Source organism: Pleurodeles waltl, chromosome 2_2 (assembly GCF_031143425.1).
Source record: "Pleurodeles waltl isolate 20211129_DDA chromosome 2_2, aPleWal1.hap1.20221129, whole genome shotgun sequence".
In the NCBI taxonomy this organism is placed as follows: domain Eukaryota; kingdom Metazoa; phylum Chordata; class Amphibia; order Caudata; family Salamandridae; genus Pleurodeles; species Pleurodeles waltl.
Window position 1 is genome coordinate 776,855,130 of NC_090439.1, and position 72,089 is coordinate 776,927,218.

A 72,089-nucleotide genomic window follows, 5' to 3' on the forward strand; every position below is an offset into this window, starting at 1 on the left:
TGTCTGTTTGCTGATTTTGGGTGCAGGTGCGTGGGCTGGATGCTGTTGTGAGGTAGATAGATGTTGGGTATCTGAGTGCTTGCGTTTGTATACTTTGGAAGGAGGGGGCACAGACACAGTAGGAGAGGACACAGAGGACGTGTGCATGGATGTGGGGGTGGTGACTGCCATTGAGGGGTGTGTACTGATAGGTGTGCTGGTGATGGTGGTATTGGATGAGAATGAGTGGAGACGCTACTGGAAGGGAGGTGGAGGACGAAGAGGAAGGGGCCACAGTGGAGGCAATAGATGTTGGTATGTCTGCATCTGGATGGTATTCGTGTGAGTGCCTGAGGGATGATCTATGGTGCTTGTGTTTGCCTGAGCCACTCATGTGTGTTGTTTTGTGTGCATGCTGCCCTGTCTGTGTGCATGAGATAGGTTGGGGTTGAGGGGAATTGGACTGGGAAGAGGAAGTTGGAGGGGGGAGGCTAGAAACAGGGACAATGGCTGCCATCAGGGAGGAGGCCAGAGCCTGGATTGATCTCTGCTTGGCCGCCATGTCAGAGTGAATGCCCTCCAGGAACAATTTTTGTTTGTTGCAAATGGCCTGCCAGCCCCTGGATGGCATTCACTGTGGTTAACTGCACAACAGAGATGGATCTCAGAAGGTCAATAGCCTCCTCACTCAGGGCAGCAGGGCTAACTGGGGCAGGGCCTGAGGTGCCTGGGACGAAGGAGGTGCCCACCATCCTGGGTGAGCGGGCACGGGAAACACTCTGAGGGAATGCTGGGAGGGCAGTGCTGGTATGAGGGTGTTGGCTGTACCTGTAGTTGGGGTGGGCACAGAGGTGTCCCCCACCACAAGGGAGTTTCCATCGGAGGAGGTATCACTATCAGAACTGTCCCCTCCTGTCTCTGCCGTGGTGCTCCCCTCGCCCTTTCACTCGATGTATGTGCAGATGGTGTGCCTGGTGGACCAGTACATCTCCCACGTCAATGCAAAGTATCCTGGGTCTGTGCATGATGCCTTTTTCCTGAGGAATAGCAGCATCCCATATGTGATAGCTCAACTCCAGAGGCACTGGGGGTGGCTAATAGGTGAGACCTGGTTCCCACCCAGTGGATGTTAGTGTATGGGTCTGGTGCGGGCCCTTAGGGTTAGTGTGTGGCTAACAGTTGTCCATCGATATTTGCAGGTGACTCTAGGTATCCCAACCTCTCATGTCTACTGGCCCCTGTGAGGAATGCCAGGACAAGGGCAGAGGAACATTACAATGAGGCACATGAGCAAACTAGAAGAATAATAGAAAGGACATTCGGCCTCCTGAAGGCCAGGTTTCGTTGCCTCCATCTAACTGGTGGATCCCTGTACTACTCACCCAAGAAGGTCTGCCAGATAATTGTGGCCTGCTGCATGTTGCATAGCCTTGCCTTGAGACGCCAGGTGCCTTTTCTGCAGGAGGATGGGGCTGGAGATAGATGTATGGCAGTAGTGGACCCTATGGACAGTGGAGATGAGGAGGCAGTGGATGAGGATGAGGACAACAGAACAGCAATTATATGACAGAACTTCCAGTGACACACAGGTAAGACACTGTAACTTCACTTTACATTGACAGTTTTGTGTTTGACATTGTACATGGCAGGCAGATTCTCCCAATTCTATGGCCACTTACTGTACCCTTTGGCATCTCTATTTTTAGATATCTGTGCCCCACTCTGGCACCTGGTGTGTTGACTGCAGCCTACTACAGGTCATTCCTATGTATTTATTCCTGTACAGTTGTATTGCAGTGTTTCAAGCTTGTTAAATAAATACATAGTTCAATCATTTGACAGACTCCATACATATTTAAGTGCTAAGAAATAGAGGGGATAGTGGAATGGGCTGGGTTGATGGTGGAGGAAAGTCCAGGATAGAGTCCAGTCTATTTGAATCACAGGTGCATCATCCAAGGGGGCATAAGAAGGGGAGCACTGGCAGTTCAAGGTGGACAGGGTAACAGAGTGGGACACAAGGGTGCAATCAGGAGAGTCCTATTTCCTGGTGGGGGTCTTGGCAATGTTCTCTTGCTTCTGCCTGGATCGCAGGAACCGTTTGCGTGGTGGTTCTCCTTCTTCAGGGGGTGGGGTGCTGGTGGCCTGTTGGTCCTGTGGAGGGGCCTCCTGTCCACTAGTGGCAGCGGAGTGGAGGGCATCGGTGTGGCTAGTGTCAGGGGCCCGGTGGTGTTCGAATGCCTCCCTCATGGTGTTGGCCATGTCTGCCAGCTCCCCTGCAATGGTGACCAGAGTGCTGTGGATGTCCTTCAGGTCCTCCCTGATCCCCAGGTACTGTCCCTTCTGCAGCCGCTGCGTCTCCTGCACCTTGTCCAGTATCTGGCCCATCGTCTCCTGGGAATGGTGGTATGCTCCCAGGATGTTGGTGAGTGCCTCTTGGAGAGTCGGTTCCCTGGGCCTGTCCTCCCCCTGTTGCACAGCAGTCCTCCCAGCTTCCCTGTTGTCCTGCGCCTCTGTCCCCTGAACCGTGTGCCCACTGCCACTGACCCCAGGTCCCTGATTGTCCTGTGTTTGTGAGGTGGCCTGGGGTCCCTTTAGTGGTGGACACATTTCTGACTGACGTGTCCTGGGGACAGAGGTATGGGCCCGCTGGGTGGGTACTGTGCTGGTGTTTCCTGAGGGGGAGGCTCTGTGGTGTTATGGGACTGTGCCTGGGTAACCGACTGTCCAGAGATCCTGATGGGCCAGGTTAGTCATCCAGATCCAGGCGTCCAGAGCTGCCGTCATCACTGTGGGCCTCTTCTGGGGGTGGACTGGAAGTTGCTGGCATCTCTTCTCTGGTGACATTGGGTGGGGGACCTGTGGGGATGTAAATGCAGTATTATTGTTTCTGCGTGTGACATCTTGTGCATGGGTGTTTTGCCCTCTATGGTTGTGATTGCCGTGTCAGCTTTGCCTTGTGTGAGTAGTGATTTTGTGGGCTAGGTGATTCCCTCTTATGTGCATGCTTTAGTGATGTGTGTCCATGCAGGTCTGTGATGGGAGTCCGTGCATTGGTGTTATGTGCAGGGCTTGGTATTGGGATGGGTGTGGGGTGGGGGTATGTGATGGCATGCAGGTAGGGGGGTAAAAGTAGTAAAGAGTTGTCTTACCAGATTCCAGTCCTCCTGCTGCTCCTGCCGGGCCCTCAGGATGCATGGTTGCCAAGACTTGCTCCTCCGATGTTGTTAGTTGTGGGGAGGAGGTGAGGGTCCACTGCCAGTCCTCTGTACTGCTATCTTGTGTCTTGCTGTTGTGGACGCACCTTCCCCAGTAGGTCGTTCCACCTCTTCCTGATGTCATCCCTTGTTCTCTGGTGCTGTCCCACGGCGTTGACCCTGTCCACGATTGTCCGCCATAGCTCCATCTTCCTAGCATTGGATGTCTGCTGCATCTGTGATCTGAATAGCTGTGGGTCTACTCAGATGATTTCCTCCACCATGAACCTTAGCTCTTCCTCTGAGAACCTTGGGTGTCTTGTGGTGCTATGGTGTAGTGTGTGTGTTGTGTGTGAGGGTGGGTGGGGTGATGTATTGGGGTGTGTGCTGTAAGTGAGTGGATGGTGTATGGGTGATGGTGTTCTGTGGCTCTTGTTCTGTGGGTGCTCTTGGTGTCTCTATCTCTCTGTTGTCATTTTTTTTAGTCGTAAAGGGTTGTGGGTAGTGTGTGTTTTGTATTGGTATGGGTGTGTGGGTGTGGTGTGTGTATGTGTGTCAGGTGTATAGTTTGAATTGTCCAATGTGGTGTTGTTTTGTAGGTGTGTGTATTTTGAGTGTGGTGGTATGGACTGCCAGTGGTTTACCACGGTTGAATGTCCGCCGCAGTGATTCGTGAGTCATAATGTTGTAGGCGTAGTTCTGTTGGTGTAACGGTGTGGGTTTAGGTACTGCCAGTTTATCTCTGACCTTTGGGCTGGCGGACTTCTGTGTGTGGCTGTATAGTGATGGATTGCTCTGTGTGTGTCACAATATGGGTAGCAGTAAACCACCACGCCGGCAGTATGTTAGCGGCAGTCAGCATGGCGGTAAGCGTGCCTTATCATCAATGTCATAATGAGGGCCAAAGTCTTCCAGGGAGAGTTCAACACTCGGGCCTTCAACCCCCTCAGAACCCTCACCACTATCCAGATATTGTTCCTGCGTGCCCTCCCTACTTGATCTTCTAGTTTGGCAGTCACCATATTTGTCTGCTGAGTCAGGTACTGCACTTGTTCCTCCAGCCGCTTGTTGGTGGACTGTAAAGCTGCGACATTTGACTCAGCGACTGTGACTTTGTCATAGAGTTTCTTAAACGTGACGTTGATCGTCACTGCATCCAGCTTTGGCTTGAGAATACCCTTAAGTCATGAGCAACCATTATTTCTCTAAGAGAGGGCTCAGCCTCATCTGGAACGTGCAGGGAAGCCTCCTCTGGGGCAGGCCAGACCACTGCATATTTGTCCATTTTATTAGACTGGGATGGGGCTTTTTTGTGCACTGCCCTCCCGACCACCAGGAAATATCCCTTGTGTGTTCTGTCGATCTGCCGCTGACGTGAGGTGGCCCAATGTCTGATGATCCCCATGCCCATCTGTACAGCCAGAATGGGGCCCCAGAGACAGGGGCACCAATGTTTCTGACTGGCAGCCAAAGCTCTCCGCTCAGCCTGTCACTAAGCCTGTCACTATGCATCCCGGGACAGCCCCTCAAACCATTCCCAGGATGTCACCATCTGCTCCCATACGCCCCAGGACTAAGGGGATCATTCTGACCTCGGCGGTAAAAGGCTCTTACCGCCGGTCAGAAGACCGCCATTCTACCGCCGCGGCCGCGGTATACCGCCACGGTCATTCTGACCCACAACTGCCAAATCGCCAAAAACCCGACATCCACGGAAGGCCGCCTCATCAGCGGTCAGCGATAAACTGGAGATGACCAAACCTCCACCGTCACGCCAACACAAACACGCCCATGCCATTACGACCCACGAATCCACGCAGCGGTCTTTCAACCGCGGTATTCCATTGGCGGTACACACCGCTGCGATCAAAATACACACACCCATACAAAACACAGCCACATTGGACAATTCAAAATACACACACCTGAGACACATACACACACCACTCCCACACACCCATCACCATATAAAACACACACCCACATCACCCACAAACCCCCACAAATAAAAATTCTGAGACAAGGCGCAATACACAGAGAGAGAGCACAGGGAACGCAAACCACAACACACACAGGAACCCAACATCATCACCCACACCACATCCACGCACACATCACCACACACCACCACTCACATCACCACAAACACCACCCCACACCTCATCCACACCACCCCATGGCACTCCAAAGACACCCCAGGTTCTCGGACCAAGAACTCAGGGTCATGGTGGAGGAAATAATTAGGGTAGAGCCCCAGCTCTTCGGCACACAGGTGCAGCACACCACAATAGCCAGGAAGGCGGAGCTATGGCAAAGGATCGTCGACAGGGTCAACGCTGTGGGAAGACATCCGAAAGCGCTGGAACGACCTACGGGGGAAGGTGCGGTCGATGGTGTCAAGACACAACATCGCTGTGCAGAAGACTGGCGGCGGACCCCCACCCACTCCACCCGAATTCACAGCATGGGAGCAAGAGGTCTTGAACATCCTGCATCCTGAGGGCCTCGCTGGAGTAGGCGGAGGAATGGACTCTGGTAAGTCTAATCTCAACTACTTCACCCCCCCCAACCACCAGCATGCCAACCCACACCCCCACCCTCACCCCCAACCCCCCAGCACACATCCTCTCTGCCAATGTCTCAACAGCACAACCCACCCAACACAACACCAATCCCTGAATGCCAACACAAACCATAGACACCCATCACCTAAGCATGACCACTGCACATACCCATCCCCCCCCCACAAACCACCCTCACAACTCCTCCCACAAGGGAATGCCAGCACTGGGGGACAAGGGCACCCACAAATCGCACGCCATGGCACACACAGAAGCAATAACCATACTATTTTACCCCTGCAAGGCCCGAACGCCAACACACCGGCCAGGAGGGTCCAGATTTGTCCATCCCGCCCCCAGGACAGGCCCCCAGTGATGACAGCAGCTCTGTCGACCTAGAACCTGATGACCAGCCCGGACCATCGGGGACCTCTGGACAGTCGGTTCCCCACACACAGAAACAGGCCACAGCAGACCCAACCCCCTCTGGGAATACCAGCACAGCTCCCACCCAGCGGGCCCATGCCTCTGTCTCCAGGACGCGTCAATCAGCGGTGTGTCCGCCACTACAGAGCACCCAGGCTGACCCACCACCCCAACAACAACATGGACCTGGGGGCAGTGGTAGTGGGCACACTGTCCAGGGGACAGAGGCCCGGGGAAACAGGGGAACTGGGAGGGCTGCTGTGCGAGAGGGGGTGGACCGGCCCAGGGAACCCACTCTCCAAGAGGCCCTCACCACCATCATGTGAGCATACCACCACTCCCAGGAGACGATGGCGACGGTACTGGCCAGGTTCCAGGAGATCCAGGCACAGCAGGAGGAACGGTACATGGGGTACAGAGACGAACTCAGGAACATCGGTTCCGCAATGGGGACCATCGTCCTGGCCCTTAACCAGATAGTCTCCACATTGCGGGACCATGTGGCACCCCAAAGGGCCCGGAGCACGAACAGCCTACCACCTCCGCCGGCGCTAGTGGACAGGAGGCCCCCACACAACGACAGGCCACCAGAACCCCACCTCCTGCTGAAGATCAACCACCCCGCAAGCGGAACCTGAGATCACACAAGAAGACAGAGTAGGATGCCAAGACCCCCGCCAGCATAAGATACCCCCTGATGTCATCCCACTGTCCCACATTGTCACCCTGTCAAACCTTAAACAGCCCCTGCTCCATCCTTCCACAGGCATATGGACTATGCACCTGTGAGACTGAGAACTGGACTCTGCCATGGACATTACTCCACCCCCACCCATCACCGTTTTACTATCATGGACCTATATGCAGCACTTAAAATAAATCACCATTTGCACTTCAAAAATCAGGAGTCTGCTTGTATTCTTAACAATGTATTACACATAACGGTGCAATAATGTTCAGTTACATTGTGATGACAACATACCAATGTCAATAAGCATTAGTCCATGGGCAAACAAAGCAGAAGTCACGCTGTGGGTCATACAGCTCTGAAAAGGGAAGGGAAAGTCAAAAATCAGTTAAAAGGAACTGGGGGGAAACACAGAAAGTAGAGATGCAGGAGGCCAGAAGTAAATGTAAAATGGCGTGGGTGATTCTTACCTGTGTGCTACTGAAAATACTGTTGTATAACTGTGTCCCTGTTGTCCGTGTCGTCCCCGTCGTCCTCCTCCTCTTCACTCTCCACAGCTGCTACAACACCACCATCTGGACCATCCTCCTGCAGGAAAGGCACCTGGCGTCGCAATGCAAGATTGTGAAGCATACAGCAGGCCACGATGATATGACACACCTTCTTTGGTGAGTACATTAGGGATCCACCTGTCATATGCAGGCACCTAAACCTGGCCTTCAGGACCCCGAAGGTCCGTTCTATAATCCTCCTAGTTCGCCCATGTGCCTCATTGTACCGTTCCTCTGCCCTGGTCCGGGGATTCCTCACTGGGGTCAATAGCCAAGGCAGGTTGGGGTAACCAGAGTCACCTATTAGCCACACACGGTGTCTCTGTAGCTGTTCCATCACATAAGGGATGCTGCTATTTCGCATGACATACGCGTCATGCACTGACCCAGGGAACTTGGCATTTAGATGGGAGATGTACTGGTCAGCCAAACAGACCACCTGGACATTCATCGAATGGTAATTTTTTCAATTTCTGTACACCTGCTCATTGTCTTTTGGGGGTACTAAAGCCACATGGGTCCCATCAATGGCACCAATGATGTTGGGGATATGTCCAAGGGCACAGAAATCACCCTTCACAGTGGCCAAATCACCCTCCTCAGGGAAAACAATGTAGCTCCGCATGTATTTCATCAGGGCAGACAACACTCTGGACAAAACCTTAGAAAACATAGGCTGAGACATCCCTGATGACATGGCCACTGTTGTCTGAAAAGACCCACTTGCCAAAAAATGGAGTACTGATAGAAGCTGCACCAGAGGGGGAATTCCTGTGGGTTGGCGGATGGGGGACATCAGGTCTGGCTCCAGCTGGGCACACAGTTCATGTATAGTGGCTCGGTCAAGTCGGTATCGAAGTATAATATGTCGTTCTTCCATTGTCGACAGGTCCACCAGCGGTCGGTACACGGGAGGATTCATCCTTCTCCTCGCAAGTCCCAGCGGACGGTGCCTAGGAAGGACAACATGGAGTACAGAGTCAAGCAACCCACAGGTACGTTCACCCAGCTTGCACAGTACACGAATCTCTATGCATTGAAAGGCTTGTATGAGTGGCAATGCAAGGCCTAGGCCTCTGTGACGCAGTAGTAATTAAGCCATGTGGGCCCTTGTAATGGCGGCTGCCTGACCTGAGAAGTGTGACAGTGGGATGTGAGGTCACTGCGCTGGCGTGGCACACCGTGGCGGTAGGCGGTCGAAGACCGCGGTGCGCAGGCGCATTGGTTAACATTGCACCCCATGGGTCTCAGGAGCCAATGAGGATGTGCGCCTGCGGTCGCGGTACGCACCGCGGCGGTACGCACCGCCGCGGGCGTGACCGCCATTTTCTATCTGCTTAATCACTCGAGACCTGATCATCCACAGGAGAGGACCTATGCTGCAAGTGCTGCTGTGACCTCGGTCTGGAAGAGACAATGGCTGCTGCGACTGGGGAAAGGGCCCCTGCCTTCACTTCAGAAGAGTTGGAGAAACTTGTGGATGGGGTCCTGCCCCAGTATGCGCTACTCTACGGTCCTCCAGACCAACAGGTAAGTACACTGGGTGCACGTTGAATGGGCTATGCCTGGGTTGTGTATGGTGGATGTAAGATGGTGGGGTGGGGAGTGAATGAGGAGTGCAAGGCACGACAGATGAGAGCATGTGCCACATGGCAGGGTTGGGGAGGGGGGGGCAATCACATCTAACATGCAGAAAAATGTTGAAATTTCCTTTCCCACCCTGTACATGTCAAATAGGTCAGCGCCCATCAGAAAGTCGACATTTGGCATGCAATCGCCAAGGAAGTCCGGGCCCTGGGGGGTCCACAACAGACGGGGCACCCACTGCCGAAAGAGGTGGGAGGACATCCGCCGCGGGACCAGGAAGACCGCCGAGTCACTGCTGGGGATGGCCTCCCAACGTAGGAGCGGTGCCAGTCGTACCTTGACCCCCCTGATGTCCCGGATCCTGGCGGTGGCCTACCCCGATTTGGATGGGCACGTGAGGACATCACAGCAGACACAAGGGGGTGAGTACCAGCACATTCTGCTATCTTTACGCGCAGTGGAGGTGTCTGGGTGGGGGAGGAGGGCTGTGGGTGACATTAGGCCAGGGCGCTTTCTGTAGTGTAGTCCCCTCCTTTAGGCATGGCCCTGTGCCCCCGCCCCCCACCTCTGTAGGGTGCCAAGTACAGCAATCCATGGTCCAGCATCACCCATGTGTGCATTTGTTGTCCATAGACCTGTAGGCCTAGTCACAAGTACTGAGTAGTGTACCCCGATTGCGCGGCGTAGTGCTGGAGGCTCCTGTGTCGGTCCTCTCCGACAAAGGTGTTGACAATGCATGCACTCAACCTGTCTTTATTTCTCCCCCCACCCTTTATCTTTATCTTCTTGTGCATGTGTGCATTAGCATCATCAGGCGGAGGAGAATTGGCATCGGAGCACGAGGGAGCTGCAACTCACAAGGCCCCGGTGGGCCATGCTACAGACACCGAGGTCACCAGTGATACGGAGGGCGAGGGGAGCTCCACAACGGGGACCCGTGGTGACACCAGCGACACTGACACGTCCTCGGAAGGGAGCTCCCTAGCGGTGGCGGCAACATCCGTGCCCCCCGCCTCAACAGGTACAGCCGCCACCCAGCGCACCAGCTCCGCCCTCCCAGCAGCCCCTCAGCCTTCGCTCCGTGCCCGCTCGCCCAAGAAGGCGGGCATCTCCTTCGCCCCAGGCACCTCAGGCCCTGCCCCAGTTACCCCTGCTGCCCTCAGTGAGGAGGTCATTGACCTCCTACAGACCATCATTGTTGGGCAGTCTACCCTTTTGAATGCCATCCAGGGGGTAGAGAGGGAGGTGCATCGGAGCAATGCATACCTGGAGGGCATTCATTCAGGTCAGGCTGCCCATCAACGATCGTTCAATGCTCTGGCCTCAGCACTGACGGCAGCCATTGTCCCTGTTTCCAGCCTCCCTCTTCTAACTGCCTCCACCGTCTCTCAGTCTCCTGTTCCTCAGCCTATCCCATCCACACCATCAGACCAGCCTGCACACACCTCAACACCCAAGGGCAGCTCATCCAGACATAAGCACCACAGATCCCACAAGCATTCACCCAAGCAACATCCAGATGCAGCCATGGCAACAGTCACTACCACCTCTGTGTCCCCCTCCTCCTCGTCTCCCTCCTCCCTCCCTGTGACGTCTCCACTCACACCTGCATGCACACCACCATCAGCCAGTACTTCCATCACCACCACACCCTCCAGTACAGTCCGCACACATGCAGTCACCACCCCCACTACCATTTACACATCCCCTGTGTCCTCTCCCACTGTGTCTGTCACCCCCTCTTCCAAAACACACAAACGCAGGCAGCCACCCACACAACAGCCAACCACCACACAACAGCCTACTTCACAAGCACCTGCACCCATAGACAGCACACCTCACTCTCCTACAACCACATCCTCTCCCTCCACTCCCATACCCACTGCACCTACCCTTCCCATTGCTCCTAAAAAACTTTTCCTCTCCAAACTTGACCTCTTTGCACCACCTGACCCACCCCCTCCATCTGGTAAGAGTCCGAAGAGCACCTCAGCCAACACCAGCCCTGCATCAAGTCTGACCATTGTGCACAGGTTTTGGAGTCCACCCTTTCCCAGCACAGATACATCGGCCAGCAGCAAGGGGACAGCCAGCCCCCCCCCTGGAAAGAGAACCAGTAAAACCAAGGCCCGCCGTGAGAAGGCTGACACGGCTGCCCCCAAGGAGCAAAGTCGTGGCCCGTCACCTGCCACAACATCAAGGGGAGGCAAGGGCCAGAGAGCCTCATCGAATGAGGGCAAGGGCAGCAGGGCGGAGAAGTCAGCCAGCAGGGGCGTGGACCAGGAGGGCCCCACAAGCCCCATCCCGGGTGTGACGGAGGACACCCACGGGCCCAGGACTCCGTCACAGGAGGGTCCAGCAACTGCACGGTCGGAGGGCGACTAAGCAGGGAGTCCTGGCCAGGTCTGGCTCTATTGATAGACAAGAAAGGCACCGCTGAACAGGGCCCCGCCGTGAAGACAGGGACCGCTGAACAGGGCCCCGCCGTGAAGAAAGGCACCGCTGAACAGGGCCCCGCCGTGAAGACAGGCACCGCTGAACAGGGCCCCGCCGTGAAGAAAGGCACCGCTGAACAGGGCCCCGCCGTGAAGAAAGGCACCACTGAACAGGGCCCCGCCGTGAAGACAGGCACCGCTGAACAGGGCCCCGCCGTGAAGACAGGCACCGCTGAACAGGGCCCCGCCGTGAAGAAAGGCACCGCTGAACAGGGCCCCGCCGTGAAGACAGGCACCGCTGAACAGGGCCCGCTGTCTCAAGCACCGCTCCGCTGGGCCCTTCCTGTCAAGCACCGCTCCGCTGGGCCCCGCCGTCTCAAGCACCGCTCCGCTGGGCCCTTCCTGTCAAGCACCGCTCCGCTGGGCCCTTCCTGTCAAGTACCGCTCCGCTGGGCCCCGCCGTCTCAAGCACCGCTCCGCTGGGCCCTTCCTGTCAAGCACCGCTCCGCTGGGCCCTTCCTGTCAAGCACCGCTCCGCTGGGCCCTTCCTGTCAAGCACCGCTCCGCTGGGCCCCGCCGTCTCAAGCACCGCTCCGCTGGGCCCTTCCTGTCAAGCACCGCTCCGCTGGGCCCCGCCGTCTCCAGCACCGCTCCGCTGGGCCCTTCCTGTCAAGCACCGCTCCGCTGGGCCCTTCCTGTCAAGCACCGCTCTGCTGGGCCCCGCCGTCTCAAGCACCGCTCCGCTGGGCCTTTTCTGTCAAGCACCGCTTCGCTGGGCCCTTCCTGTCAAGCTCCGCTGGCCCATTGACAGTGCCGGTTCTGTGTCGAGCTAGTGTTCACGCTGCACTCTGGGCACCCTGCCTCCTCCATGACCAGTGGAGTCTGTAATCCACCAGATGGACTGTGGCTTTGCACTCCCCAGGATGGCACAGTGGGCATGGTGGCCCCTTCTTGGTTCTGGCGTCGTGGACTCCTGTGGCTGAGGTGCCCCCCCCTTCCCTTCCCCCTGAGGTGCCTGTAGTTTTGTCATCTGATGCCCCAGCAGTGTTCTCTCCAACGGACTCAGGTCTCCTGTGTGGGCTTTGCCCATGTGTTTGATAGACATTGGCCCACGGACTGTGGATATTTGACACACTGAGCAGGACTTATTGACTATGTACATAGCTTTCGCACAGTTCATGATTTTTGCTTTGATATTTCATAACGATAATTTTCCATGACTTCAATGAACCTAATTTATACATAAATTTAAATTAACATTTTATTATGTCTTTGCATTTTTCAGGGGGGTTTGGTGGGTGTCACTCAGTTGTTGCTCTGCATTGGTATGTTGATAGTTGGGGGGGGGGTGTATGTGTGTGCCCGTAACCTTTCGTCCTCCCCCCTCCCCTGTGTCGTAGGTACAGTACTCACCGTTGTCTTCTGCGCCGAAGTTCGTACTCGTGGTAGATGAGCAGGTAGACAAGAGCTGGTAGGATGTTTAATTCGGGTTCCATGCTGTCCTCCGTCCTCGTGGAGTGTATAGAGGTGAGCGTTTTCCCATTCGTAGTCTGTTTCTGCCGTGTTTTTATCGGCGGGGCTCCCGCCCCGGAAAAGGTGGCGGATTGGTGAGTTGTGATACTGTGGGCGGTACATTGTCTGCCGCCTGCCTGTTGGCGGTGACCGCCGCGCTGTTTGTCTGTCCCGCCGTGGCGGTCGGAGTGTTAAAGTGGCGGGCTGTGTTGGCGGTTCCCGCCAGGGTCAGAATTCCATTTTTTTTGACCGCCTGCCTGTTGACGGGTTGGCCGCCGCTTTATCACCGACCGCCAGGGTTGGAATGACCGCCTAAAAGTGTCAGAATGGAGGGAGGGGGTATCTCATCCCTCACACAGGAGGTGAGGGGGAGAGGATGGCGGGCAGCAACAGGAAGCATTGTCACTTATTTGTTGTTAGGCCTCTCTCTTTCAGGCAGCCGCCATGCAGGCCTCATCGGCTTGCTGTGAGCTGTGTAGCAGTCCGGCTTCTCATTGGGGTGAGACCTCTGGCACCGGCCTCCTGTATATGAGGTGCACTTGGACACAGTCCCCTCACTTTACTGCAGCCTCCTAAGGTGGAGGTGGGCCCCAGGTGGCGATCCTCAGCGTGCAGGGAGGAGGGAACCTGGTCTTATGCCTATGTTACTAGAGGAAGGCGGTTGCATGCAGCAGAAGAGGGAAACTGTATTTCATTGGACCCCTCAAGTTCAGGCCGCTGCGCCCTCGCAGGCCCAGCCCGCTGGCTCAATACGGTTTCTCTGCCCACTTTTTTCACTGGGAGAGGCCCTCCGATGTCGTACTCCTCCCCATGTTTGGCACGTATGCACACAGGCCCTCCCACCCCTCAGGAACAGCTTCAGGCAGAGGCAGAAAAGCAGCTTCACTCCCTTGTGGCTGCTTCAGATGCCCAGGATCTAGCCGCCAGGCTGAGCTCCGTTCCAGGCCTTGGCGGTCAGCAGCACCACCCAGTTCTCTAAGGCCAGGCCGCGAATGTCCCACACCACTTGGGCAGATATGGAGTGCACTGGCAGTGGCCGGACGGGCTCCACGCAGTCCTCTTGGCCCCACAGGCCAACTGTAGATGGAAGGCACCAAGTCAGGGTAGAGCGCTCCAGACACTCCCTTGCTCCTCTAGAGGTGTGTCTCGCATTGCTGCTGAGATGATGGCCCACAGCAGGCATATTTTTAGGACAGATAGAGGGGATTTACAGGTCAGCTGAATGGAGCTCTTCTAAAGTGCAGTCATCTTGGGTGGAGTTCGGCCACGCTCTCCACAAGTGTGATTTTTATGCTTTGGGTACTGTGTCACCCTCGTTAAATGTGACATAGTTGAACCCAATGGCACCAGGAATTATTCTGATGACCAAATCTGTTTTGTTTTCACTTGTGTGCAAGTGATATGCTTCTAGCATATCTTGTTGTAAATCTCAGAGTATGTGTGCATGCTCTGGTGTCCACTGTTTGCTTGAAAAATCTAGATGAATTAAATCATAAATTGGTTTTATGCGTTGTGCATAGTCAAGATTGTGGGGGTGAATCTCACCCTGGCGGGCGGCGGAGGCCACCCGCCAGAGTTCCCCCCTCCAAAATACCGCTCCGCGGTCGCAAGACCGCTGAGGGTATTTTGGGTTTTGCACAGGGCTGGCGGGCGACCGCCATAAGGCCGCCCGCCAGCCCAGTGCAAATCGGCCTTCCCACTAGGACGCCGGCTCAGAATTGAGCCGGCGGAGTGGGAAGGTGCGACGGGTGCAGTGGCACCCGTCGCGTATTTCAGTGTCTGCATAGCAGACACTGAAATACAAAGTGGGGCCCTCTTACGGGGGCCCCTGCAGTGCCCATGCCATTGGCATGGGCACTGCAGGGGCCCCCAGGGGCCCCGCGGCACCCCCTACCGCCATCCTGTTCCTGGCGGGAGACCCGCCAGGAACAGGATGGCGGTAGGGGGTGTCAGAATCCCCATGGCGGCGGAGACCGCCGGCTTTCCGCATCTGACCGCGGCCGAACCGCCGCGGTCAGAATGCCCTCTGGTCTCTGACCGCCGGGGTCAGAATGACCCCCTGTATGTTCTGAGAAAATTAAAGAGACCCAGTAATGAATCCAGCTTCTTGGTGGTGTTTGGAGGTTGATGTTGAGCGCACTTCTATAGAAAGTGCTGGATAGGCTTTTGCCTCCATTTGATAATTTGTATTCTAAAAATAGGAAACTAAGAAAAAATATTGGTTTTCTTAATATTAAATTTGTAGCCTTGGGCAACGAATCATAAAATGATGCTATCCGCCTTGGCCAAATGTGCATTGAGGTCATCATCTGTTAGGTAAATGTAATTGACATAAAACAACACAGCGGGATCAATATCATGTAATATTGATGTTACATGGGCAGAAAATACCCCAGGGCTCTTCTTATACCCTTGGGGCAAACAACAAAAGTGCCTCTGAGAGCCTAGTGCACTAAAGGCGCTTAGATCCCAGCTTTCAGCCACTAGATTTTGGCAGAAGAAAATATTAGAAATGTCTAAGGTTGTTTTGTATTTTTATAGCACTATATTGTTGATAAGTGCTGTGCGCATTTCAGATTACAAATGTGCATGTATGACTGTTTAAATATCTGTAATCTAAGGTTATTTTAAATGAATGGTCAGGTTTAGCTATGGAGAATAACAAGTTTTTTTTGCAGAGAGACAGGGTTTGATTACTCCCTGTACTCAAATTGTGTTAGAATCTCTCTTACAGGAGCTTTAGTTTTATGTTTAGTTCAATATTGAAGCTGGATCTGTGGAGTAGATCTAAGTGCGCTGATGTGGTAGGGGGAATCTCTATCCCACCCTATGTGGTTGTGATACAAAAGAAGAGCCTGTGCCAAAGCCCTATTCGGCAGTGTAGGCTTCCTTTACTATGTCTGGAACTAGGACTGAGAAAGTAGGCAAAATGACATCTTCACCTTGTGGGAGCATGCGGACCAATTCAGGCAGCCAATCTTTTTCTGCCAATAAAATATATTTTCATGTTAACCTTCTTCAGAAGTTTACTTTAATAGTGCGCTCTATGTCTCCCTCAATCTGTATGTTTAATCTTAACACCATCTGAGGTGTGGGGAAATGTGCCGGTCCACTGTTTCGACTTAAAGGAAGTTGTTAGTCTGTGTCAAATCCAGAAGATCTAGAAGACTCTGGCACCATATTGTGACATCTGCTGCATTGTCTAGCAGAGTCACTGCCCACGTCCTGTTCTTCAGGAGCATTCTCAGTGTGAGTGGCATCTTTAATTGAAATTGCTGCCACCTTTTCTTTTTAAATTGGGGCTTTTGCTGTGGAAGTTTCTATTCCTTTTTTGTGAAAATCTCTGAGGAGCGTTGTGAGTCCTTTTAATGTTTCGCGTAGCTGCTTCAGTGTTCTGACAATCCTCCTCTGTCACTCCATGTATCCAGTGTGTCCTGGAAGGAATGAGATTGGCGACTGACAGAATATTGACATCTCTCTGATATTTTTAAAGTTTCCCTATATAAGGTTGTATCTTTTTTCTGAGGTCTCCGGTGGCAGAGATTCTCCTCCTTGTGTTCTTCTATCTTTATTTTGTTTTTGCTTATCCCAGATCTTTTAGAGCGCTCTTGTCCTCCTTAGTGTAAGTACTCTTTAGTTGAGATTTAGTTGTTCTGGCCCCCAGACTATCCCTGCCAATACTAGTATATGTTTCAGAGATAATCTTTGGCAGCTAGCACTCCTGGTCCAGCTGAGAAACCTCCCAGAGCCTCTGGCGAATTGCCAGTGTTGCTGCTTACCCTTTAATATTAGGTAAAATTTTGGAGTCACCGTGTCAAAATTGTCCATCAGTTTCATCCCCAAGTCCAGGGCTGGGGCTGCCCAGTGTTTATTTTGAATTTGTTTCAATACATCTGACAGATTTGCAAATGTCGGTGTACCATGTGTGGTGGTTATTTATTGTGGCAAAGACTGTGGCACAAGTGGCACAGTCTTCTATTGAAGGAACCATTCCGAATGGCAAGCACATTGTGAGAATTCTATGTTTGCCTCGGGGTCCTGTATGGGGAAAGAATGCTTGCAGCTCGTTTGTTTTTTGCACAATCCAGAATGGAATCATCTCCCCCTCAATGGATGTTTTTCCCATCATTGAATGGACAGTTTGTGGATTTATCCCTGTAATGGCCAATTGATTTAAGGCTGGAGCAGCCCTCACAGGGGGGTATTTAAAGTCCACATTGCAAATTGTTTTAATTGCCTATTTATTGCTAATAGCTCATTGCATAATGTGCATACTTCAGCTACTGGCAGAGCTTGCACACTGGTGTGTGGTGTTCATGTTCACAATGTTGGCCATGTTGGCCCGTCATTGCTTAAAACACCTAACATAAAGGGTTGCATTACATGTGCAAGGGTGCCATTAAACCAATTTTAGTATTTCTAAGTATTGATAAACCTTTTACTGTAGTTGTACATTCGTTATTCCGCATGTATGAAATGTGTTGACGTCAGTGACCCATGAGTAAAATATTTCTGTTCTGTATTGAGCTTCAACTACAGATGTGTCATTTGTTTATCCATTAGCTAAACAAAACTGTGTGACTAGCTGTCTATCGTTCTCTGCCATTTAGGGAATTGGTATCAGAGTCAAGAACACCACTGGGGAAATCCTTTTAAGGTTCAAGCTTGAACAACCTGCATCCTAGATAGGTTCTCCCTGAGGAGGATTTCCCTAAGACAACGGACAGAGACACTCAGAGTACCTGAAAGTACCTAAAATTAGTGCCATACCAATGTTGGTGGTGCCATGTCGTAGGACTCCCATTGTTGGAAAGAGACTGCTGGATTAAGCATGGCAGCACCACCATTTGTGGGTGACTAGTCAGTCCCACTCCATCTTGTCAGCTTTTGGCCCAACCGTTTCAGCTAGCTGACCGCACCTCACCAAAACCTGAAAGAAAAGGTGATTTGTGGCAGCCTGAAACAAGACAATCTATGGCTTCTCAGGGGAAGTCATGGTAGACAAGTCTCACCCCTTTCTCTCATTACCAAAAGGTCTTCTACACATAGATGCCCTAAAGAAAAAGATACAGGATGGTTTTCAGTACATTTATTGAAAAGATTGAAATCTACAATAAAATACATGAGCTGCGATTATTAGGGCAATGAGAATGGTGGTGACCAGCGAGAAGAAAATAAACAGTCCCAACAAATTGGAATAACATACAGATATGAATTCCACCTAACCCCTAATTCCTAAGTGAAAGCATAGCAATTATAGTCCAATCAGTCCGTACTTAGTCCATGAGAGGAGCATCCACTGGCCTGTGCTGTGTTTTCATGATAAAACATATTTCTGTTACCTGAAAAGGCCTGGCACAGGCATGTTCCTGAGTGTTTACATAGTCTTGTGTCACCAATTGCTGGCTGGATTATCTCATACTGTTCTTGTCAGCCTTGGACAGAGGGACATGTTGAAATGTCATGCTCAGAATAATAATAGCAATGATTTTGCTGAATCACAGTTACAGCTGATTAGAAAATAAAAACACCCCCCTGAAAGCAGGCTAACTAAAAATGAATAAAACTAAATACATGAATTCAGAGTACACATTACATATGTAGGTGAAAAAGCACAGGCTGTAGGCATAAGCTAAGCTAAAATATGTGTGCCCAAGCAGAGTGTAAAATTAACCCTTGACAATACAGTCACACAATAGAGGCTTTAGGTGTGCCTAACTTAGCCTTCTGCTGGCAGGATGGGGGTTCTGGGTACAGTCCTACTGTACACAAAGAGCTTGTCACTGCGGCATTGTTCCTGCAGCCAGCCTGGAACAAGGGCAGAAGAGTCAGGAAATTCCAAGGACTTCAATGAGAAACCTCTAGAAACTTCTTGTATTTCAACAAAGACAACAGGTATAAAAATAATGTTTTCAGGCTCACTCTTCAGTTCATTTTCTGGACCTATGGAAGGACTCTCAGAAGATTGCTTGCTGCTGTGGACTGTTGTGTATGCCACAAGACTGCTCTACTGCACCTCGAAGGACTGCTCTGCTGCCTGGAGCCTACCTTGAACCTTCAGAGACCTGCCCTACTGCCTGAGCCTTGCTACATCACTTGAACCCTGTACTACCATAGTGACTTTAAGGGGTAGTTTGCTAGCCTCCTGTTCCGAGTCACAGGGACATAACAGACTCCTACCATCTTGAACATTCACCTGGACCCAGCCTGAGGGAGTCCTGTGTCCCCAAGTGGTCCCTCTTCATTCCTGGTGCCTTATTAGTGGTGCTAAAGGTGCTCGGATAGCCAAAGTCCAAAACTTGGCTCTTAAAATTATTTTGGCAAAAAACTGCTCTGAAAACTGAGAGAAGACCAGGACCTACCTGCTCATATGTTTGACTAAGGTGCTGGTCAACCTGACCTCGAAGCAGCTTCTCCTACATTCTACTCCATAGTAGCAAATCCTGTTGAACGGTCCTTTGCCAAAAGGGTATCGAGCCTTCTGGAACTTTCATTGGATGCAGTCTACTGCCTCATCTTCCTGGAGATTTTGGACTAGAGTTTGGAAAAGTAACTAAGTATGAGCATAGAAATCTTCACCACACCCGAATCCAGCAGCTCCCTCCTCAGACAACGTCTGCAGCCTTGACCCTGCTGACCTTTACCTTTTCAGAACTTTTTCTCCAGAATTTCGTTTAAATCCAAAGGTAAACACCAACAGGGCCCGATCCACCTTTTGTATCCGACCTGTGCTCCATCACAGTAGGCCATATTTTTCAAGTTTGAACCGATCCCACATGACTACATGTTTGCGGTTGGTCCTTTGATGTTTAAGGTGCCAGTTTTCACAAAAACCTTAAAAATTCATAATAATGGCTCTACTGATTGGATTTATGTTGTTTTGGTGTCAAATAATTAAATACATTTTACTTTGATTTCAAAACTGGTGTGGGGTTTTTCTTGTGCTGTGTGTTCCTTTTATTACTGTTTGCATGCTGCATAAATATTTTCTGCATTGCCACTAAGTTAAGATTGACTGTTTTTGTCTAAAGCTACCAGAGGGTTAAGCACATGCTAATTTAAGACTTGTTGTGGTTCACCCTTGTGGGTGGGAGGCTGTTGCTTGAATAGTGGTTACCCCCTTCAACCAATAATCCAATTTCTCACAGCCCTCCACTCTACAGCACTGATTGTGCCTCCAATGTGAGTAGCCCTGGAAGTATGCCTCAGGCCTGCCACTGCCATGTCGACCTGGCAAAGTAGACCTTTTGCCAGGCTCAAATATTCCTTTTTAATACATACATGTCACCCTTATGGTAGGCCCTAGACAGTCCCAAGGGCAGGATGCAGTGTAATGAAAAAGTTGGATATGTACTTTTAAGTGTTACATGTCCTATTAGTAAATAAATCTTAATTTTGTTTTTCACTACCGCAAGGCCTTTCTCTCCCATTAGATAACACTGGAATTACCGTATAAATGCATTTTCCAAATAGGAACTGATACACCCCCAAAGTTTGGTATTTCTTGAATCACAATTTAAAATCCTAACTTACAGCGTAGTTGGATTTTAAATTGCAATTCTACAAATGCCACTATTACAAAACTGGCATTTTCTTGCCTTAGCTACTTGGTGCCTGCATTCTGTCCCTGATTACTTGTCTGGGGTAGGTGACAGCTGGGATTTATGTATTCCCCCTAGACAACCATACACAATGGGAGCTGAGGTGTAAACTGAAGGGCCTTGATGTGCCACACTGGGCAGGATGGGAGGGAGGATCTGGACACAGCCACACATACACCTGAATAGGCTGTGTCCTGCCAACACACAAAGAGTTGCATTACCTCTGTAGTGAGTTCGGAGCCACAGCAGAAAGGTCAGAACATCTGTGCATTTCAAAGGCAAGTTTTGAAGTTTCCCTTATATCAAAGGCACCAGTGGGTATAAGACCTGGACCTCAGACACCACCACTTCAGTACACTTCTGACCATGTGGATTTTCTGCCAGGAAGCAGGACTGTTGTGCTGCTGAAGGACTGCCACTCTACTGGACTGCTACTCTTCTGGACTCCGGCTTTGCTTTGCTGACCTGCTGCCTGCTGCCCTCTTGCCAGGGAGTGAGAAGGACTGGACCTGAATCCAGGACCAAGATGGTGGCCCTCCTGATCTGAAGTCTCAGGGACATAAAAGTGATGCCAGTATTTGAAAAACAATTATAAGGCATTTAAACTTAGTGATATCTGTACCAGCAGTAGTTTTAGGAAATTTCACAAAATTTCACAAAACTTCTGCAATACAAGGTGATGACAAGTCAGTATGTGATTGACTGATGACTGCCTTTACAAAAGTTAAAGTCAGCCATGTTGTTTTAAGGTCACTTTCTCTGGGTTAGGGACTTAGATATATATTTATTAGGTTTTGTAGTCTTCCACTTAATTGAAGTGGTAAAAGGGAGGGAAAATTATATATAGTTCCTATGTATATAAGAAAAATCACAGATTACTGTCTGTTAACTAGGCAGTACCACAGAACTTTAAAAAAAAAGTGCAAACATTGTTTAAAAACACTGTGATACTGTATAGTTCAAAAATATAGGTGGTCATTATGAGCCTGGGGGTCTCCTGACCACCAGGGCAAAGGTGGCGGTTTTACCACGAAAAGGCTGGTGGTGAAGACTGAGGGTGGCGGGTTGACCTCTGCCAACCTGCATAATCTCCACTCATACACCCATGGCGGTCAGACCTGCCGGGCCAGAGATGAGCATCTCTGACTCAGCGGTCCACAGAAGTCTGCCGGCGGTATTAGGAGCCGCCTTTCCACCAGGGTTCCAGTAGCACTGGCGTGAAAACCCTGGCGGAAAGGCTACCAGTGACAGGTAATTTCCTCCCTGTCACTGGTAGATGTCTCCCTCACCCCCCAAAAGGTACTTCACCCCCTCCTTCCCACTCCCTTCCACATACAGCATCCCCCCTCACCACATAAATGTACATGCACACAGACACCCACACACACCATGCATACACTCTTTCACCTATACTTGCATACATGCATCCATACATGCATTCACCTCAGCACTCATACACGCATTCAACCATGCAGGCACACACCCCTCCAAACATGCATACTCACACCCATCCAAACATGCATACTAACACCCATTCATACACGCATGCACACACTCATACCGACACACATACACACAGGTAAACACCCACTCACACAAGCACACACAACACCCCCATTCTTCCATTCCCCTCCCCTGTCAGACGATCAACTTACCTGGTCCGGGGAGGAGGTCGTCCGGCGAGGAACAGGAAAGGGCGCTTCCATCTCTGGCGGCACCCAACCATCAATGTTCATTAATACAGCGTGTCTGTGTCCTGATGGCGGGGCTGGGCCGGTGGTGGACCCCCACCCGCCAGCACGACTACTGCTGGATTTCTGCCCAAAGTGTGATGGAAATCCAGCAGTACCAGTAATATGGTGGGCAGAAGACCGCCAGCACTGGTGGTCTTCTGGCACCTGCAGCTTTGTTAGTCTTCAAGAAAGACAGCCAAAGTTATAATGGCCACCATAGTGTACTACAGTATATTTTTAATTTTTTACATAGTTAGGCCCATATTTATACTTTTTTAGCGCCGCATTTGCGTCCTTTTTTGATGCAAAAGTGGCGCAAACTTACAAAGTAAAATTATATTTTGTAAGTTTGCACCGCTTTTGCGTCATAAATGCGGTGCTAAAAAAGTATAAATACGAGCCTTAATTCTTTATAAAAATGTGCACAGAGTGCCATGAAAATGCTGAGAAATTACTGCACAACTTTAAAAGAATGTTAAAAAAGGTATTTCTCAAAAACTATGATACTTCCTAGGTACTAGTTTGGTACTCCGTGAACTTAAAAAAAAAATACGTAGAGAAATATAACTACATTTTCCTACCTATTAGGTCATTCAAAGGGAATCTCTTGATGCTCCTCCTACTTCAAAGGAGAACTGTGGATAAATATTGGACCTCATGAACCAACTCTTCAGTACACTTCTGGACTTGTTGATACTCTGCTGGGAGGACTACTGTGCTGCTGAAAGGACTGCCACTCTACTGGACTACTGCCCTGCTGGACTGCTACCTTGCTCTGCTGACCTGCTGTACTCTTGCCTGGGTGAGAAGAACTAGACTTGCATATGTTGAAGTGGACTTCAAAAGTAGACTACAGTGTTGTACAATGGCATAGACTGTAGTGCAGTGGAGTAACATAGAGTAGAGTAGAGTTTGGCAGACTGGAGTTGTGTAGAGTGTGGGAGAGTGGAGTAGAGGTTTGTAGAGCAGAGTAGACTAAAGTGGCATAGACTGGAGTAGTATCGAGCGCAGTGTCCTACAGTGTCATATCATAGCTACCCAGAAACCGGCTTCCTAGCACTAACATACAAGTAAATTAAATATACCTATTGGGAATAAGGCAATAATAGCATGTTTTAAAGAGGGACCACATGCACTTTAGCTCTGGTAGGAAAGCGCACAAAGTCCTAAGGCCAGCAAAAACACAATCTGCGCAAAAGGAGGAGGAAGGCAAAAAGTATGGAGGTCGTCCATTCTAAGGCTTTCAGGTCTAATATGTATTCCCCTCCCCAGCTGAAAGGGGAAGAATTATCCAACTCCTTGGGAGGTCTCATCATTAAGGCAAAATAACCTGGATTGACCTTCAGCATTAGCGTGGTCTGACCCAGGACGGTGTTCCACCATAAAGTCCATTCCCTGGAGGGAGATCGACCCCCTCAACAGTTTGGGATTTTCATCCCTCAATTGCATGGGGTCTGTGGTCTGTCTGATTCCAGAAGTGAGTCTCAAACATGACTTGATGGAATGTGTTAAGTAGGACCTACTGAAAACACCAGTTGACACCTGACTGTAGTCATGATGGCTCCTGTTTCCCTCAGAGCCGCCACCTGTTGTCCACTGATGGTGACCCACTGCCTGTACTTGGACATCTTTGCAGACATATGGACTTTTGACACCATCTCCTCATCCCCCAGAGACACTAGAGTAACCTATGCCTGCTCCCCAAAGCTAACTGGGACTACTTTCTCCACAAGGGCTACACTTGTCAACCCAGGTGTCAGGCCAGGTATTGCTGTGCTCATACTTGTAGCCCTCCCTACATAGGAGGGCAGACGTCCCTGTCTGTTTATCAAAGAATCCCACCGTCTTTTGTTCAGTTGGGACTACTATTCTCTCTGGAATTGTTCTGGGGCCTTTTGAGAACTCCTTATTTTTAAGTATTTCTCCCCCCTCTTTCTTATGGTGGGATCCTGACCACCATTTTGGGAGATGCCCCGGGTGCCTTTTTGAAAACTTTGGTGCCGGCCCAAAGGTTTGCTTACTCAGCAAACCTCCTAGGGTCAGTCAGCTTGCTGTCCACTAGGTGCTGGTGCAGCTCTATAAAACAAATAATGAGCATGTGCTCCCTAAGAATCAAGTTGTACAACTCATTACAATCATCATCCTTGCTGACCCTCACCCAGCCATTCAATGCCTTGCTAGAGTAGTCCAAGAAATCCCCCAAGACTGATTAGTGAGTTTGGCTATCCCTGAACCTCTGGCGGTACTTCTCAGCAGTCAAACCAGCTTTAGCTAGAAGAATGGCTTTCATTGGAGTGTACCTGGTTTGGTACTCTATTTCTAGAGTCAGAGGTGTGACCTTCTCCACTGTAGGCATATGCTTCCACAGGCCATCCCTCCAATGCGTCTCTGGGATCTTCTGTACTTTCAGGGTCATCTCATAAGCTGAGAACCATTTATCAGTATCTCCCACAACAGAATGAGGTACCAGGTCTTTAGGGATATGGATGTTCTTGTTTCCTTCAGACTCTGAGATTCTGATTCACAAAGGTAAAATTACCCCTAAGTCTAACTTTACTACTTTTCAGTATTCATAAAGTGAGTTATGGGTAGTACCTTTACACCTGCAGAGGTTATACACTCATGGCAGAAGTTGCCCACTTGGTGCAGAACCTCTACACTTGGGCTGGACCACAACACAGTGAAATAACAGGGCAAACAATAGTGTATGCCATAGCACATATGCCTAGATTCATACCTCATGAACTATACAGCATCTAGTTATACAACCAACATAGTACAAAATGCCTCACCTAACAAAGAGAACACCTATATGTTGCCACTGGCTGTTATATATGTTCATGTGTAGGACATGTGCATACAGGTAACAGTAGAGTGTGACAATGTTACTAAATATTGGATTGCACAATGAATGAGAGACACACATTACTTGGAGATGTAAAACAAAAGACATTGCATACATAATTGTGATGGCCAACACTCACCTCTACAACTTTACAAGTACATTTGTTACAACATATCTTTTTCAGTTCCATATTTAAAACTACTTAACTGTCATGTAATGTCTTCCACAAACAGTTCAATTGTGCATGCTATACGCAAATCAAAACATCTAATCAAACCTCAGATTTTAAAGATTCTCCCAAACACTACACACACCTGTGTTCGTGCTTACCACCCTCCACCCAGCTCCATCATAATATTGTTATCCTAACAGCCAATTACACCCTGGCTGCATATATATAATATGACCAGCCACAAACAAACCCCTTCAAACCTTACAACATGTCACTGAATGTGTTTGGTGGTTTGCTCCTTGCAAAAGAAAAAATGGTTTTAGGAGAGCTGAGACGATCTTCGGACGACAGATCAACATATTTGGGATGGCCAGCCAAGATGTTACCTCCCGATTATGGCTCCATCTGTTGTCATCTTGGTCATGGGTTTTGAGTGGGAACAAGATCTTGACTCTGAAATATGCCACTCCCACACCATCTTAACCTATATAAAGATCCTAGCAGCTCTACATTTCAATGCTACTGGGTCATTTCAAAGGGTGTCTAGTGACACTGTGGGCATTTTTCAGACATGCCAGGCCTGATGCTGGGGTCTGTCTCTGAGTTGCAGAAATAAGAGAGTCCATCTCCACATAGGTATGCCACATACACTGACAGAACGTCAAATAATACTAGAGATTTTTACCTTATTTCCCACTTCGCACGTGCACTAGGTGCAACTGATTGCACTCACTTCAGCTGTGTCACCACAATGCACACATCTTCTGTGACAGACACCACTAGCACTCTTTCAACATGCTGGGTGTGTGATGCCAGGATGTGCTTTGCTGATGTGCATGTAGTGTTCCCAGGCAGTACACACGAGAACTTCATATTCTGCATGGCACATCAAGCCCAGCAGCTGGCAGCAGGAGAAGTTGGCAATATGTGGCTTCTGGCTAAGTACTCAAGCACTATCGGATGTGTGTAAGTGTTAGAATATACGCAATCATTACAACTGATTAATTCTCATGACACATACATGACCCCAACAGACACTGCATGTACTATTCCATCAATTTTGTACTTTGCCGATGCAAGAGGAACATGTACAAATATTTCCTAATTTTTCTCTTCACGTGACACTGCATATGCAGTATCTTCTGGTCTCCTCATACCATATGCAATCGTTGTACCTCAGGGTAGGTACAATAGGTCAGACATTCATACATGAGCCATCAAAGAGCGCACTTTTGGTCTCCTAAAGTCACGATTCAGATCTCTTTACCATACAGAGGGGGTGCTGCTGTGCTCCTCTGAAGTTGTGTGCAAGATAATAGGAGTCTGTTGTGTCTGCACACCATTGCAGTATGTCAAGGCTTACACATACTTCTGAACCCTCACCAAGTTTTAAATCCATGGAACCAGGGTGAAGTTCCAAACAGAGGGCAGGGTATGCAGGTGTGTGACCAGTTGGTTGGCACATTTTTCTCTCGAACCAATGATGATTGGTGGACATTTAACACTCAGTCCATAAATTCCATCCTGAGACCACTCTGTAATCCATATATAATGCATATAAACAACAGCTGAGCTGTTTTCAAGAGTCAAAAGACAGGCCTTGCTGCACATTTCTTGCATATGATGTTAATTAACGTGGGCAAAGGACTCCAAAGGACTCCATTGTCCTAGAGAAGTAAATATCATTTCATTTGTGAGATGTCCCAGATAGTGGACATCTGAAAATTTGTCTACACCAAATGTCACAATGATTCAAATCTATCAAAGAGCAAGTAAGGATTGGCATTGTGTATGAGATGGAAACTTACAGGTATACATGGAACAGATGAGGTTACAAATATAGATAAGAGGTATAATTTTAAAATATGGGGTTACACATACTACAAGGAATCATGCCTTCTCCCTGGTTGATATGTGTCATGCTGTGTGGCATACTGTACCTTTTACAATAGCCTTTACTAACATATGTTACACAGCGATGAAATGCAGTGATGACAACGTATTGGTCCACTCACTGTACATTTTAGGGACAACTAATAATCAAAATGTAACAAACTACGTACTGCTAATTACAATGTGAGCATAATATCAGTGTTGGAGACACAGTAGTTTGTGGTGCAGACCTAGTGAGGCTAGGAATGATCAGATATTTAGTGGGCATGATCTACTGTTTACGAACATTGTATCATGATAGGTAGCATGATGCTCTAGTGACATACTACTGACTCATTTAATCTCCAAGTTACATATGTGATGTGCTCAAACAGAATTGAATGCTTTATGGTTAGTATCTGTGTGGAGTTGTGTTCAGGAATCTAAGCATTAAACATATGAATGTACTGGTAGGGAAATATGTTGGATCTGTGTGTGCTGCTAGTCAAGTGGCAGTGTAGCAATATTGCTGTCTTACATACACAATGGTGCAGCTGAACCTGTGCAATGACCTGGATTGCCTCTGTGTGAGTACACTTACCAAGTCAAATTGGCAGTTTACAAATACACACACAGACACTGCAGTGGCAGATCTGAGCCATGTATACAGGGCTACTCATGGGGGTGACACAACCAGTGCTGCAGATCCACTAGTAGCATTTGATTTACAGGCCCTGGGCACCTCTAGTGCACTTTACTAGGGACTTACTAGTAAATCAAATATGCCAATCATGGATAGGCCAATTACACATACATTTTACATAGGAGCACTTGCACTTTAGCACTAGCTAGCAGTGTAAAGTGCCCAGAGTATCAAAAACAGCAAAAACAGGGTCCAGCACACATCAACAACCTGGGAAGCAGAGGCAAATATTTTAGGGGAGACCACGCCAAGGATGCCAAGTCTATAACACCAAGGAATATAAAAAATTAATTGACCACATCTTTGAGAATGTTTGGCTATGTTATAGAACAGATGACAGTTGGTAGTAAGTATAAGACTTTTGAGACTGCACATTTGGGGCTGCGAAGTACACACAAAAAGAATAAACCTGGATCCCCTTTTAAGTGGAGAGATCTCCATCTTGACTGTGTACTATCTCCACTTGTAAAATAACATTGAAAGATATTAAGAACCTCCCATTATACTAAAGCTGACGGTAGGGTTGCTAAACACTGAAGATTATAATGATCGAATTTGAGGAACTTATTTTTTTGTTAATTTCTTGACATTACAGTGACATCATATGGACTTTTTTTATTCAAACCACAGAATGTTGCTTAGTGAGATTAAGGAACTACAATGTCAGAACTTGTTTTATGCTGTCTCTACCTTTATCAGAACTTGTACAGTACCTACATAATTGTTCTTTTTAATTTTCAGTGAACGGGGCTGGCCCAGGACCATTTAGACAGGACCACTGGCAGACCAGGACACCCTCGGCCCATCTGAGGGCACTTTCTCTGGATACCACCAGAGAGAAGGAGGAGGGAGACCAAACACTAAGCAAAGATAGTGTGTCCACCTAGACAGAGACATTACCATCTAATTCAATTGCCCTGGTAGAGGCTGAGGAGGGAGAAGGGGGGAGGGACAACACCAGCCAGGGGGATGATGAATGTGGGCCCTACCTTGACCCATAAGAGCTAAAAAAGGAGCAGGCTCCATCACCATCTGAGCCTACACAACAACTCCAAATAAATGAGGCCTCCATTCTATTAGGGCCTCGAGGTGCACCCTCTGCCACTACTCCCCCTCCAAGTGTCTACCAAGAAGAGTCAAGGGAGATATCTGCCTCCAACACCTCACACCACTCATGTGTCGACCCAAACCCCTCCATGTGTGTTTGCTCCTGTGGCTACATACCAGAGGGTGAAGGGGGCAGAAGATAAGGTCAGGACTGTGTTCTTTCTGGGCAAAGAGGAGATTGGAGCTGAGATCCATTTGTTCTAAGGGTCACAGTCCAGGCTTCTGGAGAACATAAATTCCTCCATCGCTTCCTTGTCCCAAAGACCCACCCAGATCACTGTTGTTGTGTCCCCAAGTGTGTCTTTCCTCTCTCTTTCTCCTGCTATCCGTCATATACTATCCTCCCAGGGTAGTCTGGTCCTGCATCGGCCAGATACAGTAAGTTCACATGCATGGAGGATCTCAACATTGTCATCAAAGAAGACAGTGAGTATGGCCAGTGACTATGTCCCTCAAGCCTGGGCACTTGTAGGAAAACAACATGTGGTTTGGTGGACAGACACTGTTTTTTACATTGACTATGGACTCTTATTTTAGGACTTAGGACCTGATTACGACCTTGGAGGATTGGATATTCATAATTAGGCCCAATGTTTTGACTGTGGACCTAATTTATTTTAACTCTTTTGCATAGACTGGTTCCCCTGGCATCTTCTGTGTTTTTATTATGTTTCCCAACCACCTCCAAGTTCCGTTGCGCATTCTGCTGGAAGAATTTATTCTCTTCCTTTCTCCCTTTCCATCGTACATTAGTTATTAAAAATTATAATTTGAACCATTACTTTTTCATTCAAGATTTGGAGCTACATCAAAATTATTTTTAAAAACCAGGTGTCTGTCTTGTGTTTTTAATTATATATACTGCATTCAAAGTGGTTAGGCCTTCATCTAGTTTGCACAGCTGAGGAGGGTGGGGCCTGTACAGTTGGTGGAGGTGCCTGTACAGTTGATGAGGGTGTATGTTCATTTGGGGGGCCTTAGAAGTTGGGGGTGCCGATATACTATGTAAGGGTACCTGTACAGTTGGGGACTTGCCTGTGCAGTTGGTGGGCATGCTGGTACAGTTTGGGGATGCATGATTAGTTTGTGGGGTGCCTGTACAGTTGGGGTATACCTGTAGAGGTGGAGGGGGGTTCCTGCCCAGGTGGAGGTACAGGTGACTGGGCAGGGCGGGCTGCAGTTTGGTGTGTTATTAGCCCACCATGTGTTGACTGGGAAGGAAGACTTTGAAACATTTTCAACATGCCCTACATCATCTTGATGGCCAAGGCATGGTGTTGTTCACTCTCTTCCCTATACATTGTTATTTGTTCATGGTGCAACCTCAAGATGTCTTGGCAACTTTTCACAATACTGTCCAAGGAAGAGGTCTGCTATCAATCATTTAAGGCATTTCTTGAATTGAGTCTGAAATGGTAGACAGAATAGCCCCTATTGCATGAATATCCCGCCTCACTGGCCAACATGAGAAACTGCCATCCACTTCTGCATTTGGCACCCTCAGATATGACCATCAGGGGAAGGGTGGCATGTGGTACACTGTGAAAAGGAGATTCCTGCTCAGGTACACCTGCTCCTCACCAGGCATGTTCTGTCCTTCAGATGTTTGAGAATAGGCATGGGATGCACTGTCGTGGGAGGAGTGTTTAGTAGATTCTATACACCGACCTTAGATATGTAGCTGTGTTGGGGAGGCAAACTCTGTGGTTGGTTGGCTGAGAGCTGGGAATGGGCAATCCACAGAAGGGAAGTGGAAGGAACACTGGTGGTCAGACATGATGTAGCTTTCTGTCTTTTGGCCAGTGGGCCAACAATGCCCTCTCCCTCATCCAGGTCCTTCTCCTGATCAGCACCTGCTCCTCTTCTTCCTCTGCATTCTTGTCTTGTTGAGAAGTACTGGCCACTGACATTGCTGTTGTGAGGGAAATCAGGGTATGTTCTTGGATTGATCACCACCCTCCACTAGTGGGTGGTTCAGCTTTATCAAGTGGCTCATTGTGCCTAGAATCTAAAAGACATAGGTTACAACAAATTAAGTATTTGCCATAGTGTATTATGTGCTACAACACAACAGTTTGATCAGTTCTTCTTTGCATCTATCCGAAGTTCCACATGTTATAAGGTTTGTGGAAACCTAGATGTGACAGTTCAGACTGTAGCATTAAGGTGTTCAATACAGATGTGTGTGTTTTGATATCCACTATGATGTCAGCTGCTGGACCTGGTTACTTGATTGTATGATGGAAGATGTTCCTCAGTGTACCATCTTCAGAAGGAAGTGGTAACTTAATTAATGTTTAGAATGAATGGTAAGTGAACATGCAAAATGAACACAGACATCACTGAATATGTTGGAAATATATCACACACCAACATTAGATGGTTAGAAAAAATGCTTTCACAATACATTGGTAATTGTGAACGCTATGGAAAATTAAAGTTTACAACACTATACCCGACAGACAGGTGGTAGTGGATGTGACTGCTGCAGCCAGAAGATCTCCCGATTCCCTGGATGAGGTACTAATGGCTTTTTGGATAATAAAAGCACTCCTGGTAGCATCTGGACTGGAACTATCATATCTATATGACAATACAAGGGCTAATGTATATTATTTTAAACATATATGTCATTAGAATACACTTTCAACAGAGTTAGTGCTACTCCTCTTTAGATGAGAAAATGCAAGCAATTGGGTGCACACTTTATTTCAATTAAAAAATGTTGAGACTTACTTTTATTAGCCAACATGTTATGAAGTATTGTACTCTTACGAACGATATCTGAGCATATGGAGATGGGTGACAGCAGGGATATTTGATACACACCACATACTGCTAACATGTCATCCAATATATTCGACTATGAGTGTTATCTAAAGTTATAAGTAAGTGCCTTTATCAAGGTCTACCAACAGCCCACTCTGTGGTGCCTAACAATTTGTGACACCCATATAAGTATGATTTCATGATCATTCTATTTGACACATATTAAAACCAACATATACTACTTTAGATTACCTGTGTGAAACAAATGATGGAGTTTGCGAAAAATATCTATGGGTTAATTGATAATGAAGTTATACCTGAAACACACTTCTTGTGGGCATATTTACGTACCACTTTGTGCAGGTAGTATTGGTTAATCTTCACCATGTTGTTGACTTCCTGCAAGTGCAGGAACCTCTGCCCCAGTAGGTAGATTTACTCTGAATGTATGTAGAAATTAAAGGAAGAACTTAATAGACAAATATAATAAATGATGATTGCATACAACTTTTATCATAGCTACTTCATATACATATACAATGCAACTATAATTTTTAAAAATTCATGCAAAATTTCATGTTCCAGTTACAAAACTTCATTGAAATCACCAGCAGAGATGGTCAACCGTTTCTGAAGAAGAAACTGGAAGTTGAAAGTTGAATAACTTAGGATTCTTGGACTTGTAGTATGATAAACAAAATGAAACACATGAGAGTAATATTCACCATAAATTTTGCACATACTTGAAGTGACATCCACAGTCTCAATTGCACTTTATATTAAGCATTGTTTAAATAAAGTTTTTGTTTAATCATTACATCCTACCTGACACCACAATAAGGTCATCAGTTATAGGCAACCCATGCAGCAGGTGGGGGTGCATGGTGGAGAGGACAGACTTCTCAAGTGGTGTGAGATTGAGATAGGTTCCAGTTTGTCCACCAGAGAGAGCTCCTGCCACATCTATTCTGGTGAAGTTCCCCTACTTTTTTATGTCAGTGATTGTCTGGACACCCCGCCCGCCCCAATGCAGTGACTGCATCAGCTAACCTCTGCCATAGGTCAGCCTTCTGTGTTGCACTGGTGAGGTATGGAAGTAGACCATGGACCCTTACATAGCTATCCACAACAAATTTCACAGTCATTTGTTTGGGTCTCCTCCTCTGTGCAATATTTCTTCCTCCTGACAGTTAACAAGCTGACAGGGTGATGGACAAGCCGCAGCAAGACAAGTCAAGGTACAGAGCAGCCAGATAGAAGAATGTACTTGGAAAAACAGAGCCTTGGATGTGTTCTGCTTTTATGTGGTTTGCAATGCATGGGTTGCAGGTGCCATTAATTTTCTGCAGCTTTATGTAATTACGCTTCCCCTCCCCTGAGTGTGGAGGATCTGCCCTGAGTGCAGAGGTTCGGCCTCAAGTGTGGAACCTCTGTCCCATTTGTGGAACCTCCACAGTCATAAAAATACTATTCGTAAGTCCCTTTGTGAACACTAACAACTAGTAAAGTTAGACTTCTGGTCTAAGTTAGATTTTTGGTCTAACTTTACCATTGTGAATCATGTTTCCACCATTGCTATTGGAATTTGCCTGCTTGGTTTTAAGTTCCAGCTCCTTAAAGGCTCCTCTCATGAGACAATTTCTTTTCTCTTCCAGCGCCAACTTCTTCTCCTCTAGTTTGAGTTGGAATATGCTGTGCAATGAGATACTGCTTTCTAACTGAGGAGTTGGCTCATCCTCCCCACTAAAGGCCATGTTTCAAGGCTGATATCCAGGTTTTGATCCTACTCATCGATATCATCCTTGTTATCCTGCTCCTCCATGGCTGTTGTCAAATGTTGGGCTCTTGTCCAAGCCCTCACAGCTTTCTGCAGCTCAAATCTTTTGATGCCTTTCTTCATTTGCAGTTCCCCTTCTTTACATAACTGTGTAAGCTTGGCCACTGTATAACTTTCAAGTTGACCAGCTCAAACTCCATTACTGCAGGTATATTTTCAGACAGTCCAGTAGTAGTAATGAGGGTAGATTTGAAAGAAGAAAAAGAAACCAATCAGTGAGGATTGGAAAACTCAAAATGGTTTAAATTATTTATATGGGATGGTAGAGTAACAAAATAAAATACTGTAATACTGTAATACTGAAATACTGAACACCAGTGTAAGACATTGGATTGCTGGTTGAGGGTGTAGAATCCTACTCAAGCAGGAGCCACAATCCATGTCAGGGTGAAGTCAAAAGCAAATGTTAATTTACCTGTGCTCAACCCTCGGGTAGCTTGGCACAGAGCAGTCAGGCTCAACTCAGAGGCAATGTGTAAAGTATTTGTGCAACACGTCAATCAGTGACACAGTGAAGACACATCATGAAAGGATCCAAAACCAGTTTAGGAAATTAGAGTAATTTTTAATAAATAAACAAGGCCAAAATGACAAAATCCCAATTAGTAGAACCAGAGATATGTAATTTTAAATCTGTCTGTGAAAATAGCGCCAAAAAGCATCATGAGCCAAATGTGAATATCAGGTTGCACTGGACCGGAACAAAGTCACAAGTTCAGGCTGACTGCAATGGTTGCCGGGTCCCAGTTAGGCCCACTGAACAAAGGTAGCATTTGTGAGACTCCACTCTGAACCTGTTAATAAGGGCTTGCAATGATAGGTTTGGCATTCAGGATGTGTTGCACCATTGAAGTGATGCATAGAACCCTCAGAGCAAAGGCATCCATTAGTTCTACTTGGGTTTGCATCGTGGAGCAGAGGAAATGGGTCGGTTCTGCTGGATCCACAGATGGGCTAGCAGATTCCCTTCAGGCCTACTTCAAAGGGTCCAGGACTAGGGTGGCACCACTTGGCAGGGCAGAACTCACACATGTCTGAGTTTAGGTGCTGGGTTCAAGATTTGTGGAGCCTTATGTCCCTGAGGCTTTAGTCGGGAAGCCAGCCAACTACCCCTTGCAGTCACTATGGGGCCCTGGATTCAGAAGAACCAGGTGTGGTCCTTCTCACCCGGAGAAGAGGGTACCAAGCAGCAGGTCATCACATCAGCAGTCCCAGAAGGCAGTAATCCAGCAGGGCAGCAATCCAGCAGAGTAGCAGTCCTTTCAGCAGCACAGCAGTCATTGTTCCCTGGCAGAATATTCACAGATGCTCATGAGTTGGTGTCTGAAGTCCAATATTTATACCCTTTTCTGCCTCTGAAGTGGGAGAAGCTTCAAGAGGTTTCTCTTTGAAGTCCCTAACCAGGCATCCTGCCTTCCCAGCCCTGCTCCAGACTAATTAAAGGGGGTAGGCAGCTCTTGGTGTGGAGGCAGGACACAGCCCATTCAAGTATAAGTAGGGTTGTGCCCAGCTCTGCCCTCCCATCCTCCCAGTAATAGCCCATCAAGGCACACCTAAGCTATCTATTGTGTGTGGTCGTCTAGGAGGAATACACAAAGTCCAACTGTCAGCTACACCCAGTCATGTGACTCAGGGACAGTCTACAGATACTAAATGACTAAGGCAGGAAAATACCAACTTACTAAAAGTGGCATTTAAAATCTGAATTCACTATGAAAGAGGATTTTTCATTGCAATTCCAGAAATTAAACAGGAACTGATCCCATATGGAAATTACAGCATAATAACTGTAACAAAGGTACTCCAATTTTAGCCTGTGCAAGAATTAATTTAAAAGTGTTTCACTGCGCAGGCATGTAAAACTTCAAATGCACAGAGTCCTAAGGCCAGAAAAAACAAGATCAGCAAAAATGAAAGGAGGAGGCACAAACTGTGGGCGAAGACTGCCCTAAGGCAGTCAGGTGTAACACCCACTATAACTGCACACTTAGGGGCATATTTACAAGCTTCTTGCGCCACTGAGCATTTTGCAGCACACATAGAAGGAACAAATAACCATTGAAGATTGTATCCCTTCCTATACAAAAGAAAATCTCCCCCGCAACACAGCCATCCTTGCACCATGGTGCAAGGGTGGCTACATTGACACTAGGCAGCTAATTTAGCACCGGTGCAGGGCACAGGGATGCGCTGTATCTTTGTAAATACAGTGCATCCCTGCGTTTCAGAACGGATGCAGCCTGGCGCTGCCAATTTTGGCTCAGTGTCACGCTGCACCAATTCTTTGTAAATATGCCCCTTAGCTGTAGTTGTGAAAATTTTAAATATATGTATAGTGAAAAGCTCTCCAAACACCACTATATTTGCAGGCAATATAATAGAAGTGGGTTCTGCACATGAGAAAACATTTTTCATAAGGTTAAAATACGTAAAAAAATATATGGAAGTGGAGTTAGGGGTGGTGGATATTTATTCTTAACCTATAATGTGTTGGACCAAAATAATGAATGCAGTTGTACTGTAGGTCAAAATTGTTGTCATCATTATGGTGTATTTTAACCATCTATGCATGTCTATGGTACTTAAGGCATCACACTGAGAGCTGGGACGCACTCCAGCCCAACATTTTTGATGGCTCTCTAGTATAGTATATAGGCATGGGATCACCGAATGTCATATTTTGGATGAGGTGAAAGACATATTAAGTACTTTAGTACTTAATTGAATTGCTACAGAAATCTATAAACAAATCGCTTATGCAGGAGTCGTGTTTTCAGACTGTTTATTTTATTCTACACCTAATATAAGTCAGAGCTTTGTTCTTATGTAGGCCTACATTATATTTGGGGTTTTTGGGAGTTACGATTTCATGCGTGCACGGCACGAACATTAAACATTGTTATTCAAAAGTACTTGGCACTATCCTGTTGCTGTTTAATATGAAATTTGGAATAAAGACAATACCGCAAAAGATCAGATCTGCACTAAAATTCTTTGACTCTTCTGAAGAAGTTAACTTCTTGAAACTGTTTACTTCTTTTTAAATATAAAAAAGCTGTTCGTATATCTTTGGCAGCACTGTGTACTTTTTCAACAATCTGAGCACATTCATCAGACAGTGCCAACATGCAATAAACAATGATAGCTAGAGCGATCTCTGCACAAGACGATCTATCTGGAGTGAATACTCTGTCCCATCAATGTTATTTCTTTCTCTGTGTAAATATTATTTTCCCATAGGAACAGGATTTAATAAAAGCTGTTGAAAAAAAACTCAACAATTTATTTTTCCTAAAAGAACATACACCTAACTACGGTTAATATTATTTGCACATACTAAAATTAACAATTTAACTATCTCTACATTTTTTTCTAGGAGCAGAAATGTAAGGATGCACCTATTTTGGACAAGGACAATGATTTATTTTATTGTAAGGGGAAGCACAGTTTATTTAACTTAGGTAGGTTAAAATATGACGAGCTCTATGGCTAAGAAAGGTCAAAGCACCAAGGTGTAAACTTCAGGCAGATTTTCAGACGAGCCAAAATGAGTGTTTTTGGACTAAATACTCATGTGATCAATTTCAGAGCAGTGTGTATTCAAATTTTTGGGTCATAATAAAATATGACTAACTTTTAGTCAGCGCCGTTTCTCACCTCACATCATTACAGAAAATTGCAAACAGCTGTCCTGTTACAACTGGTAAGCAGACTAGTACCTGCATTCTTCAAATGCCACAAATACTTTACATCAAAACTAACAGGGCCTGGTTCTGATAAAAGGGAGGAAGACAGGGTGAGTTTAAAGCAAATTTCCTTTTTGTCTCCGTTGAAATATGAAGCTGGTGCTAAATATGTTTTTACAAATCAAAATGCAACAAAACTCACTTGAGTGTTTGGCACAATTAATATGCTGAAATGGAATATGCAGATTTGAATAGAACCATATAAATAAAATCAGGACAGGGAACAGAAAGTTGGCAGATGCACGAGTCAGATACGTTGTTTACAGCATAAATGCAGGGATTATTTGCTGTGATACTTTCAAAAATGTGCCTCTTGAATCTAGAAGCGCATGTTTTCACAAACAAACGAAAACTGTAACAGATGTGTTGCAGGGACAGCAGGGTCCTTGGCAAATAACACAGACCCTTGGCATACCAGAGTGCGTATTGACACCTATAGTATAGGTATACTTGGTTACGGTTGGATAAAAGATTTACATTAGCAGCTGTAAAACAACACATAAATACTTTAAATGAAAATGTGAATGTTTAAGCTTTTCTCAAGGGCCCAAAATGGCAGGAAAGAATGAAACACAATCTGATTTCTGTGTTTTTTGGTTTTATTTTGCTCCTAGTGCATGTTCTCTTTTTATCAGCATGTACCAGTGGTTCAATTGAGGCCAGATTCTGTATGCTGTACTCGAGCAAATCCCACGATTTAGGACAAGGATGCGGTCTTCATTTGTAATCTCTTCACATTTGCAGAGTCTTTAAAATGTCTGTAATTATGCTACTAGTCTGCTAATAGTATGTATACAGCATGAGTAGGCATCCCAGGCGTCCAGCCAGGGGCGGCCTCTCCTCTATGGCAGAGGGGCGTCACCACACTGCTGAAAGCAGAAGGGATAGTAAAAGTATTTTACTATCCCTTTATTTTTCCATTTCGGAGGGGGTGCCAGCCTCCTCCACGTTAACAAGTGAAGGAGGACAGGTGGAGCGCTTCTAAGTGCGCATGTCAGTTTGGCCGGCCTTCAGAGGCCAACCAAACTGACATGGGCACTTAGAAACTCTGCATCCAGCCAGGTGAAGACCAAGAGCAGTGCCCCACTCCCTCCCTGTGGGTCATTTCTACCCGCTCAGACCAATCGCTGCACTTCTTTCATACTGTGTAACAGCATGAGAGAAGCATCAGGATTGGTTGGGGAGGGAAAAAGAGGCAGGTAAGTTTATTATTTTTCTTTTTACTGCCTCCCCCACTTCCCCTATTTTGCACGCTGTCCCCCAATACTCCCCACCCCTTCCTGGAAGCACCCACAACTGCCTCCAGCGATCCATAGACCCCAGGTTAAGAGACACTGGTTTAGTGGGTTAATTAGATACTGTTGAAACAGAAGACATGGCCTTTAGTCCCAATCTCCCTTTTTGGACAAATTAAGTGGTCTTGGGTAACTGCCTAAATGTATTACTCTGGTCCCTTCTTGATAAGATTCAGAGTATTTATAACTGGAGCACAAGCTCCTCATAATTGTGTGGTTAAAAGAAACCTCAAATGCATTTCACATGAGGGAAGTGGACAGTGCCCAGTCTCACGGTATACTCACCGAAATGTAGTATAATAGTATATTCATAACTTTGGTGCAAGTAGCTGTGTGTCTCCTACTTTAACAAACTGTTTGATCCGTATAAATCATACACCCACCTTTCAAACATTATGTCAGCACTTTGAAAAAGGCTTAATGAAAAAGATGAACACTAAAGGCACTTTCCTTGTACATAAGTCCAGCATGGTTTTCATTCACACATACTGAGTTGTTTAGGGCCAGGTGGCTGTATTTACATCGTTAAAGCTGAACATGCTACTGTAGCGGCATTGTGCAGTATGTTTCTGTGCTGCAACTTCTCCTTCTCAGCCACTCTCTTTTAAGATCATTAAAAGTTGAAAAGGTGAGATGTTAATACCCTGCAAGGGAGTTCGAGGTGGCCCACACTACTAATCCAATCCTCCTCTTTTGCCTGTCCTGTGAGAGGATCAAGAATGTTAGGAGATAAAATGGAGAACAACTGACATTGCACAGTACCTTCATGAGGGCAGTTTGCAGGAGCCATAAGGGCTGGACAAACCTCCAAAATGCAGAATGGGTGGCCACCGGAGCCTCTTTAAGGCTTCTATCATGCTCAATTTAACATGACACATGCTGCACCCTCATTAACCTTCTACAACAACACCAAATAATAATAAATAAACAAACCAACCAATCTATATGTTTCTGACCTGCTAACTTAGCATTATAGTCTGTCAGTGGTGTAACAAAATGTGAGGGTGCCCAGCTGCAAAGTACATGGAGGGGCTCCCCTTTCAACTCATTGTGGAGCTCTCAGGCCAGGGTACTATGCTGAGGAGCCCCCCTTGAGGTAAGGGCCCCACCACTGCAGGCATTATGGGGACCTTTGTTGTGCCACTGGTGTCTATCCTCTTGTACTTACCATTCTATGTATGGACATCTCAAGGGGGGCACAATGTTGAAGGTCGGCACACGTTTTCCTGGGCCTTTCGGGTGATGCAATTCCATTTAGGCATAGCCAGTGCTCCTTGCATTCTGATCATGTCTTTCTGTGTTTGCTCATGTTCAACAGGACAGAACAGTCGAATTGGGGGTGCTTGAAGTCGTGCATTTAGTTTGTCAAGGGGAGTGTCAATCCAAAGCATTCAGGTGCATTCCATGGAGGCTTGTCAGCCTTAAGACTCCTGCAAGATCCAAACAGTCAAGTATTGGAGAGCACACCGCCAGCAGATCAGAACACATTCCCCTAATGCATTAGAGGAATGATTGCGTTCCTAGTTTTCAACTACTAACAAGTTTTTTTTCCCATCAATATTGGTCAAGCTAGAGTAGGTAGCTTACCTGAACATGTATTTCTGGCTGCAGCCCCCCCCTTCAAAAGGGAGAAGTAGGTGTGCTAGGTGTAGCAAAGTCAAAATGTCTGCACTGTCACCCCTTATTTTGTTTACCTTTTTCTGGACCCTATTTTTGCAGGTTTTAGAGCTCTGTGACACTGCCATTCACTTCCACTGTATGTTGTTCTAGCCAAAAAGATATATTGGTAAACTTGATTTCACCTTTCCAGTAAGGCCATAGAAAATACACAAATGCCATGGACTTACATTCAGTATTTGGGTGCCAGTGTATATTTATAATACTCATGTATATCACAAACATATATGACTTCAGGGAACAACACTGTGCCCTGGCTGAGTGGCAGTTTGGGGCACTACGGTATCATATATCATATGAAGTGCATTTGCCATGTAAGAAAATTTATTTATATATCAATTAGTCACCACCACATTGTGGGCATTGTAAGCCCACAAAACAGGGCTCCTAATATATAAACTAGTGATATAATATCTATTTAGAAGGTGTGCTATCACTCTGAGTAAAGGCTTAAATGCTATTTCCACTATGAAGATCTAGCAACATTTACATAAAATGGCCTAGGAGTGGTAAAAATATATATTTTACATCTTTGCTTTGGAAAATGTTAGAAATATCAATCAAAGTTGTTTTCTTCTAGTGCTGAAAATCTGATGCAATAGTGAAATCAGACTTTGATAAGTTTAGTGGAAAGGTAACTTTTAAAAATGTACTTTGAGCCACCTGAGCCAGACCTGGCGTAAAAACCAGTGCTGCCACTCGTCACATATCCAGAGGCAATACACATTCCTGGCTGGGGTTGATGACAGCATTCCAAAGGACAATAGTCTGGCCTCTGGGCCCAGTAAGGCAGAAGCGCTGTCCATTAACAAATGCAGCAATAAGGGTAGCACTCAAAAAGTAGTCAAAAACACCAAATAAATCACAAATATAACACCAACACTATAGTCTTCAGAGTTCGAACATATCCATTCTGTCCATTGATTCCAGGAACATGATATATATGCCATTCAATTTTATTCCTGCATTTTTCATAATAAATGTTGAGCTCAGCCAATGTGTTTCATCCTAACAACAGGACTTCATCAGGGCTGAAAATCAGCATACAAACATATAAACGATATACAATAAGCACAATTACTATATACATTAAAACATTTTATGCATACTATATTGTCCTCATCTCACATCCAATTAACTTAACGCATCTCAATCATAACTTGCACTTAAAGGAAATTTCAAGGCAATGCCCACGTTACCTTTGGGAGAGGTAGTCCTTGCAATAGTGAAAACTGAATCTAACAGTATTACACTATCAGGACATGTAAAACACACCTGTACATGTCCTACCTTTTAAATACACTACACCCCACCCATAAGGCAGTCTTTGGCTTATCTTAGGGGTGACTTACATGTAGTAAAAGGGAAGGTTTGGGCTGGCAAGTGGGTACACTTGCCAGATAGAACTGGCAGTTCAAAACCGCACACAAAGACACTGTGGTGGCAAATCTGAAACATGCTTACAGAGCTACTCCTGTGGGTGGTATAATCAGCGCTGTAGGCCCACTAGTAGCATTTGATTTACAGGCTATGGGCACACAGGGTGCACTATACTTGGGACTTACCTGCAAATCCCATATGCCATTCATGGATAAGACAATCACCAATACCATTTAGACAGAGGGCACTTCCACTTTATCACTGGTCAGGAGAGGTAAAACGAAATTCAGCACAGGATCAAAAAAACAGGTCAGAAGCCAAAAGACAGGGGAAACCATGCCAAGAGCTGACAGTTTTAACATTTATCATTATAAGATTAGAAACTCATAGTTCATAAAAGAATCAAGGTTTACATTAGTATACTCAGTACATTTCCTACGTGCACAAAGTCCAAATGGAGTTTTGTAACATAATAATATATAATCATCATTCATCAGAGGACCTAATTCATTGTTTATCATCACATGTATATGTAGCACTCCTAAATATGAGTCTTATCCAGGCCAACAATGCATCTCTCATCTCTTATACCATACAAATCACAACAATTATAATACTAAGTCCCCCTCCCATCTCATATGACTCAATATTACTCACATCCATATTCTCATGATTCTTGTGAGGGCCTCCATACTATTATGGATATTACTAACTTCTTATTTCATAAGTATTAGAATCCTACAAATGAACAGATTGCAAAACCCATCATTACAAACCCCTACATCTAGACATGATGGAAATTATTCTTATAATTCTAAATTCCTCATACAAATCTCAATTGCTAATCCTTCCACCATAGAAACACCATAGCAATAATATACACTGATCACCATGTTCAAGGGTATTGTGCACAATTCAAGTAATGTGTTTCATCCAATTATATTGGGAGAGGAGTAGACAAATCTAATGGAACACTAATCACCATTGCCTCTCCCTCACACACCCATCCATTCAAATACAATAGTAATATTTCATGTCTCCCCTTGTTACCTCTCATACACGATGCACCTCACACAAAAACTAAACAGCCGGTAACAAACATCAGACATTCTGCATTTGACCCAATCTAAATGGAAACACAACAACTCCCATAGGTAAACACCTCAAAACCATGCCCTTGCAACTGCTTCACATATCTCAAATCCCTCCTCCAGAAAAAGTACAGCTAAACCCTAAGTGATCAATGAAGACTCATCTCGGACAGCGCCATTTTGTTGTGGGCAGAATTAAACCAATGTAAGCAATATACACTGCCTTCCTTTTCATATTACCAACTTGTTCTATATCAGCTCCCAAAATGTAATCAATAAAAATATATATAACCACCCATGCTTTGCCTATCATAATATCAAACCCTATGCTCTCAAAATGACAAGGTCAACCAAACCACCCCAACTCAAAATGAGCCATTGCCAGTTACAAAAAACACAGCCATTTTATAATGGTTATTTTACAGCAAATAATCAATCCAATCCCAAAATCCATATCTTTCCAAGGCCACACTTCACTGCATACTTCACCCAAGCACATACTGCCATTATGTCTTAATTACCACAAAGGAATGGTATAACCTTCATTAAACTACAGTCAACCTACACAGATGGTTCAGTGATTGCTTACCAAATATTCACCACTGTCTTGCAGGATTTGATTAAAAAATATACTACAAATAAAAAAATTCAAACTCAGTCTAGTTTATTATGGCATTCCATACTCATTTTCCAAAGTCTGATCACATGCAACACCCCATAGTGTTCTATAATGTAAACGACACAGACCAACCATCTAATACCTCCTGTGGTTGGTCATCATGATATAACATCATGCATTGACACAATACTGTCATCAGAACCAAAAATTAGAAATCCAATTATCTGCATTAATACACTTGTGTAGCAATTACAAAAAAAAATGTTATTCACTTTCTATGTTCAGACCCTCCTCCAGGGTCCTCAAGCTGCTTATCCATCTCACCTTCATCTGGTGAAGAGCGAGCTCTATATCACCTCCCTGTGAACTAGAGATAATTAATTGTTTGTATTTCATGAAACTTAAAGTCGCTTATCTGGATGGCAGTCCTTAACATGCTGTGCAAGAGAAGAGCTTGGATTACAATGTTTAATAGCCCTTTGGTGATCCTGAATTTGAATATTCAAGGCCTTTCTCGTACTACCAACATAAACCTATGAGCTACTGCAAATAACTGCATACACAACACAAATGCTATTACAATTGACAATTTGCTCAATATGATACAAATGATCCTAATTATACTTGAAACATTGTGGTTGTTGAGCCCAAATTGACACATATTACATTCAGAACAGACAAAGAATTCCTTTGCAGATCTGGTAACCAGGTGCTCTTCTCCTTTAACCTGACTGGAGGCAGAGAGTTTTTACTAACATATGCCCTCATTACAACCCTGTCGGTCGGTGATAAAGCGACGGTAATACCGCCAACAGGCCAGCGGAAAAAAAAAATGGGATTACGACCACGACGGAAACCACCAACATAGATAGCCATTTTAACACTCCGACCGGCCACGGCGGTACAAACAAACAGCGCAGCGGTAACCGCCAACAGACAGGCGGAAGACAATGTACTGCCCACCCTATCACAAGATGCCAATCCGCCACCTTTTCCGGGGCGGAACCAACGCAAACAAAAACACGGCGGAAACAGTACACAGAAGGGGAAATCACTCACCTCTCCACACCCCATGAGGAACCAGGACGCCATGGAACCAGAACTGGAGATCCTGCCGACGATGGTCTTCCTGCTCCTCTATCAGGAGCTCCAGAGACAGCGTCGACGACCACGGTGAGTACTGCACATACAACACAGGGGAGGGGGGGGAGGGAAAAGAGAGTGACACACACACGCAACACGCAACACGCAACACCCCCACCCTCACCCACAACACCATACACACAAATACATGCTGCAACATTACAAATACACCCCCACACCCTCTTGAATAACACAAGGACAAAAGGAATTGATTTGAATAATTGTAATCAATAAAAATCCAGTACTCAAAACTCTAAATACAGTACATACAATTATGTACACCAACTACACAAGTCCGGATAGTGCACCAATCATTGTCCGTGGACCACTGGGCCAAAAATGCATGGCGAGGCCCAGTCTAGATACCTGACTCCAAACGGAGAGAACACTGGAGGGGCATCAGATGGAAAATAAACAGGCACCTCAGGAGGAGGGGGAGGGGGGCACCTCAGCCTGATGAACGCACAACGCCACTGCTCCACCAGAGGGCACCATGCCCACTGCTTTATCCTGGGGAGTGCAAAGCCACAGTCTCTCAAGTCTTTTCAGTGGGTGGGTTGCCCACTGCTTTATCCTGGGGAGTGCAAAGCCACAGTCTCTCAAGTCTCTCAAGTGGGTGGGTTGCCCACTGCTTTATCCTGGGGAGTGCAAAGCCACAGTCTCTCAAGTCTTTTCAGTGGGTGGGTTGCCCACTGCTTTATCCTGGGGAGTGCAAAGCCACAGTATCAACAGTGGCTGCCTTTCTCCACTGGTTCTGGAGTGGGCTTGGTGCCCAGAGTGCTTCATCCTGCCAAGGACAGAGGTAGTGGATGTGATACTTCACTGGTTCTGGAGGGGGCTTGGTGCCCAGAGTACTTCATCCTGCCAAGGACAGAGGTAGTGGATGTATCTCTGCACTGGTTCTGGAGGGGGCCTGGTGCCCAGAGTGCTTCATCCTGCCCAGGACAGAGGTAGTGGATGTATCTCTCCACTGGTTCTGGAGGGGGCTTGGTGCCCAGAGGGCTTCATCAGACGAATGATCACTGGGAATGGCAGCCATGTCTGTGTTGGTGCCACTGGCTCAGGATGTCGCGGGCCGCTGGCGGTGCTTGCGGCGGTGCTTGCGGCAGTGTCAGTCGCGGCGGGATCTGTGGCGGCGGTGCTGGCTGCGGGCTCTGTGGCAGCGGTGTTGGCAGCGGGCTCTTTGGCAGCGGTGCTGGCTCTGGGCTCTGTGGCAGCGGTGCTGGCTGTGGGCTCTGTGACGGCAGTGCTGGCTGCGGGCTCTGTGACAGCAGTGCTGGCGGCGGGCTCTGTGGCGGCAGTGCTGGCTGCGGGCTCTGTGGCAGCAGTGCTGGCTGCGGGCTCTGTGGCAGCAGTGCTGGCTGTGGGCTCTGTGGCAGCGGTGCTGGTGGCAGCCTCCGTGGTGGCGGTGCTGGTGGCGGGCTCTGTAGCGGTGGTGGTGGTGGCAGGCTCAATGACAGTGGTACTGGCGGTGGGCTCTGTGGCGGCGGTGCTGGCGGCGGGCTCAATGACAGTGGTGCTGGTGGCGGGCTCTGTGGTGGCGGTGCTGGTGGCGGGCTCAATGACAGTGGTGCTGGCGGCAGGCTCTGTGGTGGCAGTGCTGGTGGCGGGCTCAGTGGCGGTGCAGGTGGCGGTCTTCTCTGCCGTACAGGTTGTCGTTGACGTGGACAGAAGGTTTGAAACTGGTCCCTCAGTCGGTGCCACCATGCCCTCTCCTGACCTGCCCTTCAGTTTCTGGCCCTTCCCCACCCTGGATGGTGGCGCAGCTGTCTTGCCACTATCGCCTTACGTTTTCCCTGAGCCCTTGGTGGCAGGTGTTTTCTGCTTCTCCCTCTGGGATGTGGGCAATCTTTTTAGTTTTGCAGATGGCGGAATGTCCTTGCCCTTGCTCCGTGACACACTGGCAGCCCTGATGGTTGGCGCACTCCAATAGCCCGATGTTGCTGGTGCCATTGTGCCTGGGGATGTGGTGGCTGAGGTGCTGGGTTGGGACATGGAAAGCCTGGCCCTAGGGGATGGACGGGGGGGAGGTGTAGGGAAGAGGTCAATATTAGCCAGGAAAAGTTTTTTAGACACACTTGGACATGAAGATGGGGGGCTTGGGAGTGGAGGAAGAGGTAGTGGTTGTAGGAGGTGTACGTCTGCTGAATTTGGGTGAAGGTGCATGGGCTGGAGGCTGTTGTGAGGTGGACGGCTGTTGGGTGGGTGTGTGCCTGCATTTGTGTAGTTTGGGAGGAGAGCTCACAGACACACTGGTAGAGGGCACAGGGGATGTGTGGATGGTAGTAGGGGTGGTGAGTGCACGTGAGCGGTGTGTGGTGATGGGCGTGCTGGTGATGGAGGTAGTGGCTGAAGATGTAGTGCATGCAGGTGTGAGTGGAGACGAGACTTGGAGGGAGGAGGGAGACGTGGAGGAGGGGGACACAGTGGAGGAAGTGGATGTTGGTATGTCTGCATGGGTATGGTGCTTGTTTGAGTGCCTGTGGGATGTGTGGTGCTTATGTTTGCCTGAGCCACCCTTGTGTGTTGAGGTGTGTGCATGCTGGTCTGATTGTGTGCTTGGGATAGGCTGAGATACAGGGGATTGGGTCTGGGTGGAGAAAGTTGGAGGGGGGAGGCTGGACACAGGGACAATGGCTGCCATCAGTGCTGAGGCCAGAGCCTGAAATGCTCTCTGTTGGGCTGGCTGGCCAAAATGAATGCCCTCCAGGTCTGCATTTGTTTGTTGCAAATGCCTCTCAACACCCTGGATGGCATTTAGAATGGTAGACTGCCCAACAGTGAGGAATCTCAGGAGGTCAATAGCCTCCTCACTGAGGGCAGCAGGGCTGACTGGGGCAGGGCCTGAGGTGCCTGGGGCAAAGGAGATGCCCACCCTCCTGGGTGAGTGGGCATGGGACACACGCTGAGGGGCTGCTGGGAGGGCGGTGCTGGTAGGGGGGGTGGCAGCTGCATCTGTTGATGTGGGGGGCACAGAGGGGCCCGCCACCACAAGGGAGCTCCCATCAGAGGAGGAGTCGCAGTCACTGCTCTCACCTCCTGTCCCCGCCGTGGAGGTCCCCTCGCCCTCCATCCCACTGGTGGCTTCAGACTCTGTTGTTTCGCCCTCAAGGGCCAAGTGGGTTGCAGCTCCCTCCTGCTCCTGTGCCACTGCTCCTCCGCCTGATGATGCTATTGCACACAACAACAGTGAGACCACAAAAAAGGGGTGGGGGATGACAGAAGAAAGACATGTTCAGTGCATGCAACACTACTACCGTTGGCGGACACTACAGACACAGCAGACCTCTGTACTACGCCATGCACTTATAGTTCCCAGATTATTCACAGGGCCATGGGGTACAAGGCCAATGCCCGCTTGCTGCACACATAGAAGTCACAGGAGCCTGACTAGGTGTAGAGGGCACTAACCACTAGTGGGGTTGGGGTGCCACTGAGCCTGCCTCTCAAGGGACCTTGCCTACCAAGTTCGCCCTGGCCTAGGGGAACCCACTGGCCACCTCCCCTACCCAGACACCTAGTAATGCGTGCAGAGTCAAATGATTTTGACTGTACTCACCCCCTTGTGGCTGCTGTGATGCCCTCAAGCGCCCATCCAACTCCGGATACGTCACCGCCAGGATCCGGAACATCAGGGTGGTCATGGTGCGACGGGCACCCCTCCCACGTTGGGAGGCCATCCCCAGCTGGGTCTCCGCCATCTTCTTGCTCCAGCGGCAAATGTCCGCCCATCTTTTCCAGCAGTGGGTGCTCCGTCTGTGGTGGAACCTCAGGGTCCGGATGTCCTTGGCGATGGCACGCCAAATATCCTACTTCAGGTGGGCGCTGACCTAGAGGAATAGTACAGGGAAAAAGGATAATCTTTAACCGTCTGGACCGCCATACTCATTGGCCCACATTCCCAACCTTGTCCTGACGCACATACACTCACCGTCAGCTCATGCAGGCCTCAGTCCCCCCATGTATCTTCCATCCACACCACTCCAAGCAGGCATTGCCCATGCAGCATGCTCACAGTGTACTCACCTGTTTGTCTGGAGGACAGTAGAGTAGCGTGTACTGGGGGAGGACCCCATCCACTAACTTCTCCAACTCCTCCAAAGTGAAGGCAGGGGCACTTTCCCCAGACACATGAGTCATCGTCGCTTCCAGACCCAGGTCACAGCAGCACTTGCAGTGTAGGTCCTCTCCTGTCGTAGGTCAGGTATCAAGTGAGTGAACAGACAGAAAATGGTGGTCACGCCCGCGGCGGTGCGTACATCGTCATTGGCTCCTTGGACCCATTGGGTCCAATGTTCACCAATGCAGGATTGCACAGCGGTCTTCGACCGCCTACCGCGACAGTGTTGAACGCCAGTGCAGTTACCTCATATCCCCTTGTCCCATCTTACAGGTCAGGCCGCCGCCATTTCAGGGGGCCACATGGGATGGATAATAACTGCGTCACACCTATCTAGGTCTTGCATAAACACAGTAACAGGCACATTGAGGATTAATAAATGTGTGCAAATGACATTTTGTAATACCTCAGTGCTGGCTGACTCTCTGCTCGCTGTTCTCGTACATAGGGAACGTCCGCTGGGGCAGGTGATGAGATGGTGGGATCCTCCGGTGTACAGACCGCTCGTGGACCTTTCGACAATGGAAGAGAGGCATGTAATAGTCACCTACAGACTTGATCGTGCAACAATCCATGAACTGTGTGCCCAGTTGGAGCCAGACCTGATGTCAGCTATCCGCCATCCCACAGGGATCCCCCCTCTAGTGCAGGTCCTGTCAGTTCTACATTTCCTGGCAAGTGGGTCTGTTCAAACAACAGTGGCCATTGCATCATGGATGTCCCAGCCAATGATCTCTAATGTGTTGTCTAGAGTGTTGTCTGCCCTGCTGAAACACATGTGCAGCTACATCGTTTTCCCTCAGGTGGAGGATTTGCCTACAGTGAAAGGTGATTTCTATGTCCTGGGACATATCCCCAACATCATAGGTGCCATTGATGGGACACATGTGGCCTTGGTACCCGCCGCAGGAGTGAACAGGTGTACAGAAACCGGAAGAGCTGCCATTCGATGAATGTGCAGATGGTGTGTTTGGCCGACCAGTACATCTCCCATGTGAATGCCAAGTTTCCTGGCTCAGTGCATGACGCTTACATTCTGAGGAATCGCAGCATCCCTTATGTGATGGGGCAACTCCAGAGGCACTGTGTGTGGCTAATAGGTGAGAACAAGGACCCTATACCCTGTGAATAGTTGTCTGGGTCTGGGGTTGTCCCTACGGGTTAGTGTGTGTCTAACAGTTGTCCCTCAATATTTTCTTTTTTTCTTTTTATTATATTTTTTTTTTCTTGGAAATGAATCAAAAGCAATTGTAATCATACATCACTTTGTACCAAATATAGGAATAAAAAAAAAAACTAGATAAATAAGAAACTATATAGCCCACCTGATCTAGAGAAGGGGGGTTTCCGGATGACTAGGTTGGGGGGGGGAGTCTGGGTTTAGTTAAACATTAATCATTAATGAGCCAGGATCCAGTCCTGAAATGGCCCCCATATTGCCTTCCCTTTTTTCCTAGCGCGTCTCCCCTTGCGTTCCTACAGTGCCATTTCTAGATGATATACAGACAGCAATTTACCCAGCCATTGCTGCCATGACGGAGGTCGTACGTTCAACCATGCAGAAGATATACATATTCGATAAACCGCCATGGCCACAAAGATAAATGCTCTGTGGCATCCCCCTGCTTCTCCGGCGACCCCTAAGACCATGGTCTCGGGGGTAAGGTCCAAATCATATCCCAAGACCCCTTTCAGAACAAATTGAATACCATTTCTCAAAGCCGTTAGTTCCCCACATGTAGCCAACATATGTACAATGTCTGTTCCATAAATCCCACATCTCCGGCAATTTGTTCCTGATAAGTTCCCCCATTTGGCGAGATGAGCTGGTGTATGATACAAGTCAAACAGGGTCTTATAATTCTGTGCTTGCAGCAAAGAGGAAAGTAAAATAGTATGTCCCAATTCTAATGACCATGTAAAGTTGTTGCTCCCATCAGCCAGCTTTTCTCTCCACCTCTCACTATACTTCTCCAAGTCGTCGGGCTGTTCTGCCATCAATAATGGATAGATCAACCTGATTGCTATGTCAGGGTTAACCAAGATGTCATTAAGCAGTTGATTACTTCCAAATCCCGGCACCCCCCTGTTTTTTTTGCCAGGAAGTCTCATATCTGTAGATATTTGAAAAAATCCCTTCGCTCTAAGCCATACTGCTCCTGGAGATCCCCAAACGACTTAACCCCAAAGTTGTCGAAAAGGTCCCCTAACCTCTCTATGCCCAGGGAGACCCAATTTGCCATATAACTATCCTTAAATATTTCAGGGAGCAGTGGATTATTCTCAATTACGGTATAATCATTATATCTACAGAGTCCTTTATTTTTTCACCACAATTGCCAACATTTATAGGCCGCCTCTAGTACCTTATATCGAGTTTTCTTATAATATCCAGGTTCATGAAATGTTACCAAACAGCCATTGGCTGCTGTTCCTACCTGCAACTCGTAAATATTAGAGCAGTCCTCTACCTCGGTCCCTTCTTTCTTAGCACCCCATAATGGGCGCATATACTGAAAAGCTGCTGCCATTTGGTATAATTTAATGTTTGGTAAGGACCACCCCCCCCTTTCTCGCGGTAGAGACATAAATTGACTTGCTCTTCTACACTTGCCATATACCCAGATAAATCTCATAACCACTCGATCTATCTCCTTAAATCTAATATTTGTGAAGCTCAATGGTACAGCACGAAACAAATACAACAGTTTAGGGAGTAAGATCATTTTAACCATATTGCACCTCCCCATTATAGTCATATGTAGATTATTCCATCTGCACATATCCTTTCTGGCTTTCGTGAGTATGGGATCTAAATTCAGATTAACAGTCTCTCCCACTTTAGATGTAATATCTATACCCAAATACACTGCGTGATCAACCCTCCGACTATCCTGGGTATTCGTATATTGATTAGTCAGTAACTGCGTTTTAGCTCTATTTAGCAGATATCCGGAGAACCTTCCAAATTTCCTCATCACCTCTTCAACCTCTTTCAGCGTCAAATCAGGAGAGGGAGTTAGTTTAGCTATGTTGTCCGCATACGCTAGGTCTTTTGTATCCCATCCATGCCTACGTATCGGTGGAATCCTGCTGTTCTCTTCCAACTGTCTAAGCAAGGAATCTATATCTAAAGCAAACAGCAGCGGAGAACATGGACATCCCTGCCTAGTACCTCTCCTGACCTGGATACACTCGGATTGTCCTCCCATTAATTGTATTCTCACTCCCGGTAACCTATATAAAGCCCTTACTGCTACAATGAACTTCTTCCCCAGACCATAATACTCCATTACATACCACAAGTAATTCCAGTTCACCCGGTCAAATGCCTTCTCTGCATCTAATAATGCGACTGCCATGGGTTCCTCTGCCACTTCTGTAGCATCGTAGAGCGCAACAACTCTTCGAATATGATCGGTGGTATCTCTACCCGGGACAAACCCATGTTGTCTAGGTGTTACTAACTTCTTGATCACCGAGGATAATCGAGCGGCCAATATTTTTGAGTATATTTTGACATCACTATTGATTAATGTGATTGGCCAATATGAAGCCGGATTTTGTGGGGCCTTCCCTTTCTTCAGGAACATTACTATGTTGGCCATATCCCATGACGGTGGGATTTCCCCTCCATTCTGTACCTGAATGTATAGCTCCATCATCTCCGGGAGCAGAGGTGCTTTAAAGGTTTTATAAAACTCTAAGGGTATCGCGTCAGGGCCTGAGGCTTTCCCGGTAGCAAGTTCACTCATTGCCTTGTCTATTTCCAGAGTGTCTATCTGATCTCCCATATACAAATGGTCCTCCTCTGATAGCCTATCAATCTTATTGGAGTTTAGGAATTCCAGTATTTCTTTATCCGGGAATACGGATGTATCATTATATAATTCTGTATAATATCTGTGAAACACCTTCCTAATTCCATCCACGTCTGACACTATCTGTCCTTGCCAATCTCTAATCTCTCTAATGACCCCAGATGCTCTTTTCTGACTGGCCCTTATTGCTAGCAGGCGTCCGGATTCTTTTCCATACTCATACCCTTCTGAGCATTGCACTAGGTATTTCTCCGCTATTCTTTGTGCGATAACATCGTTAATTGCTGCTTTGCCTATAGCAACTTCCTCCTGAACCCTATTTATATCCACCCCCGTTTCTATGGCTATAATCAATTGTCTTTCTGCTTCCCTCAGCTTCATATGCAAATCTTTTATTCTGCTTTGGGAGTTTCTCTGCCTTTTGAGACTGAAACTCAGCGTTTCCCCTCAATTTCCTGCTTTTAAGGTATCCCAAACTATCTCTGCTGAAGCTGATCCCTGGTTAAACCCCAAGAATTCAACTACCCACTTTCTCATATACTCACAGTATTCCCGGTCCTTAAGGAGCCCTCTTTCAAATGTCCACCTCATAGCCTTCTGCTCAAGCCCATCCAATTCCAAATCAAATACTAAAGGTTTATGATCTGATATAGCCCACGGGTACAATTCCATCCTTCCATTCTTTAATAATTCAGGAGATATAAAATAATAATCAAGTCATGCTAACTTCACATGAGGGGACGAATAATAAGTATATCCAGGGTCAGGGTTACGTAGATTTACCCAAGCATCCATCAATCCTAATTCTTTCTGGATGCCGACCATTGCCTTATATACCCGAGGTTTACGCCCCTGGTACTTCTTGGTTGTGGACGCTAATAAATCCTGCAGTCCTTCCCAAGAACCATTAAAATTAAAATCACCACATAAAATATAGGGAGGGGTCCACCCCGTTAACTCGATAGCGAGAGTGTCCAATACTACTGGGTCATCCGTGGCTACCCCATATACAGAACATAATGTAAAGTTACCCTTCCCGTAGCAGCATTCTACGATCACCCATCTCCCGCTCCTGTCCACCTTCTGTCTAATGAATTTTAATTTGTTAGTCCGATCTAATATTGCCACCCCTTTAGTTCTGACCTCTTGTTCTGAACAAGCTATCATTCTCATACCGAGCGACCCTAGAACTCCAAAGTTTTTATACTCCACATGTGTCACTTGTAGGCAGTAGATATCTGCCTTAAAAGTTTTTAACTCTTCGATGACTCTCCTTCTTTTACGAGGGTCATTTAATCCACATATATTAATTGAGGCAATTCGAAGACTATTCATTTTCTATTCTTCTTTTTTTTTCCCCTTCCCCCCCCCCCCCCCCCCCATTTTCCTATCTAGCTGCATGGAATCTTGAATTCTCTTCTCACTTTTCTCCCCTATTCCTATCCTTCTGTTTCTCTTACTTCCCTTAATCCTTTCCTTTCCATTTTGTTTCCCCCCCTTCTATCACCTTCCCCCATGCCCTGCCTTTCTCCCCATCCCCTTCCTCCAACCTACACCAATCCCATCCACCCCCATCCCACCCCTCCCCCCTCCCTAGGGCTGGCCCCCCATCCTGTTGAGCAATCAGACCCCCAATGGCCTGAATGTTCGTGTCGTGCAAGTGTGGACCCACCCACCCACCTACCACCCGAACTCCCTTGTCTTCTGCATGTCTCCGCCCTCTACTATTTAAGCCCCATCAGGTATTCTTTTGCTTTAATTTCTGAGGTGAATACTTTTACTTTCCCATTCATTACTGTTTTGAGTCAAGCCGGGGCCAACAAATAGGCCTCCCTTCCTTTGTCCGAAAATGGTTTAATGAGCTGTCGGAGCCACCATCTCCGCTCAACGGTAGTGTGACAGAAATCTGGCCGGGTAAAGAAGGTAACCCTGTCCGCACTGCGTGGGGCGTTGGGGCGAGCTTTATCAAAAATCTCCTGTCGTAATAGGTAGTTTCCAAAATAGACTAAAAGAGCTCTAGGGTATTTGGACTCTGCCAGTTGGCCCCCCTCCCGCCAGATTGGCGGAGACCTGTGAACACACTTCAGTTCGTTCTCCCAATCCCAGTTCCCCAGTTCGGGGAAAGCCCCACGCAGGAGCTTGACCATGTAGGTCCGTATATTGCTTCCTTCCAGCCCTTCAGGTATACCCAAATATCGTAATTTATTTCTTCTCTGTCGATTCTCAAAGTCTTCCAGTTTCCACATTACATCTGTCAATTGGTCATCCCTTGTAGCACTCTGTTCCTTAAGGGCATCAACATCCTCCTCGACTGCCCCTATCCTTTCTTCCATTGAGCATAACTTTGCTTCAATTTCTGTGCATGACTTTGCAACGTTGGGAACCGTTCCCTGCAGACGCTTTGTAGCAACCCTTGCACGCCGGCTTTCAATCCTGGTCTCTGTTTGAAGCTCTTTAATTGAGTTATATATTGACTGCAGCATCCCAGCCTCGGTGCCCGTCATACACATATTGTTTGCAGGGCCTCCTATGTTTCCTTCCACATTGTTATTGACCGACCCCTGATCCTTTGTCGTAGGCGTGTCTGTTAGTCTAATACCAGAATAATCCCACTTTAAAGTCCTACCACCCGTAGATGTCGAATTTTCAAGATTCTCCTGAGAACAGGGCCGTGGTTTTGTGCATTTCTGCTGTCGACACAGCTGCCGCACTGTAGGTTCAGTGCTTGATGATTTATTTCCAGCCTCAGAGGTCTCACTGCTGCCAGATTCACTAAAGCTATGCCCGCCACTGCTCAGATCAGATTCTTCTATCAGAGAGTAAAATTTATAACTACTATCTTTAATCCAGTCCTAGGATTTTAGGTTGCCTTATTCCACCCTTTAGGGTTTAATGAAATCTTATGCGGGTCCTCAATATCAAGTGCGGATCCTGATGCACTCGCGGTTCCTTCACTAGTTTGATACTCTGGTTGCTGTGCTTGAGGTTGTGCTTGAAGCTGCTCGTTTCCAGCGGGGGGCCCAGCTCCTTCTCTCTTGTTACACTATTACTGTCTCCGGTCCCTAGCGAGTCCTCGCTGCCTTGTATGGCTTTAATAAGGGGTTTATTGTTTTCAATAAACATCTTCTTGCTACTGGTATCCGACAAAATAGTTTCTGTCACCGATGGATTGATTTCAGAGGGGAGGGTTGTGTGTGCAGGAGAGCTATCTTGCACCCCTCCTGCGAGAAATGACATAATAGTAGATTGACTTTTGCTTTTCCCCTTGACTTCCAGCAGGGGGGTAGCGCTATCGCTCGTCTTGGCCTCTTTCCCTGGGCCAGGCATATTTTTCCCAGCTGGTTTGCCTATTATTGACGTGAAGCACTTATTTGCTCCCACTAGATCTCCTTTATCTCTTCCAACACATGTCATTTTAACTCCATCCAACTTATCTTTAGGATTCCGAGTAGTTTTAGGTGCCATACTTATTTTCAGAGCGTAGGGCAACACTCTCATAAATTTGCTATTCCGGCTACTGCCGCTAACACACCGGATATTACCCGTTTAATCACACTCCTTACAGGCCGTGAGGGAGTGTATGGGTACCTAGATATACCAACTTGTGCATCCGACAGCATTAGGGCCCAGAGTCATTCGTTTTTCTTTCTTTTTATGTTGCCAATTACCCTTTTTCAACAGCAGTCAAGTAGTTCATTCTCTACTCCCACCGGTGCAAGGGCCCCTATAGTAGCGGCAGATAGCAGTTTCACCTACTGAGTAGTAATGTCTCTTAATTCAATTGCTGGGTAGCTTAATCTCCTTTTTTCCCCTCGCCCCCCCTTTAAAGAAGAGACTGCTTCAAACTGCTTCAATTTTAATATGGTAGTCTATAGCACCATTAAATATATTTTTAATGTTCTGTGTCCTCTATTATTCTTTGGATAAGGAAGCGGGTTGCTTGTAGTACATACCGTCGGAAAGCTTTCATTTGTCATCATCCTGGTGCCTGGTTGCTGGCTAATACTCCGATACTTAATCCAAAATCAATGTCACAGTCCCCTCACACCCTCTTCTTACCTGGGTGTGAGCGAATATCGTTCCTATGAAGCTCACCCACCTCGCTGCGTCTCCTGTTTTTGGCCCGGCCTCAAACCTTAGAGGCCATCACAGACCCAGCCTCATGAGAGCCCAGCGTGCGATCGGGGCTCAAGCCACCCTGCTCCAAGGCGGCTCCTCGATTCGCAAGGCACTCGGCGCTTCTTTGTCCTGCCGCCGCTGCCGCTGCCGCTACCTTGACCTTCACTCTGCGGGAACCTCAGCCGGCGTGCTGGAGGTTACCGGGGGCTCCTCTCCCCCAGTCTCCGTAACCGATGCTGCTCGGACGTGAGCGCAGCACCGACTGTGGTCTCGGGATCCGGGTGGGCAGGGCTTAGCGAGCCTCGCAATTACATGACCGCCATGTTGCTCCCAAAGTGTTCCGTCCCTCAATATTTTCAGGTGACTCTGGTTACCCAAAACTGTCATGGCTACTGACCCCAGTGAGAAATCCCAGGACAAGGGAAGAGGAACGCTAAAATGAGGCACATGGGCGAATTAGGAGGATTATAGAAAGAACCTTTGGCCTCCTGAAGGCCAAGTTCCGGTGCCTCAATATGACAGGTGGTTCTCTCTACTACTCACCAAAGAAGGTGTGCCAGATCATCGTGGCCTGCTGTATGCTGCACAACCTGGCTTTGGGATGACAGGTGCCTTTTCTGCAGGAGGATGGTCCAGCTGGAGGTCTTGTGGCAGCTGTGTAGCCTGTGGACAGTGAAGAAGAGGAGGCTGAAGAAGAGGGTATCAACAACAGAAACAACGTTGTCCAGAAATACTTCCAGTGAGACACAGGTAAGACGATATCACTGCCTCCCACATCTCATACTATTGTTTGACCTATCAATAGTTTATCATTTTCACCCAGTGTATGGACCCTGACTTGTCACTTTGCCTTTCCATTTAACAGATGTGGGTCCCACTTTGTGACCTCTGCTATATTTCCTCATGGACTAGAGCTCTGTTACATCAGTATGTTGACATTTAAATTGACATTGCTATGTTCCATAGTTATTGCAATTACACATTTGTGAAAGCACAGACTGACTCCAGAATGTTTTGTGATGATGTGTGTTTATTTTTGTGCAAATAAGTGGAGGGGGTCGTAAAATGGTCAGGGGTGATGGTGAAGGAATGTCCATGGCAGAGTCCAGTCTATTTGTTTCACAGGTGCATTGTCCAAAGGGGCTTAGGAAGTGGAGCAACTGCAGTTGAAGGATGGACAGGATGACAAAGTGGGACAGAAGGATGACATTCAGGGGGTCTCGTTTCCTGGCAGGGGTCTTGGCAATCTTCTCTGTCTTGTTCCTGGATCTCAGGGACCATTTGCGGGGTGGCTCTCCATCTGCAGGGGGTGGGGTGCTGGTGTCGTGGTCCTGTGGCAGTGCCTCCTGTCCACTAGCGCCGTCAGAGGTGGTGGGCTGTTGATCATCCAGGCTAGTGTCAGGGGGCCCTTGTTGTGCCACAGTATCCCTCCTGCTGTTGACAAGGTCCTGCAGCACCCCTACAATGGTGACCAGGGTGGTGTTGATGGACTTGAGTTCCTCCCTGATCCCCAGATAGTGTTCCTCCTGCAGCCGCTGGGTCTCCTGAAAGTTGGCCAGTACCGTTGCCATTGTCTCCTGGGAATGATGGCACGCTCCCATGATGTTGGAGAGGGCCTCGTGGAGAGTGAATTCCCTGGGCCTGTCCTCCCCCTGTCGCACAGCAGTCCTCCCAGTTCCCCTGTTTTCCTGTTCCTCTGTCCCCTGAACCGTGTGCCCACTGCCTCTGTCCCCTGGTCCCTGATCTTCTTGGGGTGGTGGGTTTGCCTGGGTTCCCTGTAGTGGTGGACACACTGTTGCTTGACGTGTCCTGGGGACAGAGGGATGGGCCCGCTGGGTGGGTGCTGTGCTGGTGTTTCCTGAGGGAGGCTCTGTGGTGGCTTGTGACAGTGTCAGGGGAACCGACTGTCCTAAGGTCCCAGATGAGCCAGGCTGGTCATCTTGATCTGGTTGTGCAGAGCTCCTGTCATCACTGTGGGCCTCTTCTGTGGGGGGACTGGACATGTCTGGAACATCCTGTCCGGTGACGTTGGGAAGGGGTCCTGCAGGGGTGTAAAGGCATGATTATTGCATCTGTGTGTGCCATCATGTGTAATGGGTGAGTGACCCTGTACTCCAGTGCTTGCATTCTTGTCTAGATCCTTGTGTGATATTTGGTTTGGGGTCTGTGTGGGTATCTGTTGTGGACATGCTTTGGTGATGGGTGTCCATGCTTTGGTGTTGCATGGAGGGCTTTGTGTTGGGATGTGTGGGTTGTGATAGTGGGACATATGTGAGGTGTTGGAGTGATGGGGGTGAGGGTGGGGGTATGTGATGGCATGCAGGTAGGATGGGGGATATTATAGTTAAGAGTTGCCTTACCAGAGTCCATTCCTCCTGCTACTCCTGCGAGGCCCTCAGGACGCAGTATTACCAAGACTTGTTGTTAGTTGTGCGGGAGGAGGTAGGGGTCCACCGCCAGTCCTCTGTACTGCAATCTGGTGTCTGGAGACCACGGAACGCATCTTCCCCCGTAGGTCGTTCCACCTCTTCATGATGTCATCCCGTGTTCTGGGGTGCTGTCCCACTGCGTTGACCCTGTTGACGATTCTGCACCATAGCTTCATCTTCCTAGCAATGGAGGTGTGCTGCACCTGTGATCCGAATAGCTGTGGCTCTACCCAGACGATTTCCTCCACCATGACCCTGAGCTCCTCCTCAGAGAACCTGGGGTGTCGTTGAGATGCCATGATGTGGTGTAGGTGATGTGTGAGGTGGTGTTGGTTGTGATTTGTGAGGGGATGTGTTTGTGTGTGTTGTCTGAGGCGCGTGGATGTTGTGTGAGTGATGATGTTGTGTGCCTGTGGATGCTAGAGTTGTTTCTGATGGTGTCTCTCTCTGGCCTTCTATCGCAATTCTGGTCATAAGGGTTTGTGGGTGATGTGGGTGTGTGAGAAAGTAGCCTCTTTCTAACCTTGTTACCCCCACTTTTGGCCTGTTTGTGAGTGTATGTCAGGGTGTTTTCACTGTCTCACTGGTATCCTGCTAGCCAGGACCCAGTGCTCATAGTGAAAACCCTATGTTTTCAGTATGTTAGTTATGTGTCACTGGGACCCTGCTAGCCAGGACCCCAGTGCTCATAAGTTTGTGACCTATATGTATGTGTTCCCTGTGTGATGCCTAACTGTCTCACTGAGGCTCTGCTAACCAGAACCTCAGTGGTTATGCTCTCTCTGTACAAATTGTCACTAACAGGCTAGTGACCAATTTCACCAATTCATATTGGCATACTGGAACACCCTTATAATTCACTAGTATTTGGTACTGAGGTACCGAGGGTATTGGGGTTCCAGGAGATCCCTATGGGCTGCAGCATTTCTTGTGCCACCCATAGGGAGATCTGACAATTCTTACTCAGGCCTGCCCTTGCAGCCTGAGTGAAATAACGTCCACGTTATTTCACAGCCATTTACCACTGCACTTAAGTAACTTATAAGTCACCTATATGTCTAACCTTTACCTGGTAAAGGTTGGGTACTAAGTTACTTAGGCCCGTATTTATACTCCGATTGCGCCGAATTAGCGTCGTTTTTTTCGACGCAAATTCGGCGCATAACTAACGCCATATTTATACTTTGGCGTTAGACGCGTCTAGCGCCAAAGTATGGGCAAATAGCGTCATTTTTTTGCGTGAACGCCTTCCTTGCGTTAATGAGATGCAAGGAAGCTGTTCCCGTCTAAAAAAATGACGGTGACGCAAATGCGTCGCATTTATACTCCCGGGCAAAAATCACGCCCGGGAGGTGGCGGGTCAAAAAACCCCGCATTTGCGCCACTATTTAACGCCTGGGTCAGGGTAGGCGTTAAGGGGCCTGTGGGCTCAAAATTAGCCCACAGGTGCCCTCCCCTGCCCCCAGGGACCCCCCCTGCCACCCCTGCCCACCCCAGGAGGACACCCAAGGATGGAGGGACCCTCCCCAGGGACATTCAGGTAAGTTCAGGTAAGTATAATTTTTTATATTTTTTTATTTTTTTTGGGTGGCATAGGGGGGCCTTATTTGTGCCCCCCTACATGCCACTATGCCCAATGACCATGCCCAGGGGACATAAGTCCCCTGGGCATGGCCATTGGGCAAGGGGGCATGACTCCTGTCTTTACTAAGACAGGAGTCATTTAAATGGCGTCTGGGCGTCGAAAATAATGGCGCAAATCGGGTTGAGGCGATTTTTTTGCCTCAACCTGACTTGCCCCATTTTAAGACGCCCTAACGCCATTTTCCCCCTACGCCGGTGCTGCCTGGTCTACGTGGTTTTTTTTCCACGCACACCAGGCAGCGCCGGTCTGCTAGCACCGGCTAACGCCATTCCATAAATACGGCGCCCGCATGGCGCTTCAGAATGGCGTTAGACGGCGCTAAATTTTTTGACGCTAAACTGCGTTAGCGCAGTTTAGCGTCAAAAAGTATAAATATGGGCCTTAGTGTGTGGGCACCCTGGCACTAGCCAAGGTGCCATCAACACGAGAGGGACTGGGAGGTTAATGGTCCAGTGTACTTTCTCCCTGTGCATGAACCTATAATAAAAATGAGTACACTGTTCCAGAGAAGATTGTCAACGAGGACGAAAAGTAGACTGAAAAAAGGTATTGTAGGAGTGCCCTCAAGCATCACAGTAGGGTGCTAGGCATCATCATCGGGCTGACTCCTCGTCAGACCGGCACTGCAACGTCTGACGGGCCACCATACAAGGGGTGGTGGCACTTCAACCGAAAAGTTGTATCGCAGATCAAGTTGAGTCTGCAGAACGTGCTGACAGAGGAGGAAAGGAGAGTGAGGGGTATATAATATTGGCTCTGAACACCCAATGCCTCAATTTAATGTTTAAAGTAAGGGTCAGGCCAAGATTAAAAATAAATGCAGGAGTATTAAGGGAAATAATGTTTCCTATACTACTAAAAAAAGGAAGGGAAGGAGGAAAAAGTGTTCACTTCTAACACTGGGGCGACATGTTTCACACCTACATGGTCAGAAATTGATCCAGTGGCGCTTCATCAGGACCGTAAATTGTAACTTCTCCATAAAAAGCAAGACAGTAAATGCTGGAAGGTCACTTACAGTCTGTAGACCAGTCGTCACAGTCAGTCAAGTTGTAGGTCGCCTATCCCATGTAGAAACAGGGCATCATAGGGACGCGTAAAACCTCATACCCAAGGTGAGTACATTTTAGTCAGCCGGTGGTCCGCTGTGTGCCTACCCGAGGTCGCGTGCCTAGCCAAGGTGCTCCCACATTGTTCAGGGCAAATTCAGTGGTTATGCTCTCTCTGTACAAATTGTCACTAACAGGCTAGTGACCAATTTCACCAATCCATATTGGCATACTGGAACACCCTTATAATTTCCTAGTATTTGGTACTGAGGTACCTAGGGTATTGGGGTTCCAGGAGATCCCTATGGGCTGCAGCATTTCTTGTGCCACCCATAGGACGATCTGACAATTCTTACACAGGCCTGCCCTTGCAACCTGAGTGAAATAACGTCCACGTTATTTCACAGCCATTTACCACTGCACTTAAGTAACTTATAAGTCACCTATATGTCTAACCTTTACCTGGTAAAGGTTGGGTGCTAAGTTACTTAGTGTGTGGGCACCCTGGCACTAGCAGGGGTGCTCCCACATTGTTCAGGGCAAATTCCCCGGACTTTGTGAGTGCGGGTACACCATTACACGTGTGCACTATACATATGTCACAACATATCTATAGCGTCACAATGGTAACTCCGAACATGGCCATGTAACATGTCTAAGATCATGGAATTGTCACCCCAATAGACAATTCCATGATCCCTCATGTCTCTAGCTCAGACCCGGGTACCGCCAAACTACCTTTCTCGGGGTTTCACTGTAGCTGCTGCTGCTGCCAACCCCTCAGACAGGTTTCTGCCCTCCTGGGGTCCAGCCAGGCTTGGCCCAGGAATGCAGAACAAAGGACTTCCTCAGAGAGAGGGTGTTACATCCTCTCCCTTTGGAAAAAGGTGTCAGGGCTGGGGAGGAGTAGCCTCCCCCAGCCTCTGGAAATGCTTTGATGGGCACAGATGGTGCCCCTCTCTGCATAAGCCAGTCCGCACCGGTTCAGGGATCCCTCAGCCCTGCTCTGGCGCAAAACTGGACAAAGGAAAGGGGAGTGACCACTCCCCTGACCTACACCTACCCTGGGAGGTGCCCAGAGCTCCTCCAGTGTGCTCCAGACCTCTGCCATCTTGGAAACAGAGGTGCTGCTGGCACACTGGACTGCTCTGAGTGGCCAGTGCCAGCAGGTGACGTCAGAGACTCCTTCTGATAGGCTCCTTCAGGTGTTGCTAGCCTATCCTCTCTCCTAAGTAGCCAAACCTCCTTTTCTGGCTATTTAGGGTCTCTGCTTTGGGGAATTCCTTAGATAACAAATGCAAGAGCTCATCAGAGTTCCTCTGCATCTCTCTCTTCACCTTCTGCCAAGGAATCAACTGCTGACCGCGCTGGAAGCCTGCAAAACTACAACAAAGTAGCAAAGACGACTACTGCGACCTTGTAACGCTGCTCCTGCCGCCTTCTCGACTGTTTTCCTGGTGGTGCATGCTGTGGGGGTAGTCTGCCTCCTCTCTGCACTAGAAGCTCCGAAGAAATCTCCTGTGGGTCGACGGAATCTTCCCCCGCAACCGCAGGCACCAAAGAACTGCATCACCGGTCCTCTGGGTCTCCTTTCAGCACGACGAGCGAGGTCCCTTGAACTCAGCAACTCTGTCCAAGTGACTCCCACAGTCCAGTGACTCTTCAGTCCAAGTTTGGTGAAGGTAAGTCCTTGCCTCCCCACGCTAGACTGCATTGCTTGGAACCGCGTGTTTTGCAGCTACTCCAGCTCTTGTGCACTCTCCGAGGATTTCCTTTGTGCACAGCCAAGCCTGGGTCCTCTGCACTCTAACCTGCATTGCACGACCTCCTGAGTTGTCCTCCGGCTTCGTGGGACCCTCTTGTGCAACTTCGGGTGAGCTCTGGTTCACTCCACTTTGTAGTGCCTGTTCTGGCACTTCTACGGGTGCTGCTTGCTTCTGAGTGGGCTCTTTTTCTTGCTGGACACCTCCTCTGTCTCCTTACGCAATTGGCGACATCCTGGTCCCTCCTGGGCCACAGCAGCATCCAAAAACCCTAACTGCGATCCTTGCAGCTAGCAAGGCTTGTTTGCGGTCTTTCTGCACAAAAATACTTCTGCACGACTCTTCACAACGTGGGACATCCATCCTCCAAAGGGGAAGTTTCTAGCCCTTGTCGTTCTTGCAGAATCCAGCGCTTCTACCATCCGGTGGCAGCTTCTTTGCACCCACAGCTGGCATTTCCTGGGCATCTGCCCACTCCCGAGTTGATCGTGACTCTTGGACTTGGCCCCCTTGTTCCACAGGTACTCTCGTCAGGAAATCCATCATTGTTGCATTGCTGGTGTTGTTGTTTCTGGCAGAATTCCCCTATCACGACTTCTGTGCTCTTTGGGGAACTTAGGTGCACTTTGCACCCACTTTTCAGGGTCTCGGGGTAGGCTATTTTTCTAACCCTCACTGTTTTCTTACAGTCCCAGCGACCCTCTACGAGCTCACATAGGTTTGGGGTCCATTCGTGGTTCGCATTCCACTTCTAGAGTATATGGTTTGTGTTGCCCCTATCCCTATGTGCCCCCATTGCATTCTATTGTGACTATACATTGTTTGCACTGTTTTCTATTGCTATTACTGCATATTTTGGTATTGTGTACATATATCTTGTGTATATTTGCTATCCTCATACTGAGGGTACTCACTGAGATACTTTGGCATATTGTCATAAAAATAAAGTACCTTTATTTTTAGTATATCTGTTTATTGTGTTTTCTTATGATATTGTGCAAGTGACACTAGTGGTACTGTAGGAGCTTCACTCGTCTCCTAGTTCAGCCTAAGCTGCTCTGCTAAGCTACCTTTTCTATCAGCCTAAGCTGCTAGACACCCCTCTACACTAATAAGGGATACCTGGGCCTGGTGCAAGGTGTAAGTACCCCTTGGTACTCACTACGAGCCAGTCCAGCCTCCTACAGGGTGTGTTTTATATTGGATTGGGTGTGTGTATCAGGTGTGTGTATTTCGATTTGTCCAATGTGGTTGTGTTTTGTAAACATGTGTGTATTTTGAGCAAAGCGGTGTGTACCGCCAATTGAATACCGCGGTTGAAAGACCACCGCGTGGATTTGTGTGTCATGATAGTGTGGGCGTATTCCTGTTGGCGTGACGGTGGAGGTTTTGTTATCGCCAGTTTATTACTGACCTTTGGTGTGGCAGACTTATGTGGGTGTCTGGATTTTGGCGGATTCCAAGCTGTGGGTCGCAATAGCTGTAGCAGTATTTCGCCGCCACAGCGGTGTGTTGGCGGTCTTCTGTACGGCGGTAAGCGGGATTTACCGCCAGGGTTGTAATGAGGGCCATAGTCTCTAATTGTTGTGCCCCTTTCTAGTTGGAATCAAGGGTTTTATTTAGCACATCATTCAGTCCAGTCACCCCTTTCAATACAGGCCAATGTTTCAGGAACCTTTTATACACTGCATTGTGTTCAGAATTGTAAGTTGTTACTAGGGCCATTCTATTCTCCTCAGTTGTGTTTTTTAATTAAGGTAGTACTCCTGTTCGCATTACGGATTCTGCAAAAGGGTATCACTATGCCCACATGACATTTACCTATTTTTCAATTCATGGATACCATCATCAAAGTATCGTGCTTCACTGCAATTACATTGTAATCTCACCAATTCTCCAAATACAATTTCTCAAACAACTAATGTAGGAAGAGAACTATCCGCTCTTAGAATGTTACTATTGGCCATGTGTTTCATGTACAATCTACTAAGAATTTTACTACTTTTTTCCATACAATTCTACATCCAGAAATGTGATCATACTCTCATTACAACACATAGTAAATTGCACATTATAAGCATTGTTATTCAAATAGTAACAAAACTTGTTTAGTTGGGTTCTGATACCTATCCAAATAGTAAGAATATCGTTGACGAGCCTTCCCCAAAAATAAATAAATTGCATCCATTGACTAGACAATGATGCCTAAGCATGACCTCTCTCGAACCACCTCATAAAGAGGTTAATATAAGAAGGGACAAAATGGGATCCCATCACCGTTCCCTGAATTTGATAATACCATTCGCCATTAAACAAAAAAGAAATTAGTCACCAGAATTATATCAGCCATTTCTACAAACATTTGTGAGTGTTCAAAAAGACACACACTTATGGATCGTACAAAATGATGCATAGCCCTAAGTTCAAACTCCTTCTGGATACATATATACATACACCATGATCCATGATGTCCCTTTTGTAAGAAGGTTAATTTGTGACTAGTGGTTTTAGAAACTGATTCACATTTTCAGACAAATGTACTATTAGACCAGATATGATCATTCTTCCAGGAGGAAATTCATCAGACTTATGTCCCTTGGGTAGAATGTATATGAAAAGACAATGTGGGTTCTCAAATTTCATACATGTAGATTCAGTATTGTTGCTTAGTCAAATTGTTTTTCAGGCCAACAATTTTTCAAAAGTGATCTGTTTAGCTCTTTTCATTGGATTACCCTTTATTTTGACATAGCATTCAATATAATTTAATTGTCTCATAATCTCATTGGCATCGTCCGATCAGTGCATAGTGATAATGTTACCTGTGATTATTTTACAAGATAATCATCAGTGTCCAAACTATGTAACATTTTATGCTCTTCCTGGTACAGATTGTCCTCCTAATAGTACAACCACACTTGCTTTCCCTTCATACATTAATGTTCTAACTTATGTAATTTTTCCACCAAAATTATTACTTTTCAAAAAGTGTTTACCCTGAGGGACAAGCTTAGATAGTGGCCCAACGCCGCTGGTACAATTCAAATCCATTTCCACATCCAATAACTTGCATACATTATCAATACTAAGTTAATGCTCATCATTTCTTGTCATCTACATAGGTACATCCTGTACATCAGAAACAGAAAATGCTGACCTCTTTATTGACTGTACACACTGTGGTTCATTTCTGTCAAGAGTTGCAAAAAAAAAGTTTGAGCTTTAATTTACCTTTAATCTGAATACATTTAAATTATTTGTGAATAAACAAAATCTTCCACCTATACTATACTGAGGTGGTAGTATTTTGTTCTGGACCTCATAGGACTTATACGTAGCTGTGGATTTTTTTAAAGAAGCATGAGCAAACATTTGGATTGTCTAAAGTTCAGTTAAATTTTCCTGTACAATGGAACTGATGCAGATGAATATAGATCTAATGGCAATCCTCTAAACCACAAGGAACATATACTCTGTAGTTCTGGGATGGCCACCACTACTGCACGTTTAATGAAAGTCCCATGGTTCTCTAGGACATGTAGTTCTTCTTGACTCCTGTTATTTGATTCCTGTAGTGCGCACATCGCAGCCACAAAGCCTCACATGAAGCATTGCCCACACACTAAATTCACTCCAAATGTCTCAGCTATGAAAGACCTCTAAAATATGGAGAAGCACATCTCATCTCCTACTTGGCATATCCAAGTGAGTTTGAGCTATATATTCTGACACCTGAGGGCTGAAGTAATAACCTGAAAGCACTTTCACAGCACTTGGATAAAAGTGAGACCGCTGCAGGACTGGAAAAAGGTTCTGAGGATTATCCAGAAAGGTTGCATACAAGATGGACAAGAAAACCAGGTTTGTCATTCTCTGAAGCTTTTACCATGCTAAAACAATTTCAACTGGATTTAACAGTAAAGGTATCAGCCTTCATTGACCCCCGCCCAGCTGCAACTTTCAGAATTGTCCAGCTGAATGGTTTTGAAAACTAAAAGAAAAAGTGACTAAGATCATAAGTTTGGTAAATGAGTTACACTGTTACAAATGTGGCAGATATCCCTTCCACATTATTACTATTGCATTATTTTCTGTAGCACTTGTAATAATGTGGCCAATATATCAGTCACGTTTATGCCGGAGTAACCAGTCTGTCAACTATAAATCAGACCATATTTTTGAAGATAAAACCTTGGGCCATCGCAAGGCAGCAAGTCTATCCGAACCACAAAGCAATTGTGGGCACTAAAAAAATTAAGCTTTGCCCTACCTAGAGCTTTTCATGCCAAAAACAACTGCTTCAGCAGGATGCCAATGACAAAATATGCAACGTCAAGTCAGAGCCTTGCCCTAATGAATGAATTTGGCTTCTATTTCAGCATGAAGGTAAAAACTTTGGCCAGGATGACCCACTTTGGGATATCTGACCTCTGCTCTATCCTGATTAGGCCAAAATTGTGCTTTGGTCCTGGTCAATCATACACTTGTGTTTTTTAATGATGCTTTAGATTTTCTAGATGCTGCTTGCCTTAAAAAAATAAGAGGTCATATCTACAGGTCCCTTTATCCAATGTTAATGATCTCGGTGTCTTTTTTCTCATTATTTTTCTAAATTAGCTTAGGCATTTTATTTTGCTGTGTTCTTTGCTTTGAAATTGTTAGAATTGCTTGAATGTAACACACACTTCCCTGGTGTTTGCCACAGCTACCAAAGGTTGAGCAGAAATGTTATAGGAAAATTGTTTGGGTCTAACCAGATTGTATTTATTATGTGAGTAAATATCCTTCTTAAAAATTAATATCCATTTTATGAGATTGGGAGAACTTAAAAAGTTGCTATCAGTTTGTCGCATTTAGTATCAGTCCTCATCTATCAAGCCTCATTAACGATTTTCAGTGGAACAGTTCATGAACACTGTGATTATGACACCCCAGTTGGGGGTTTGATTTAAATGTTACCACATCAAATAGTCTAGAACTGAAATAGTCACAGGTATGGTATTGTTTTAGTTAGTACAGGAGGCAAGACTGACGTTATGTGAAACACACACACTGGTTATGTCCTCTGGTCCTGATCCTCTGGTCCTGAAGAAACTGTCTCAATTTCCTGTCACTGAAACATATTGACCATCATTAACTAATATGTTTGCCTCCCTTTGGTTTTAATATGTGTTTTACTTGAATATAGGAGAACAAATATCCCCACCAACACATTTTAACACTCTGACTGTTTAGCACGAACAAAAACAATGGAGAACACACAACCTATAGGTGACTATTAGGTGTCCAACTGGTTTGCTGGCCAGTCTGTGAGTCTGGCACTGCGAGATAGACCAGCTTGAAAGGACCTGTATGTGTGCTGTGTTTTGGATCCCACCAGTGAAAACGGGACCTAAACAAAACAGCCCAAACAATGGTCCTTTTAAGCTGGCGCATTTGGCAGTACAGACTGCCTAACAAGAGAATCCCACACAGTAGGGTCAAACTGGACTAGGTAACATTACCATAGACAACAAGTCTAGGTTAGAGTATTGTGGTACTTTTAGCCTTCAACAGTGCCAGTGATGATGGCCATTGACTACACACACTGACAAGGTTTACAAGGAGCACAAAACTGATCTGAAAACAGGGCCACTGTTTATGCTAAATCAATACACCCAAAGATTGCTCCTGTGAGGTGTTTCCTGATATTTTGTAATGTTCCAACATGGATTCCACTGAGCATGGACATCATTTAAGGGTCACCAGGGCTCACAGCTGTGATCTCTGGCTATTTGTTTGTTACCCTGGTACTCTCTTTGTGGCCCCTAGCCTGAGAGATCACAAATGAGGTGGTAGGGACTGAAGGAAAACAGGGTTCATATAAGCCCTGTTTACTTTTTGTTGCTGAGCCACAACTGGGGAGTAATATATATATATATATATATATATATATTTATATATATATATAAATATATATATATATATATATATATATATATATATATATATATATATATATATATATATATACATATATATTAGACCTGTCAGCTCTTGGCATGATTTCCCCTGTCTTATGATCCTGTACTGAACTTCATACTTCATTTTTGCGGGCTTTAGGTCTCTGGGCACTTCACCACTGCTGACCAGTGGTAAAGGCAAATGTTCTCTGTCTAAATTGGGTTGGTGATTGGTTTTCTCCATGATTGGCATCTTTGATTTACCAGTAAGTCCCTAGTAAAATGTACTAGAGGTGCCTAGCACCTGTAAATCAAATGTTACTAGTAGGCCTGAGTAGCCCTGTAAACATATCCCAGACCTTCCACTGCTGTGCCTGTGTGTGCAGTTTTTGCTGCCAGTTCCACCTGGCAAATACTCCCACTTGACAGGCCCAAATCATCACTTTGACTACACGTAAGTCACCCCTGAGGTAGGCCCAAAGCAACCCCATGGGCAGGGTGCAGTGTATTTGAAAGGTAGGACATGTGCTGCAGTGTTGTACATGTCCTGATGGCGGAATGCTGCTAAATTTGTTTTTTCTCTATTGCAAGGCCTATCTCTCCAATAGGCTAACATGGGGATTGCCTTGAAATATCTTTTAGATGCAGTTTCCCATTTGGAGCACATTGAGATGTGGAGTTTGGGGTCTCTGAACTTATAATTTAAAATGCATAATTTGGTAAAGTTTATATTTAGATCGTAATTTTGAAAATGCCACTTTTAGAAAGTTGGCATTTTCTTGCTTAACCATTCTATGCCTTTTCCTGGCTGTGGAAAATACTTCTGGGTCAGACTGACAGTTGGGCTGTTTGTGAATTTACACTAGACCGTCACACAAAGGGAGCTGAGGTGTATCCCTAAGTTCCTGACTTCAACCCAGACAACCAGGGTTCGCATCCCGGGCTCGGCACCAGTTGACTGATGGCGGCAAAGCAGAGGTAAGTCGGAGATCGCTGCTAAATTAGTAAGTAATATGTGTGTGTGTATAGAGCATGGCTGGACTTGTGAATGGTGGATTGCAAAGTGGTTGGTAAGTGTGTATGTGCGCACGTGCAGAGAGAGCAAGGATAGGTGCAGGCTGTGTCAGAGGGCGGGAATAGAGGGAGCCCATGAGGTGAGGGGCGGAGCAAGAAGGGCAGGCTAAGAGAGGTGCAGAGAGAGGGGGAGTATTCGGAGCCTATGAGGAGAGGAGGGGGGTTGATGGGACTTAGAGGAGAATGGGGGGGCGGAGCAAGAAGGGAAGGCTGAGATAGAGGGATAGCAGAGGTGGATGGTGGGAACTAGAGGAGAAAGGGGGACGTAGATGGAGCAGGGGGAAAGAGCAAGAGTAGGTGGTATCGTAGTGGCAGTGATGCGGGAGAAGAAGAGGTGGAGGAGGAGTCTAGGCCAGTGCGCAAGAGGTGGTGCAGGAGAGGAAGCATAGGGCTGCAAAGCCCATGCTGGCAAACAAGCAGAGTGTTCCCCCTCCCAGCACACAAACAGGGTGATTACAAAGGAGGGGGTTTTGGTGATGGACTCATCATTTTTATGCTCCCCTCCAATCTCCAGGTTGGTGGTAGTGGGGGGGGGGCAAATTTGGGGGTGCAGTGTCAAAAGGAGTGTTGGGGTGCATTATTACAGGGGTGCTATGAGACACAGAATGATGCAGCTTGTGTTTTTCGGGAGTGCTACATACATTCTTGTTTATTGCACCCTTTCTTTCGAGCGGGGGTATCACTAAAGGCTAGGGGCAAAGGGGGAGGGGAGGACTTGGGGTTCAGCTATCAGGCAGGTAATGGTATTGAGACGGGAAACAAGGAAGATGTGTTAGGATTCTTGGGAGATGGTCTCCCCATGATTTCTTTGCCCCGTTACAGCACATGTTATATGGTCTCTTGGGATGGTTTTTCTAGGCCTCATAACCCCAAAAGAGTGCCTGGCATTTCGGCTGTAAGGACACTTCTAAAGAGTGTGCTTTTGATATTCTGGTAAGCGCCTCCCCAACTGTGCACATCTATGCACCATACATGGCAAATCCTTCATCTTGCAAAGCATCATATCACACACCGAAGCTTTGAGATGGTGTGAGTATATTCATTTTGGGGTGAATACTCTTTCATGCTTCTCCCACCTGAGGACTGTGGGTCTGTTGTTCTTCTTTCACATGTCCCTTCAAATAGACAGAAGGCACACTCACTCTATCTCTCTGCAAGCATCTATGCTTTGACACTTTTATCTTGCAGTTTTCCTTCCAAATCCCACGCCCCCTTCACCACAAATACAGGCCAATCATTCCTCAATACTCATTCCCTCTGCCATTCCAGTCCTCTACTCTATAGGCTGATAAAAAAACAAAAAGAACAAGAAGTTGTTCAGCAAACAGATTTGGGCCCATATTTATACTTTTTCACGCAAAACTGCGCCGGCGCAGTTTTGCGTCAATAATATTACCGCCGTCTAACGCCATTTTGGTGCGCCATGCGGGTGTCAGATTTATACTTTGACACACGGCGGCGCAAACAACAGGTGGGAGTCATTATTTTTGACACACACCGCAGGGTCAAGTCATAAAGGAAAACAACGTTAACACGGTGGAAATGATTGTGGGTCGATTTCCGACACTGCAAACCGGATATGCGCCGGTTTTTTTTATGCA